This window comes from Pseudophryne corroboree, chromosome 7, assembly GCF_028390025.1.
Source record: "Pseudophryne corroboree isolate aPseCor3 chromosome 7, aPseCor3.hap2, whole genome shotgun sequence".
In the NCBI taxonomy this organism is placed as follows: domain Eukaryota; kingdom Metazoa; phylum Chordata; class Amphibia; order Anura; family Myobatrachidae; genus Pseudophryne; species Pseudophryne corroboree.
In genome coordinates, this window is record NC_086450.1 from 294,943,848 (window position 1) to 295,015,936 (window position 72,089).

Consider the following 72,089-nt stretch of genomic DNA (forward strand, 5'->3'; position numbering starts at 1 on the left):
AACAAGACAGTCTGATATGTTTAAGAAAAACACTGTATTGTATTGTATTCCTGGAAGCATCACCTTTGAAGTTGTGTTAAGAGAGATTTACTATTTTGTGACAATATGATTATTTATTAACACAGGCATCTTTTACCGTAATGCACACAGTAACTTGCTGGTGAAGAGTGTATAGACTATGTGTAAATTATGCACTTTATAGATAAAATATTGAATATGGCTTTGTGGCTTTTCTATGCGAATGTGTATGTTACTGTATTTACTCATATCACGTGCTAATACGCAGGGCTTCACGAGCCAATGTATGCAGCGTCCGGGTATGCGCACGCACGGCGGGTACGCACCAGCACAGAGGCCACTCTGTGTGGTGTTTGCACGTGATGCATGTGGGTATAATATTTTCAACTTCCACAGTACTCTCTAATTGCATTTGGCAGAATGCATTGTGATGTCACAGAGGTACTGTCTAGCTACCTGCAGTTGAATGCATTGTGATGTCACAGAGTTACTGTTAAACTGCCTGCAACTGAATACTTTGTGATGTCACAGACATACTCTCTAACTGCCTGCAGCTGAATATAATATGATGTCACAGAGTTACTGTCTAGCTGCCTTCGGTTGTGTGCATTGTGATGTCAGAGATGTACTGTATTCTCTAAACGCCTTCAGCTGAATGCACTGTGATGTCAACGAAGTACATATGTAGCCCTGCTCATCTTACTGCGATACGGCTTGTTGCATCATGATGTGGTGCATGGCATGTCAGGCTGCAACAGCAGCTGGCAATCGCTTCATTAATACCTTTGGGAACAAATGGAGCGATTGCCGTCTGCGACATTCATAGCCTGGCATGCCATGTGTTACAGCATGCTGTATTGCAGCAAAAATGAGCATGTATACATCTGTACTATCTAGCTGCCTACAGCAGAATGCATTGTGATGTCATAAATATACTATAAGTTTCTGCAGCTGTATGCATTGTGATGTCACAGAGGGACAGTCCAGCTACCTGCAGCTAACTGCATTGTAATTAGAGATGAGCGCCGGAAATTTTTCGGGTTTTGTGTTTTGGTTTTGGGTTCGGTTCCGCGGCCGTGTTTTGGGTTCGACCGCGTTTTGGCAAAACCTAACCGAATTTTTTTTGTCGGATTCGGGTGTGTTTTGGATTCGGGTGTTTTTTTCCAAAAAACCTAAAAAACAGCTTAAATCATAGAATTTGGGGGTCATTTTGATCCCAAAGTATTATTAACCTCAAAATCCATCATTTCCACTCATTTTCAGTCTATTCTGAATACCTCACACCTCACAATATTATTTTTAGTCCTAAAATTTGCACCGAGGTCGCTGGATGACTAAGCTAAGCGACCCTAGTGGCCGACACAAACACCTGGCCCATCTAGGAGTGGCACTGCAGTGTCACGCAGGATGTCCCTTCCAAAAAAACCTCCCCAAACAGCACATGACGCAAAGAAAAAAAGAGGCGCAATGAGGTAGCTGTGTGAGTAAGATAAGCGACCCTAGTGGCCGACACAAACACCGGGCCCATCTAGGAGTGGCACTGCAGTGTCACGCAGGATGTCCCTTCCAAAAAACCCTCCCCAAACAGCACATGACGCAAAGAAAAAAAGAGGCGCAATGAGGTAGCTGTGTGAGTAAGATAAGCGACCCTAGTGGCCGACACAAACACCGGGCCCATCTAGGAGTGGCACTGCAGTGTCACGCAGGATGTCCCTTCCAAAAAACCCTCCCCAAACAGCACATGACGCAAAGAAAAAAAGAGGCGCAATGAGGTAGCTGTGTGAGTAAGATAAGCGACCCTAGTGGCCGACACAAACACCGGGCCCATCTAGGAGTGGCACTGCAGTGTCACGCAGGATGTCCCTTCCAAAAAACCCTCCCCAAACAGCACATGACGCAAAGAAAAAAAGAGGCGCAATGAGGTAGCTGTGTGAGTAAGATAAGCGACCCTAGTGGCCGACACAAACACCGGGCCCATCTAGGAGTGGCACTGCAGTGTCACGCAGGATGGCCCTTCCAAAAAACACTCCCCAAACAGCACATGACGCAAAGAAAAATTAAAGAAAAAAGAGGTGCAAGATAGAATTGTCCTTGGGCCCTCCCACCCACCCTTATGTTGTATAAACAGGACATGCACACTTTAACCAACCCATCATTTCAGTGACAGGGTCTGCCATACGACTGTGACTGATATGACGGGTTGGTTTGGACCCCCACCAAAAAAGAAGCAATTAATCTCTCCTTGCACAAACTGGCTCTACAGAGGCAAGATGTCCACCTCATCATCATCCTCCGATATATCACCGTGTACATCCCCCTCCTCACAGATTATCAATTCGTCCCCACTGGAATCCACCATCTCAGCTCCCTGTGTACTTTGTGGAGGCAATTGCTGCTGGTCAATGTCTCCGCGGAGGAATTGATTATAATTCATTTTAATGAACATCATCTTCTCCACATTTTCTGGATGTAACCTCGTACGCCGATTGCTGACAAGGTGAGCGGCGGCACTAAACACTCTTTCGGAGTACACACTTGTGGGAGGGCAACTTAGGTAGAATAAAGCCAGTTTGTGCAAGGGCCTCCAAATTGCCTCTTTTTCCTGCCAGTATAAGTACGGACTGTGTGACGTGCCTACTTGGATGCGGTCACTCATATAATCCTCCACCATTCTATCAATGTTGAGAGAATCATATGCAGTGACAGTAGACGACATGTCCGTAATCGTTGTCAGGTCCTTCAGTCCGGACCAGATGTCAGCATCAGCAGTCGCTCCAGACTGCCCTGCATCACCGCCAGCGGGTGGGCTCGGAATTCTGAGCCTTTTCCTCGCACCCCCAGTTGCGGGAGAATGTGAAGGAGGAGATGTTGACAGGTCGCGTTCCGCTTGACTTGACAATTTTCTCACCAGCAGGTCTTTCAACCCCAGCAGACTTGTGTCTGCCGGAAAGAGAGATCCAAGGTAGGCTTTAAATCTAGGATCGAGCACGGTGGCCAAAATGTAGTGCTCTGATTTCAACAGATTGACCACCCGTGAATCCTTGTTAAGCGAATTAAGGGCTCCATCCACAAGTCCCACATGCCTAGCGGAATCGCTCCGTGTTAGCTCCTCCTTCAATGTCTCCAGCTTCTTCTGCAAAAGCCTGATGAGGGGAATGACCTGACTCAGGCTGGCAGTGTCTGAACTGACTTCACGTGTGGCAAGTTCAAAGGGCATCAGAACCATGCACAACGTTGAAATCATTCTCCACTGCGCTTGAGACAGGTGCATTCCACCTCCTATATCGTGCTCAATTGTATAGGCTTGAATGGCCTTTTGCTGCTCCTCCAACCTCTGAAGCATATAGAGGGTTGAATTCCACCTCGTTACCACTTCTTGCTTCAGATGATGGCAGGGCAGGTTCAGTAGTTTTTGGTGGTGCTCCAGTCTTCTGTACGTGGTGCCTGTACGCCGAAAGTGTGCCGCAATTCTTCTGGCCACCGACAGCATCTCTTGCACGCCACTGTCGTTTTTTAAAAAATTCTGCACCACCAAATTCAAGGTATGTGCAAAACATGGGACGTGCTGGAATTTGCCCATATTTAATGCACACACAATATTGCTGGCGTTGTCCGATGCCACAAATCCACAGGAGAGTCCAATTGGGGTAAGCCATTCCGCGATGATCTTCCTCAGTTGCCGTAAGAGGTTTTCAGCTGTGTGCGTATTCTGGAAACCGGTGATACAAAGCGTAGCCTGCCTAGGAAAGAGTTGGCGTTTGCGAGATGCTGCTACTGGTGCCGCCGCTGCTGTTCTTGCGGCGGGAGTCCATACATCTACCCAGTGGGCTGTCACAGTCATATAGTCCTGACCCTGCCCTGCTCCACTTGTCCACATGTCCGTGGTTAAGTGGACATTGGGTACAACTGCATTTTTTAGGACACTGGTGAGTCTTTTTCTGACGTCCGTGTACATTCTCGGTATCGCCTGCCTAGAGAAGTGGAACCTAGATGGTATTTGGTAACGGGGGCACACTGCCTCAATAAATTGTCTAGTTCCCTGTGAACTAACGGCGGATACCGGACGCACGTCTAACACCAACATAGTTGTCAAGGCCTCAGTTATCCGCTTTGCAGCAGGATGACTGCTGTGATATTTCATCTTCCTCGCAAAGGACTGTTGAACAGTCAATTGCTTACTGGAAGTAGTACAAGTGGGCTTACGACTTCCCCTCTGGGATGACCATCGACTCCCAGCAGCAACAACAGCAGCGCCAGCAGCAGTAGGCGTTACACGCAAGGATGCATCGGAGGAATCCCAGGCAGGAGAGGAATCATCAGAATTGCCAGTGACATGGCCTGCAGGACTATTGGCATTCCTGGGGAAGGAGGAAATTGACACTGAGGGAGTTGGTGGGGTGGTTTGCATGAGCTTGGTTACAAGAGGAAGGGATTTACTGGTCAGTGGACTGCTTCCGCTGTCGCCCAAAGTTTTTGAACTTGTCACTGACTTATTATGAATGCGCTGCAGGTGACGTATAAGGGAGGATGTTCCGAGGTGGTTAACGTCCTTACCCCTACTTATTACAGCTTGACAAAGGCAACACACGGCTTGACACCTGTTGTCCGCATTTCTGTTGAAATACTTCCACACCGAAGAGCTGATTTTTTTGGTATTTTCACCTGGCATGTCAACGGCCATATTCCTCCCACGGACAACAGGTGTCTCCCCGGGTGCCTGACTTAAACAAACCACCTCACCATCAGAATCCTCCTGGTCAATTTCCTCCCCAGCGCCAGCAACACCCATATCCTCCTCATCCTGGTGTACTTCAACACTGACATCTTCAATCTGACTATCAGGAACTGGACTGCGGGTGCTCCTTCCAGCACTTGCAGGGGGCGTGCAAATGGTGGAAGGCGCATGCTCTTCACGTCCAGTGTTGGGAAGGTCAGGCATCGCAACCGACACAATTGGACTCTCCTTGTGGATTTGGGATTTCGAAGAACGCACAGTTCTTTGCGGTGCTACTGCTTTTGCCAGCTTGAGTCTTTTCATTTTTCTAGCGAGAGGCTGAGTGCTTCCATCCTCATGTGAAGCTGAACCACTAGCCATGAACATAGGCCAGGGCCTCAGCCGTTCCTTGCCACTCCGTGTGGTAAATGGCATATTGGCAAGTTTACGCTTCTCCTCCGACAATTTTATTTTAGGTTTTGGAGTCCTTTTTTTACTGATATTTGGTGTTTTGGATTTGACATGCTCTGTACTATGACATTGGGCATCGGCCTTGGCAGACGACGTTGCTGGCATTTCATCGTCTCGGCCATGACTAGTGGCAGCAGCTTCAGCACGAGGTGGAAGTGGATCTTGATCTTTCCCTAATTTTGGAACCTCAACATTTTTGTTCTCCATATTTTAATAGGCACAACTAAAAGGCACCTCAGGTAAACAATGGAGATGGATGGATACTAGTATACAATTATGGATGGACTGCCGAGTGCCGACACAGAGGTAGCTACAGCCGTGGACTACCGTACTGTGTCTGCTGCTAATATAGACTGGATGATAATGAGATGTAGTATGTATAAAGAAGAAAGAAAAAAAAAACCACGGGTAGGTGGTATACAATTATGGATGGACTGCCGAGTGCCGACACAGAGGTAGCTACAGCCGTGGACTACCGTACTGTGTCTGCTGCTAATATAGACTGGTTGATAATGAGATGTAGTATGTATAAAGAAGAAAGAAAAAAAAAACCACGGGTAGGTGGTATACAATTATGGATGGACTGCCGAGTGCCGACACAGAGGTAGCTACAGCCGTGGACTACCGTACTGTGTCTGCTGCTAATATAGACTGGTTGATAATGAGATGTAGTATGTATAAAGAAGAAAAAAAAAAAAACCACGGGTAGGTGGTATACAATTATGGATGGACTGCCGAGTGCCGACACAGAGGTAGCTACAGCCGTGGACTACCGTACTGTGTCTGCTGCTAATATAGACTGGTTGATAATGAGATGTAGTATGTATAAAGAAGAAAGAAAAAAAAACCACGGGTAGGTGGTATACAATTATGGATGGACTGCCGAGTGCCGACACAGAGGTAGCTACAGCCGTGGACTACCGTACTGTGTCTGCTGCTAATATAGACTGGTTGATAATGAGATGTAGTATGTATAAAGAAGAAAGAAAAAAAAACCACGGGTAGGTGGTATACAATTATGGATGGACTGCCGAGTGCCGACACAGAGGTAGCTACAGCCGTGGACTACCGTACTGTGTCTGCTGCTAATATAGACTGGTTGATAATGAGATGTAGTATGTATAAAGAAGAAAGAAAAAAAAACCACGGGTAGGTGGTATACAATTATGGATGGACTGCCGAGTGCCGACACAGAGGTAGCTACAGCCGTGGACTACCGTACTGTGTCTGCTGCTAATATAGACTGGATGATAATGAGATGTAGTATGTATAAAGAAGAAAGAAAAAAAAACCACGGGTAGGTGGTATACAATTATGGATGGACTGCCGAGTGCTGACACAGAGGTAGCTACAGCCTTGGACTACCGTACTGTGTCTGCTGCTAATATAGACTGGATGATAATGAGATGTAGTATGTATAAAGAAGAAAGAAAAAAAAACTACGGGTAGGTGGTATACAATTATGGATGGACTGCCGAGTGCCGACACAGAGGTAGCTACAGCCGTGGACTACCGTACTGTGTCTGCTGCTAATATAGACTGGATGATAATGAGATGTAGTATGTATAAAGAAGAAAGAAAAAAAAACCACGGGTAGGTGGTATACAATTATGGATGGACTGCCGAGTGCCGACACAGAGGTAGCTACAGCCGTGGACTACCGTACTGTGTCTGCTGCTAATATAGACTGGTTGATAATGAGATGTAGTATGTATAAAGAAGAAAGAAAAAAAAAACCACGGGTAGGTGGTATACAATTATGGATGGACTGCCGAGTGCCGACACAGAGGTAGCTACAGCCGTGGACTACCGTACTGTGTCTGCTGCTAATATAGACTGGATGATAATGAGATGTAGTATGTATAAAGAAGAAAGAAAAAAAAAACCACGGGTAGGTGGTGGTATACAATTATGGATGGACTGCCGAGTGCCGACACAGAGATAGCTACAGCCGTGGACTACCGTACTGTACTGTGTCTGCTGCTTATATAGACTGGATGATAATGAGATGTAGTATGTATAAAGAAGAAAGAAAAAAAAAACCACGGGTAGGTGGTATACAATTATGGATGGACTGCCGAGTGCCGACACAGAGGTAGCTACAGCCGTGAACTACCGTACTGTGTCTGCTGCTAGTATAGACTGGATGATAAATAATGATATAAAAAATATATATATATCACTACTGCAGCCGGACAGGTATATATTATATAATGACGGACCTGCTGGACACTGTCTGTCAGCAGAATGAGTTTTTTATAGAATAAAAAAACACCACACAAGTCACACGACGAGTGTTTAACTTTTTCAGGCAGACAATCACAATATACTGGTGGTCAGTGTGGTCAGGTCACTGGTCAGTCATACTGGCAGTGGCACTCTGGCAGCAAAAGTGTGCACTGTTTAATATGTACTCCTGGCTCCTGCTATAACCTATAACTGCTCCCCAGTCTCCCCCACAACTAAGCTGTGTTAGCACAGTCAGATATTATACATAGATGATGCAGCACACTGGGCTGAGCACAGATATGGTATGTGACTGAGTCACTGTGTATCGTTTTTTTCAGGCAGAGAACGGATTATATTAAATAATAATAAAACTGCACTGGTGGTCTCACTGGTCAGTCACTAGTATAACTAACTAACTACTATCAGCAAAATTCTGCACTCTCTGAGTACTCCTCCTAAGCTCCAGTAAATGAAGTGTCTCACTCTCACTCTCCTATCTATTTCTAAACGGAGAGGACGCCAGCCACGTCCTCTCCCTATCAATCTCAATGCACGTGTGAAAATGGCGGCGACTTATATAGAATCCGAGTCTCGCGATAGAATCCGAGCCTCGCGAGAATCCGACAGCGTGATGATGACGTTCGGGCGCGCTCGGGTTAACCGAGCAAGGCGGGAAGATCCGAGTCGCTCGGACCCGTGTAAAAAAACATGAAATTCGGGCGGGTTCGGATTCAGCGGAACCGAACCCGCTCATCTCTATTGTAATGTCACAGATTATCAGTCTATCTGCATGCAGCTGAATGCATTGTGATATTACAGATGTACTCTCCAATTACATTTGGTTTAATGCATTGTTATGTCACAGATGTACTCTCTAAGTGCCTGCAGTTGAAAGCATTGTGATGTCACAGAAGTACTGTCTACTTGCCTGCAGCTGAATATATTGTGATGTCACAGATGTACTGTCAGGCTTCCTGCATCTTAATACCATCAGACCTGGGCCCAGGTAATTTGTACCCCCCCCCCCACACTCTCTCGGCACCACTGCACAGAAGTACTCTCTTTTTGCAAGCAGCTGAATGCATTATGATGTCACAGATTAAATGTCTAGCTGAGTGTAGCTGAATGATTTGTGGTGTCACAGGTGTATTGTCTAGCTGCATACATCTGATAGTATTGTGATGTCACAAATGTACTCTAAGATCCTTCAGCTGAATGCACTGTAATGTCTCAGAGGCTCACATGGCTTGTCAGGCTGCGACTGTTCACAGCTAGTAATTGCTTCATTAATTCCTTTGTTACAAATGGAGCGATTGCCGGCTGTGACTATTCACAGCCTGACATGCCATGCTGCAAGCTGCGTTACAGCATGCTGTATCACGGCAAAAATGAGCATGTATACTATACATATGTACTATTTATCTGCCTGCAGCTGAATGCATTGTGATGTCACAGATGTTCGCTAAGCTCCTGCAGCTGAATGCATTGTGATGTCACAGATGTTCGCTAAGCTCCTGCAGCTGAATGCATTGTGATGTCACAGATGTTCGCTAAGCTCCTGCAGCTGAATGCATTGTGATATCACAGAGTTACTCCCTAATTGCCTGCAGCTGAATGAATTTTGATGTCACAGAGAAACTGTTCCCGTTCTGCAGGTGAATGCATTGTGATGTCACAGAGGTAATTTCTAAATACCTGCAGCTGAATGCATTGTGATGTCACAAAGGTACTGTCTAACTACCTGCAGCTGAATGCATTGTGATTAGAGATGTGCGCCAGCCCATATCTTGGGTTTTCAGTTTTGGTTTTGGATCTGTATCTCCTTTGTGCTTTGCATCTGTATTGGTTTTGCAAAGCCACCCTTGCAGGATTTGGTTTTGGATTTGTTTTTTTTTTATTAACAAAAAATCATAAAAAAGCTAAAATTACAGAATGTTGGACTGTTTTTGTTCCTTCAGTATTATTAACCCTAGTAACATTTATTTCTCTAACGTCCTAAGTGGATGCTGGGGACTCCGTAAGGACCATGGGGAATAGCGGCTCCGCAGGAGACTGGGCACATCTAAAGAAAGCTTTAGGACTATCTGGTGTGCACTGGCTCCTCCCCCTATGACCCTCCTCCAAGCCTCAGTTAGATCTTTGTGCCCGAACGAGAAGGGTGCACACTAGGGGCTCTCCTGAGCTTCTTAGTGAAAGTTTTAGTTTAGGTTTTTTATTTTCAGTGAGACCTGCTGGCAACAGGCTCACTGCATCGAGGGACTAAGGGGAGAAGAAGCGAACTCACCTGCGTGCAGAGTGGATTGGGCTTCTTAGGCTACTGGACATTAGCTCCAGAGGGACGATCACAGGCCCAGCCTGGATGGGTCCCAGAGCCGCGCCGCCGGCCCCCTTACAGAGCCAGAAGGCAGAAGAGGTCCGGAAAATCGGCGGCAGAAGACGTCCTGTCTTCAACAAGGTAGCGCACAGCACTGCAGCTGTGCGCCATTGCTCTCAGCACACTTCACACTCCGGTCACTGAGGGTGCAGGGCGCTGGGGGGGGGGGGCGCCCTGAGACGCAATAAAAAACACCTTGGATGGCAAAAAATGCATCACATATAGCTCCTGGGCTATATGGATGCATTTAACCCCTGCCAGAATACATAGAAATAACGGGAGATAAGGCCGCCAATAAGGGGGCGGAGCCTATCTCCTCAGCACACTGGCGCCATTTTCCCTCACAGCTCCGTTGGAGGGAAGCTCCCTGTCTCTCCCCTGCAGTCACTGCACTACAGAAAGGGTTAAAAAAGAGAGGGGGGGCACTAATTACGCGCAGTATTAAAGATACAGCAGCTATAAGGGGAAAAAACACTTATATAAGGTTATCCCTGTGTATATATATAGCGCTCTGGTGTGTGCTGGCAAACTCTCCCTCTGTCTCCCCAAAGGGCTAGTGGGGTCCTGTCCTCTATCAGAGCATTCCCTGTGTGTGTGCTATATGTCGGTACGTTTGTGTCGACATGTATGAGGAGAAAAATGATGTGGAGACGGAGCAGATTGCCTGTAATAGTGATGTCACCCCCTAGGGGGTCGACACCTGAGTGGATGAACTGTTGGAAGGAATTACGTGACAGTGTCAGCTCTGTATAAAAGACAGTGGTTGACATGAGACAGCCGGCTACTCAGCTTGGGCCTGTCCAGACGTCTCATAGGCCGTCAGGGGCTCTAAAGCGCCCGTTACCTCAGATGGCAGATATAGACGCCGACACGGATACTGACTCCAGTGTCGACGGTGAAGAGACAAATGTGACTTCCAGTAGGGCCACACGTTACATGATTGAGGCAATGAAAAATGTTTTACACATTTCTGATAATACGAGTACCACCAAAAAGGGGTATTATGTTCGGTGAGGAAAAACTACCTGTAGTTTTCCTGAATCTGAGAAATTAAATGAGGTGTGTGATGATGCGTGGGTTTCCCCCGATAACAACTGATAATTTCTAAAATGTTATTGGCATTATATCCTTTCCCGCCAGAGGTTAGGGTGCGTTGGGAAACACCCCCTAGGGTGGATAAAGCGCTTACACGCTTGTAAGGGCTCTACCCTCTCCTGAGATGGCCGCCCTTAAGGATCCTGCTGATAGAAAGCAGGAGGGTATCCTAAAATGTATTTACACACATACTGGTGTTATACTGCAACCAGCAATCGCCTCAGCCTGGATGTGCAGTGCTGGGTTGGCGTGGTCGGATTCCCTGACTAAAAATATTGATACCCTAGATAGGGACAGTATATTTTTGCCTATAGAGCATTTAAAAGATGCATTTCTATATATGCGTGATGCACAGCGGAATATTTGCCGACTGGCATCAAGTCTAAGTGCATTGTCCATTTCTACCAGTAGAAGGTTATGGACACGTCAGTGGTCAGGTGATGCGTATTCCAAACGGCATTTGGAAGTATTGCCTTATTAAAGGGAGGAGTTATTTGGGGTCGGTCTTTCAGACCTGGTGGCCACGGCAACAGCTGGGAAATCCACGTTTGTACCCCAGGTCGCCTCTCAACATGAGAAGACGTCGTATTATCAGGCGCAGTCTTTTCGTGGACAAGCGGGCAAAAGGTTCCTCATTTCTGCCCCGTGACAGAGGGAGAGGAAAAAGGCTGCAGAAATCAGCCAGTTCCCAGGAACAGAAACCCTCTCCCGCCTCTGCCAAGCCCTCAGTATGACGCTGGGGCTTTACAAGCAGAATCAGGCACAGTGGAGGGCCCGTCTCAATGAATTTCAGCGCGCAGTGGGCTCACTCGCAAGTAGACCCCTGGATCCTTCAGGTGATATCTCAGGGGTACAAATTAGAATTCGAGACGTCTCCCCCTCGCCGTTTCCTAAAGTCGGCTTTACCGATGTCTCCTTCTGACAGGGAGACAGTTTTGGAAGCCATTCACAAGCTGTATTCCCAGCAGGTGATAATCAAGGTACCCCTCCTGCAACAGGGAACGGGGTACTATTCCACACTGTTGTGGTACCGAAGCCGGACGGCTCGGTGAGACCGATTCTAAATCTAAAATCTTTGAACACTTACATACAGAGGTTCAAATTCAAGATTGAGTCACTCAGAGCAGTGATTGCGAACCTGGAAGAAGGGGACTACATGATGTCTCGGGACATCAAGGATGCTTACCTTCATGTCAAAATTTACCCTTCTCATCAAGGGTACCTCAGGTTTATGGTACAGAACTGTCACTATCAGTTCAGATGCTGCCGTATGGATGGTCCACGGCACCCCGGGTCTTTACCAAGGTAATGGCCGAAATGATGATATTCCTTCGAAGGAAGGGAATTTTAGTTATCCCTTACTTGGACGATTCCCTGATAAGGGTAAGATCCAGGGAACAGTTGGAGGTCGGTGTAGCACTATCTCAGGTAGTGTTGCGGCAGCACGATTGGATTCTCAATATTCCAAAATCGCACCTGGTTCCGACGACTTGTCTTCTGTTCCTAGGGATGATCCTGGACACAGTCCAGAAAAAGGTGTTTCTCCCGGAGGAGAAAGCCAGGGAGTTATCCGAGCTAGTCAGGAACCTCCTAAAACCGAGCCAAGTCTCAGTGCATCAATGCACAAGGGTTCTGTGTAAAATGGTAGCTTCCTACGAAGCAATCCCATTCGGCAGATTCCACGCAAGAACTTTCCAGTGGGACCTGCTGGACAAATGGTCCGGGTCGCATCTTCAGATGCATCAGCGGATAACCCTGTCACCAAGGACAAGGGTGTCCCTCCTGTGGTGGTTGCAGAGTGCTCATCTTCTAGAGGGCCGCAGATTCGGCATTCAGGACTGGGTCCTGGTGACCACGGATGCCAGCCTGCGAGGCTGGGGAGCAGTCACACAGGGAAGGAATATCCAGGGCTTATGGTCAAGCCTGGAGACATCACTTCATATAAATATCCTGAAGCTAAGGGCCATTTACAATGCTCTAAGCTTAGCAAGACCTCTGCTTCAAGGTCAGCCGGTGTTGATCCAGTCGGACAACATCACGACAGTCACCCACGTAAACAGACAGGGTGGCACAAGAAGCAGGAGGGCAATGGCAGAAGCTGCAAGGATTCTTCGCTGGGCGGAAAATCATGCAATAGCACTGTCAGCAGTATTCATTCCGGGAGTGGACAACTGGGAAGCAGACTTCCTCAGCACGACCTCCACCCGGGAGAGTGGGGACTTCACCCAGAAGTCTTCCACATGATTATAAACCATTGGGAAAAACTCGACAGGTATTGCGCCAGGTCAAGGGACCCTCAGGCAATAGCTGTAGACGCTCTGGTAACACCGTGGGTGTACCAGTCAGTGTATGTGTTCCCTCCTCTGCCTCTCATACCCAAGGTACTGAGATTGATAAGATGGAGAAGAGTAAGCACTATATTCGTGGCTCCGGATTGGCCAAGAAGGACTTGGTAACCGGAACTTCAAGAGATGCTCACGGAGGATCCGTGGCCTCTACCTCTAAGAAGGGACCTGCTCCAGCAAGGACCCTGTCTGTTCCAAGACTTACCGCGGCTGCGTTTGACGGCATGGCGGTTGAACGCCGGATCCTGAAGGAAAAAAGGCATTCCGGATGAAGTCATCCCTATCCTGATCAAAGCCAGGAAGGATGTAACCGCAAAACATTATCACCGCATTTGGCGAAAATATGTTGCGTGGTGCGAGGCCAGTAAGGCCCGACGGAGGAAATTCAACTGGGTCGATTCCTACATTTCCTGCAAACAGGAGTGTCTATGGGCCTGAAATTGGGGTCCATTAAGGTTCAAATTTCGGCCCTGTCAATTTTCTTCCAAAAAGAACTAGCTTCAGTCCCTGAAGTTCAGACGTTTGTAAAAGGGGTACTGCATATACAGCCTCCTTTTGTGCCTCCAGTGGCACTTTGGGATCTCAATGTAGTTTTTGGGTTCCAAAAGTCACATTGGTTTGAACCACTTAAATCTGTGGAGTTAAAATATCTCACATGGAAAGTGGTCATGCTGTTGGCCCTGGCCTGGGCCAGGCGCGTGTCAGAATTGGCGGCTTTATCCTGTAAAAGCCCTTATCTGATTTTCCATTCGGACAGGGCGGAATTGAGGACTCGTCCTCAGTTTCTCCCTAAGGTGGTTTCAGCGTTTCACCTGAACCAACCTATTGTGGTGCTTGCGGCTACTAGGGACTTGGAGGACTCCAAGTTGCTAGACGTTGTCAGGGCCCTGAAAATATATGTTTCCAGGACGGCTGGAGTCAGGAAGACTGACTCGCTGTTTATCCTGTATGCACCCAACAAGCTGGGTGCTCCTGCTTCTAAGCAGACTATTGCTCGTTGGATTTGTGGTACAATTCAGCTTGCACATTCTGTGGCAGGCCTGCCACAGCCAAAAATCTGTAAATGCCCACTCCACAAGGAAGGTGGGCTCATCTTGGGCGGCTGCCCGAGGGGTCTCGGCTTTACAACTTTGCCGAGCAGCTACTTGGTCAGGAGCAAATACGTTTGTAAAATTCTACAAAATTGATACCCTGGCTGAGGAGGACCTGGAGTTCTTTCATTGGTGCTGCAGAGTCATCCGCACTCTCCCGCCCGTTTGGGAGCTTTGGTATAATCCCCATGGTCCTTACGGAGTCCCCAGCATCCACTTAGGATGTTAGAGAAAATAAGAATTTACTTACCGATAATTCTATTTCTCGTAGTCCGTAGTGGATGCTGGGCGCCCATCCCAAGTGCGGATTGTCTGCAATACTGGTACATAGTTATTGTTACCAAAAAATCGGGTTATTGCTGTAGTGAGCCATCTTTTCTAGAGGCTCCTCTGTTATCATGCTGTTAACTGGGTTCAGATCACAAGTTGTACAGTGTGATTGGTGTGGCTGGTATGAGTCTTACCCGGGATTCAAAATCCTTCCTTATTGTGTACGCTCGTCCGGGCACAGTATCCTAACTGAGGCTTGGAGGAGGGTCATAGGGGGAGGAGCCAGTGCACACCAGATAGTCCTAAAGCTTTCTTTAGATGTGCCCAGTCTCCTGCGGAGCCGCTATTCCCCATGGTCCTTACGGAGTCCCCAGCATCCACTACGGACTACGAGAAATAGAATTATCGGTAAGTAAATTCTTATTTTCAACTCATCTCCAGTCAATTTTGACCACCTTACAGCTCACAATATTTATTTCATCCAGTTAAAGCCAAAAGGTTGCCCCAAGCTAGTAGGCTTACTAAACTAAGCGACAGCAGTGGACAGCAAACACGTGGCAGTTAACAATATATTTTAAAATGCTGTAATCATCTGTTAAAATTATTTTCAACTTTATTGTATTATCAAGTTCTTCTGTTCCTGAAAGACATCTTTGACCTGGAGAAGGTTCCCTATTCGAGCGTGAAGAGTTTGTCAGAAGATATCATGCAGTGTTTGACTTCTTTGTACCATTGCACAGAGATGTTTTGGGCATATATCGGAGCAGGCTCACTGTAGCCAATATGTGTCCAATCCTATGTGTACCAAGTTCAACTAACCATCTAAAACCTGATCATCTGAGCGACATCTACAGAGCACCTGGCTAACACACAGTGTGTGCAGCCATTTTGTGCCACATCTTCATGAATATTGATAACCATAGGACGCAAACAAAAAATGGATGCTCCCAGTGTGAATGAGGGACAGCTATGCTATATATTTTTTGTACATCTAATAGAAAGTTGGTTGCCTTGTTTGTGGAGGTGTTAATAGTACACACTGTAAACCAGGGGAGTAGCGAGAACTTTATAGGCCCCATAGCAACATTTTGAAGGGGCCTCTGTCCCAGTGCTTCTAGAGGGACACCTCTCCGCAGCAGTTGTTAATGTTTTGCCCCATAGTAGTAGTAGTGCCCTAGTTAATTTTCTGAACCATAGTAGTGCCCTAGTAAGTCATGGCACACTGCAGGGCTGCCAGTACATATTATGTGACACAGTATCCCTAATAGACATTATGACATACAGTGTTCCCAGTTCATATGATTCCACACTACAGTGCCCCCATGTAATATTGTGCCACAATACAGTGCCACAGTTCATATTATGTAACATTATAATGTCTGCCAGGTAATTTTATACCACATTACAATGAACAGGTCCACATATATTGTAGTTCCCCAGGGGAAAAGTATGTAAGGGTCCCTATGTACCACCCAATGGTGCTAAATGTGCAGCACATATAACTGTGACAGGGAAGGTGGGCCCCTCTCAGCTCTGTGCCCTATAACAGCTGCACTCCATGCACCTATGGTAGCTACGCCCTTGCTGTAAACAGATGTTTATTTTGTGCTGAGATAGTTGTTGGGGATAATGGGCCTAAGATTTGCGGTTTTACATTTAGAGAAAAGCAGCCTGTGGCTCTCCAGCTGAACTATAACTCCCAGGATTTTTGCTGTTTGCCAGCCCTGCTGGAAGTTGTTTGTCAACAATGGGTCAGGTTGCCTGAGCCAGCTTTACACACAGTATGTACCATGTTTTTGACCAATATACACAACTATTTTTTGTATAAATGAATTACTAGATCAGCGGCCAAAGGGAGCTAGAGTATATATGTCGTGGAAGGAAGGATTAATTGATAATTTCATTTAATTAGTTTGATTCTAAAAATATAAATTAACCAATGGGTCATTAATGACAGTCTTTATTGCATAGACAACAATTTTTATTGGTTATTGCACTAATCTGACTTTTACTTTTTCTTTGATTTTACATGTCCTGACTTAAGCCATCTATGCCCTTGGGCATCGACCTTAGATGATGACGTTGACGGACTTGTATCATCATGTTTGGTGGCAGCACCTGCAACACTAGTATGGGCTTCCTGCTCTCTTCTCAATTGATCGTCCTCCATATCGATCAACAAACATGAACCAAGTGGGACACAGAACACACCACAATTTGTACAAAAAATGTACCACCTACAGTGTTACAATATGTGAATGAGTCAGAGATAATAATCTAACACTACGGTTTACATTCACCTACGGTGTCACACAATGTGTGTATGAGTATGAAATAAAATATATTACTGTGGTACCACCTTCGCCCACAGTGTCGCACAATACATGTATGAGTCCGAAATAATAATATATTGGGGTCTGACCGGCAGTGTCACAGTACTTATGAAAATAAAATAAAAATTGTATAGTACACTGGGGTACAGCACAATTTTTATTTTTATTTTTTTATAATTAGATTTTTGGCTTTTTAGCTTTTATTAATATAATTTTACACTGGGATGGTGCCCCTGAATTTATGGACAGATCGCCCCTAGGTGGACAGCGCATCCCTTGTCAGATACAGCAGATGACAGACAGAACACCCCATGACTAATAATGATTGGACACACCAGCCCCTGGATGTACACAGTATACTGGGTTTTTAATTAACACTGGGGCAGAGCCCCTGAATGTATGGACAGATCACCCCTTGTCAGATACAGCAGACGACAGACAGAGCACCCTTGGACTGATACACCAGCCCCACAGCAGCTACCAGCCCCACGCCCACGCCTCACAATCCAGCACTGAGACGAACACGTCCATTCAGTACACTCTCCACAGCCGGAGTGAAAATGGCACAGATCACGGGAGCTTTATAGAATCCAAAAACCTGCAAGAATCCGACAGCGGGATGATGTAATTTTGTCTCGTTTTGGGATCTGAGACTGGCGGGAAACCCTGAGCTGGTCTCGGATTCCAAAGTTTGGCTGGGTCCAGTTCTCTGAGAATCTGACCCGCTTATCTCTAGTCATAAGTGGTACAGTAGTGTGTGAAGGGCTATGGGGTAAGGGTTAAGTAGTGTCATTGCCGCTTAGTTTTGGGGACAGTCTTAATGCCTCTAAACAGCCAAATTAACCCCAACCTCACCCCACTACCACCTCCTGGACCACAATTTGCTGCCCATTGTCTCACTCCCTGCAGTTGCAAAATAAAATATTACAAAAAATGACAAATTAAAAAAAAATCATGTGGCATCATTATCCTGGTGTACCTTCCCTCAGCAAGTGCCACCCCTAGTCACGTGCCTCACATGCCTAGTGGGAAATCCATCACTGCCAGCTGTGCTGCATCTGGCGTCCTCATGCTACACGCCGCAGAACTGAGTTCTGAGAGGCAGGAGCAGCAGCAGAGCCAGAGAGACACTATCGCTCGGCTCAGTTTACAATCACCTACATACGTTCATTTTATACAGTGCATTTCAGACTGCAATCACTTGTATCATTCTATACAGCACACTTCAGGAACATCCACAATTTTCCAAGACATTTCTGATACCATTTATCTCAATCGCAATAGCGTCTTTGTGCATTTCATGCTGCGTAGGAGTTTTTATGTTTTTTTGCGCATGCACAGAATAAAAAAAAACTTGTGTACATGAACCTCATCATTGCGTGCAGCTCTGAATCAGGCCCCATATAGTATGACTGCAATAGTAATGTTAGTATAAGGATAGTATAAGGCCAGGGCCGTAATTAGGGGGGGCCTAAGGGGGCATGTGCCCTGGGTGCAGGATTTGAGGGGGCTCCAAGGAGTTACAGAGGAGCAGGTTTGGTTTTTTTTTTAACCGGCAGTGCTGTGCTGCTCTTGTGAGACAGCAGACAGCTCCCAGGGCAATGTTTCTGACCCACCTCTTTGCCTGCAGCTGGCTCTGGCACTGTGCAGGTGAGCTCCAGTACCTGGGGTCTCTCCTATGCCGGCTACTGTCTTAAACTCTCTTCTTTGCCATGCAGTGCTGCGACTAGCGTGTGGTGCACTGTACAAGCTATAGAAGCACACTGTGCTCCCAGTTAGCAGTATCAATCTCCACTTTGCCTCCCAGATGGGGGGATTTGGTGTAGCCTATAGGGTATGTAGTGTAGTCATATATTGCAGTATATAGGGGCACGTAGTGCACTGATGTGGTGTAGCATATAAGGGGATGTAGTGTAGTGATGTAGTGTAGCATATAGGGTATGTAGTGCAGTGCATCGGGGCATGTAGTGTAGTGATGTAGTTTAGCGTGTAGGGGATGTAGTATAGTGATGTAGTGCAGTGGATAGGGGATAGGGGCATGTAGTGTAGTGATGTAGTTCAGCGTGTAGGGGATGTAGTATAGTGATGTAGTGCAGGAGATAGGGGAATGTAGTGCAGTGATCAAGTGTTATGATATAGTGCAATGTATGGGGACACACAAAGGAGCATGTAGTTGAACACGCTGGCGGGGCATTTAACGCATAGGGTATTTGAGGCACATAGGGGAATATTGTCCAATAGTATCCTCTTTTTTCGCATTTTTTGATAATATGATTATTTTAGTCTGACAGAGTTTTTTTATTTTTTTGGGAGGGGGGCGACAATTTTCTGCTTTGCCCTGGGTGCCGAAAATCCTAGTTTCGGCCCTGGTAAGGCATAGTCACTCTGCCTGAGCTGGGTTAAACCATGAGGTTCGTGGAGCAGGGTGTTAAGAATTATGACTAGCTTCCTTAGTGCTTTGCATTGTTTTCGACCTATGGGGTTCATACTTCATAGAGGCATGTTTAGTTTGATATATTAGTATTTATCACCAGGAAGCAGTCTCTTTGCTTCTGAAAATCTCATATTTCGGTATTGCTTTTTTTCATATTTCGGTATTGCTTTTTTTTGCATGTTGCGGTGGAAAGAAGAATGGTAATTTGTTAATTGTTTATTTTAGATGGGTGAGCTCTGCTTATTCAACTATAGGCCAATTGGTCCTTACAGGGAAATGACAAAGCCCATCTGGGAGGGCTTTTTTAAGAGAGGAGAACACCAAAAACTCTTTTGGCTTGCATGTTGTTGTAGTAGTTTTCCATTCTTTGTTGTCTGTCCCCATACTAACTTAATTATATTAATTATTATTATTATTATTATTATTATTATGTTTGATGATTACAAAATTTGAATTAATTTGGTTGATGTCAAAATAAATGTGAAAAAACATAATGATCATGTCTAAGCAGATAAATGTCAATTAAGATTTGATTGAAGTTCTCAAATTCCTCAATTGATGCCGTCCAGTATTATGTATATGCAAAAAAAGAATAAAAATAAAGACAATAATGTAATAATGGTGAGATGTCTGATACCCCACACATGTCCAAACAGTATAGGAGGTGGTAACGGGGTCCCTTCCAGACATAAAAGTCCTGCAATGCACTATATAGCACCCATACATGATGGAAAGAATATATTGTGTGATGGAGCTTACACTGTACAGCAGGGGTGGCCAATCATTCAGTGACAAAGAGCCAAAAAATCTTGTTAGATACGTCAAAGAGCCGACATCGCGCGTGCAAAAATGGTGTGTGGCTTTGTGCAAGCTAGGCCACGCCCCTGGTATAAATTACATTGGAAAAGCCAGATCCAACATAAGATATATTTAAGAACCAGATCCATATAAAATATTTAGAAAAAGCCAAATCCATAAAATATATTTTTAAAAAGCCGGATTCACATAATACACTTCAGCTCCTCCTGTGTCACTTCAGCCAGCTCCCCCATATGTCACTCCTGCCAGCACATTCCTGTGTCACTCCAGCCAGCACCCTCCTGTTTACTACAGTCAGCTCCCCATTGTGTCTCTCCTTCCAGAACACTCCTGTGTCACTCCAGCCCACCCTTATATGTCACTACAGTCCCCCCAACACGTGCCATTGCAGCCAGAGGCCAGTGCAATTTAAGTGTTCTAGGGCCACTTGACTGCAGATTCCCCATGAAAAGCTGGGCCGCTTGCTTGAATCTGCCCCCCAGGCTGAATGTTGCCAGTCAGCCCCTGATTGCAGCAGCCACTTTATGTGTCCTCTATTTGCCAGTGGATGTCTCACCTATAGTATTTGGCTTCCTGAGTTTTCAGTCCCCATAGTGCTGCTGCGTGTCTGGCTGGAGTGCAGTGGTTTCTGGATCTGTTGTGATCAGATGAGTGTTGGGAGCCACATTTGAGTAATGAAAGAGCCGCATGTGGCTCAAGAGCCACTGGTTGGCCACCACTGCTGTACAGGTATGCTTACAACTAGTGATGTGCACCGGACATTTTTCGGGTTTTGTGTTTTGGTTTTGGATTCGGTTCCGCGGCCGTGTTTTGGATTCGGACGCGTTTTGGCAAAACCTCCCTGAAAATTTTTTGTCGGATTCGGGTGTGTTTTGAATTCGTTTTTTTTTTTACAAAAAACCCTCAAAAACAGCTTAAATCATAGAATTTGGGGGTCATTTTGATCCCATAGTATTATTAACCTCAATAACCATAATTTCCACTCATTTTCAGTCTATTCTGAACACCTCACACCTCACAATATTATTTTTAGTCCTACAATTTGCACCGAGGTCGCTGGATGGCTAAGCTAAGCGACCCAAGTGGCCGACACAAACACCTGGCCCATCTAGGAGTGGCACTGCAGTGTCAGGCAGGATGGCACTTCAAAAAAATTGTCCCCAAACAGCACATGATGCAAAGAAAAAAAGAGGCGCACCAAGGTCTCTGTGTGACTAAGCTATAGAGATGAGCGCCTGAAATTTTTCGGGTTTTGTGTTTTGGTTTTGGGTTCGAGGTCGCTGTGTGAGTAAGATAAGCGACCCTAGTGGCCGACACAAACACCGGGCCCATCTAGGAGTGGCACTGCAGTGTCACGCAGGATGTCCCTTCCAAAAAACCCTCCCCAAACAGCACATGACGCAAAGAAAAAAAGAGGCGCAATGAGGTAGCTGTGTGAGTAAGATTAGCGACCCTAGTGGCCGACACAAACACCGGGCCCATCTAGGAGTGGCACTGCAGTGTCACGCAGGATGTCCCTTCCAAAAAACCCTCCCCAAACAGCACATGACGCAAAGAAAAAAAGAGGCGCAATGAGGTAGCTGACTGTGTGAGAAAGATAAGCGACCCTAGTGGCCGACACAAACACCGGGCCCATCTAGGAGTGGCACTGCAGTGTCACGCAGGATGGCCCTTCCAAAAAACCCTCCCCAAACAGCACATGACGCAAAGAAAAAAAGAGGCGCAATGAGGTAGCTGTGTGAGTAAGATTAGCGACCCTAGTGGCCGACACAAACACCGGGCACATCTAGGAGTGGCACTGCAGTGTCACGCAGGATGTCCCTTCCAAAAAACCCTCCCCAATCAGCACATGATGCAAAGAAAAAGAAAAGAAAAAAGAGGTGCAAGATGGAATTATCCTTGGGCCCTCCCACCCACCCTTATGTTGTATAAACAAAACAGGACATGCACACTTTAACCAACCCATCATTTCAGTGACAGGGTTTGCCACACGACTGTGACTGATATGACGGGTTGGTTTGGACCCCCCCCAAAAAAGAAGCAATTAATCTCTCCTTGCACAAACTGGCTCTACAGAGGCAAGATGTCCACCTCATCTTCACCCTCCGATATATCACCGTGTACATCCCCCTCCTCACAGATTATCAATTCGTCCCCACTGGAATCCACCATCTCAGCTCCCTGTGTACTTTGTGGAGGCAATTGCTGCTGGTCAATGTCTCCGCGGAGGAATTGATTATAATTCATTTTAATGAACATCATCTTCTCCACATTTTCTGGATGTAACCTCGTACGCCGATTGCTGACAAGGTGAGCGGCGGCACTAAACACTCTTTCGGAGTACACACTTGTGGGAGGGCAACTTAGGTAGAATAAAGCCAGTTTGTGCAAGGGCCTCCAAATTGCCTCTTTTTCCTGCCAGTATAAGTACGGACTGTGTGACGTGCCTACTTGGATGCGGTCACTCATATAATCCTCCACCATTCTATCAATGTTGAGAGAATCATATGCAGTGACAGTAGACGACATGTCCGTAATCGTTGTCAGGTCCTTCAGTCCGGACCAGATGTCAGCATCAGCAGTCGCTCCAGACTGCCCTGCATCACCGCCAGCGGGTGGGCTCGGAATTCTGAGCCTTTTCCTCGCACCCCCAGTTGCGGGAGAATGTGAAGGAGGAGATGTTGACAGGTCGCGTTCCGCTTGACTTGACAATTTTGTCACCAGCAGGTCTTTCAACCCCAGCAGACCTGTGTCTGCCGGAAAGAGAGATCCAAGGTAGGCTTTAAATCTAGGATCGAGCACGGTGGCCAAAATGTAGTGCTCTGATTTCAACAGATTGACCACCCGTGAATCCTTGTTAAGCGAATTAAGGGCTGCATCCACAAGTCCCACATGCCTAGCGGAATCGCTCCGTGTTAGCTCCTTCTTCAATGCCTCCAGCTTCTTCTGCAAAAGCCTGATGAGGGGAATGACCTGACTCAGGCTGGCAGTGTCTGAACTGACTTCACGTGTGGCAAGTTCAAAGGGCATCAGAACCTTGCACAACATTGAAATCATTCTCCACTGCACTTGAGACAGGTGCATTCCACCTACTATATCGTGCTCAATTGTATAGGCTTGAATGGCCTTTTGCTGCTCCTCCAACCTCTGAAGCATATAGAGGGTTGAATTCCACCTCGTTACCACTTCTTGCTTCAGATGATGGCAGGGCAGGTTCAGTAGTTTTTGGTGGTGCTCCAGTTTTCTGTACGTGGTGCCTGTACGCCGAAAGTGTCCCGCAATTCTTCTGGCCACCGACAGCATCTCTTGCACGCCCCTGTCGTTTTTTAAAAAATTCTGCACCACCAAATTCAAGGTATGTGCAAAACATGGGACGTGCTGGAATTGGCCCAGATTTAATGCACACACAATATTGCTGGCGTTGTCCGATGCCACAAATCCACAGGAGAGTCCAATTGGGGTAAGCCATTCCGCGATGATCTTCCTCAGTTGCCGTAAGAGGTTTTCAGCTGTGTGCGTATTCTGGAAAGCGGTGATACAAAGCGTAGCCTGCCTAGGAAAGAGTTGGCGTTTGCGAGATGCTGCTACTGGTGCCGCCGCTGCTGTTCTTGCGGCGGGAGTCCATACATCTACCCAGTGGGCTGTCACAGTCATATAGTCCTGACCCTGCCCTGCTCCACTTGTCCACATGTCCGTGGTTAAGTGGACATTGGGTACAGCTGCATTTTTTAGGACACTGGTGAGTCTTTTTCTGAGGTCTGTGTACATTTTCGGTATCGCCTGCCTAGAGAAATGGAACCTAGATGGTATTTGGTACCGGGGACACAGTACCTCCAACAAGTCTCTAGTTGGCTCTGCAGTAATGATGGATACCGGAACCACGTTTCTCACCACCCAGGATGCCAAGGCCTCAGTTATCCGCTTTGCAGTAGGATGACTGCTGTGATATTTCATCTTCCTCGCAAAGGACTGTTGAACAGTCAATTGCTTACTGGAAGTAGTACAAGTGGGCTTACGACTTCCCCTCTGGGATGACCATCGACTCCCAGCGGCAACAACAGCAGCGCCAGCAGCAGTAGGCGTTACACGCAAGGATGCATCGGAGGAATCCCAGGCAGGAGAGGACTCGTCAGACTTGCCAGTGACATGGCCTGCAGGACTATTGGCATTCCTGGGGAAGGAGGAAATTGACACTGAGGGAGTTGGTGGGGTGGTTTGCGTGAGCTTGGTTACAAGAGGAAGGGATTTACTGGTCAGTGGACTGCTTCCGCTGTCGCCCAAAGTTTTTGAACTTGTCACTGACTTATGATGAATGCGCTGCAGGAGACGTATAAGGGAGGATGTTCCGAGGTGGTTAACGTCCTTACCCCTACTTATTACAGCTTGACAAAGGGAACACACGGCTTGACACCTGTTGTCCGCATTTCTGGTGAAATACCTCCACACCGAAGAGCTGATTTTTTTGGTATTTTCACCTGGCATGTCAACGGCCATATTCCTCCCACGGACAACAGGTGTCTCCCCGGGTGCCTGACTTAAACAAACCACCTCACCATCAGAATCCTCCTGGTCAATTTCCTCCCCAGCGCCAGCAACACCCATATCCTCCTCATCCTGGTGTACTTCAACACTGACATCTTCAATCTGACTATCAGGAACTGGACTGCGGGTGCTCCTTCCAGCACTTGCAGGGGGCATGCAAATAGTGGAAGGCGCATGCTCTTCACGTCCAGTGTTGGGAAGGTCAGGCATCGCAACCGACACAATTGGACTCTCCTTGTGGATTTGGGATTTCAAAGAACGCACAGTTCTTTGCGGTGCTTTTGCCAGCTTGAGTCTTTTCAGTTTTCTAGCGAGAGGCTGAGTGCTTCCATCCTCATGTGAAGCTGAACCACTAGCCATGAACATAGGCCAGGGCCTCAGCCGTTCCTTGCCACTCCATGTGGTAAATGGCATATTGGCAAGTTTACGCTTCTCCTCCGACAATTTTATTTTAGGTTTTGGAGTCCTTTTTTTTCTGATATTTGGTGTTTTGGATTTGACATGCTCTGTACTATGACATTGGGCATCGGCCTTGGCAGACGACGTTGCTGGCATTTCATCGTCTCGGCCATGACTAGTGGCAGCAGCTTCAGCACGAGGTGGAAGTGGATCTTGATCTTTCCCTAATTTTGGAACCTCAACTTTTTTGTTCTCCATATTTTATAGGCAGAACTAAAAGGCACCTCAGGTAAACAATGGAGATGGATGGATTGGATACTAGTATTGGATACCTGCCGACTGCCGACACAGAGGTAGCCACAGCCGTGAACTACCGCACTGTACACTGGTTGATAAAGAGATAGTAGTATACTCGTAACAACTAGTATGACACTATGACGACGGTATAAAGAATGAAAAAAAAACCACGGTTAGGTGGTATATATTATAATAATAATACAATTATGGATGGACGGACTGCCTGCCGACTGCCGACACAGAGGTAGCCACAGCCGTGAACTACCGCACTGTACACTGGTTGATAAAGAGATAGTAGTATACTCGTAACAACTAGTATGACACTATGACGACGGTATAAAGAATGAAAAAAAAACCACGGTTAGGTGGTATATATTATAATAATAATACAATTATGGATGGACGGACTGCCTGCCGACTGCCGACACAGAGGTAGCCACAGCCGTGAACTACCGCACTGTACACTGGTTGATAAAGAGATAGTAGTATACTCGTAACAACTAGTATGACACTATGACGACGGTATAAAGAATGAAAAAAAAAACCACGGTTAGGTGGTATATATTATAATAATAATACAATTATGGATGGACGGACTGCCTGCCGACTGCCGACACAGAGGTAGCCACAGCCGTGAACTACCGCACTGTACACTGGTTGATAAAGAGATAGTAGTATACTCGTAACAACTAGTATGACACTATGACGACGGTATAAAGAATGAAAAAAAAACCACGGTTAGGTGGTATATATTATAATAATAATACAATTATGGATGGACGGACTGCCTGCCGACTGCCGACACAGAGGTAGCCACAGCCGTGAACTACCGCACTGTACACTGGTTGATAAAGAGATAGTAGTATACTCGTAACAACTAGTATGACACTATGACGACGGTATAAAGAATGAAAAAAAAACCACGGTTAGGTGGTATATATTATAATAATAATACAATTATGGATGGACGGACTGCCTGCCGACTGCCGACACAGAGGTAGCCACAGCCGTGAACTACCGCACTGTACACTGGTTGATAAAGAGATAGTAGTATACTCGTAACAACTAGTATGACACTATGACGACGGTATAAAGAATGAAAAAAAAACCACGGTTAGGTGGTATATATTATAATAATAATACAATTATGGATGGACGGACTGCCTGCCGACTGCCGACACAGAGGTAGCCACAGCCGTGAACTACCGCACTGTACACTGGTTGATAAAGAGATAGTAGTATACTCGTAACAACTAGTATGACACTATGACGACGGTATAAAGAATGAAAAAAAAACCACGGTTAGGTGGTATATATTATAATAATAATACAATTATGGATGGACGGACTGCCTGCCGACTGCCGACACAGAGGTAGCCACAGCCGTGAACTACCGCACTGTACACTGGTTGATAAAGAGATAGTAGTATACTCGTAACAACTAGTATGACACTATGACGACGGTATAAAGAATGAAAAAAAAACCACGGTTAGGTGGTATATATTATAATAATAATACAATTATGGATGGACGGACTGCCTGCCGACTGCCGACACAGAGGTAGCCACAGCCGTGAACTACCGCACTGTACACTGGTTGATAAAGAGATAGTAGTATACTCGTAACAACTAGTATGACACTATGACGACGGTATAAAGAATGAAAAAAAAACCACGGTTAGGTGGTATATATTATAATAATAATACAATTATGGATGGACGGACTGCCTGCCGACTGCCGACACAGAGGTAGCCACAGCCGTGAACTACCGCACTGTACACTGGTTGATAAAGAGATAGTAGTATACTCGTAACAACTAGTATGACACTATGACGACGGTATAAAGAATGAAAAAAAAACCACGGTTAGGTGGTATATATTATAATAATAATACAATTATGGATGGACGGACTGCCTGCCGACTGCCGACACAGAGGTAGCCACAGCCGTGAACTACCGCACTGTACACTGGTTGATAAAGAGATAGTAGTATACTCGTAACAACTAGTATGACACTATGACGACGGTATAAAGAATGAAAAAAAAACCACGGTTAGGTGGTATATATTATAATAATAATACAATTATGGATGGACGGACTGCCTGCCGACTGCCGACACAGAGGTAGCCACAGCCGTGAACTACCGCACTGTACACTGGTTGATAAAGAGATAGTAGTATACTCGTAACAACTAGTATGACACTATGACGACGGTATAAAGAAAGAAAAAAAAATACCACGGTTAGGTGGTATATATTATAATAATAATACAATTATGGATGGACGGACTGCCTGCCGACTGCCGACACAGAGGTAGCCACAGCCGTGAACTACCGCACTGTACACTGGTTGATAAAGAGATAGTAGTATACTCGTAACAACTAGTATGACACTATGACGACGGTATAAAGAATGAAAAAAAAACCACGGTTAGGTGGTATATATTATAATAATAATACAATTATGGATGGACGGACTGCCTGCCGACTGCCGACACAGAGGTAGCCACAGCCGTGAACTACCGCACTGTACACTGGTTGATAAAGAGATAGTAGTATACTCGTAACAACTAGTATGACACTATGACGACGGTATAAAGAATGAAAAAAAAACCACGGTTAGGTGGTATATATTATAATAATAATACAATTATGGATGGACGGACTGCCTGCCGACTGCCGACACAGAGGTAGCCACAGCCGTGAACTACCGCACTGTACACTGGTTGATAAAGAGATAGTAGTATACTCGTAACAACTAGTATGACACTATGACGACGGTATAAAGAATGAAAAAAAAACCACGGTTAGGTGGTATATATTATAATAATAATACAATTATGGATGGACGGACTGCCTGCCGACTGCCGACACAGAGGTAGCCACAGCCGTGAACTACCGCACTGTACACTGGTTGATAAAGAGATAGTAGTATACTCGTAACAACTAGTATGACACTATGACGACGGTATAAAGAATGAAAAAAAAACCACGGTTAGGTGGTATATATTATAATAATAATACAATTATGGATGGACGGACTGCCTGCCGACTGCCGACACAGAGGTAGCCACAGCCGTGAACTACCGCACTGTACACTGGTTGATAAAGAGATAGTAGTATACTCGTAACAACTAGTATGACACTATGACGACGGTATAAAGAATGAAAAAAAAACCACGGTTAGGTGGTATATATTATAATAATAATACAATTATGGATGGACGGACTGCCTGCCGACTGCCGACACAGAGGTAGCCACAGCCGTGAACTACCGCACTGTACACTGGTTGATAAAGAGATAGTAGTATACTCGTAACAACTAGTATGACACTATGACGACGGTATAAAGAATGAAAAAAAAACCACGGTTAGGTGGTATATATTATAATAATAATACAATTATGGATGGACGGACTGCCTGCCGACTGCCGACACAGAGGTAGCCACAGCCGTGAACTACCGCACTGTACACTGGTTGATAAAGAGATAGTAGTATACTCGTAACAACTAGTATGACACTATGACGACGGTATAAAGAAAGAAAAAAAAATACCACGGTTAGGTGGTATATATTGTAATACAATTATGGATGGACGGACTGCCTGCCGAGTTCCGACTGCCGACACAGAGGTAGCCACAGCCGTGAACTACCGCACTGTACTGTGTCTGCTGCTAATATAGACTGGTTGATAAAGAGATAGTATACAATACATACAACAATATACTACTATACTGGTGGTCAGGCACTGGTCACCACTAGTCACACTGGCAGTGGCACTCCTGCAGCAAAAGTGTGCACTGTTTAATTTTAAATTAATATAATATTATGTACTCCTGGGGGCTCCTGCTATAACAACCTGCAGTGCTCCCCAGTCTCCCCCACAATTATTATAAGCTTTGCCTTTTATACATTGATGTGCAGCACACTGGGCTGAGCTGAGTGCACACAGACTGAGTCACACTGTGTGACTGGCTGCTGCTGTGTATCGTTTTTTTTCAGGCAGAGAACGGATATAGCAGAGAACGGATATATTAAAATAAATAAAAGTTAACTAACAACAACTGCACTGGTCACTGTGGTAAACTCTGTCTGACTCTGCACAATCTCTCTCTCTCTTCTAATCTAATTTCTAATGGAGAGGACGCCAGCCACGTCCTCTCCCTATCAATCTCAATGCACGTGTGAAAATGGCGGCGACGCGCGGCTCCTTATATAGAATCCGAGTCTCGCGAGAATCCGACAGCGTCATGATGACGTTCGGGCGCGCTCGGGTTAACCGAGCAAGGCGGGAGGATCCGAGTCTGCTCGGACCCGTGAAAAAAACATGAAGTTCGTGCGGGTTCGGTTTCAGAGAAACCGAACCCGCTCATCTCTACTAAGCTAAGCGACACAAGTGTCCGACACAAACACCTGGCCCATCTAGGAGTGGCACTGCAGTGTCAGGCAGGATGGCACTTCAAAAAAATTGTCCCCAAACAGCACATGATGCAAAGAAAAATGAAAGAGGCGCACCAAGGTCGCTGTGTGACTAAGCTAAGCGACACAAGTGGCCGACACAAACACTTGGCCCATCTAGGAGTGGCACTGCAGTGTCAGGCAGGATGGCACTTCAAAAAAATTGTCCCCAAACAGCACATAATGCAAAGAAAAATGAAAGAAAAAAGAGGTGCAAGATGGAATTGTCCTTGGGCCCTCCCACCCACCCTTATGTTGTATAAACAGGACATGCACACTTTAACGAACCCATCATTTCAGCGACAGGGTCTGCCACACGACTGTGACTGAAATGACTGGTTGGTTTGGGCCCCCACCAAAAAAAGAAGCAATCAATCTCTCCTTGCACAAACTGGCTCTACAGAGGCAAGATGTCCACCTCATCATCATCCTCCGATTCCTCACCCCTTTCACTGTGTACATCCCTCTCCTCACAGATTATTAATTCGTCCCCACTGGAATCCACCATCTCAGGTCCCTGTGTACTTTCTGGAGGCAATTGCTGCTGGTGAATGTCTCCACGGAGGAATTGATTAGAATTCATTTTGATGAACATCATCTTCTCCAAATTTTCTGGAAGTAACCTCGTACGCCGATTGCTGACAAGGTGAGTAGCTGCACTAAACACTCTTTCGGAGTACACACTGGAGGGAGGGCAACTTATGTAGAATAAAGCCAGTTTGTGCAAGGGCCTCCAAATTGCCTCTTTTTCCTGCCAGTATACGTACGGACTGTCTGACGTGCCTACTTGGATGCGGTCACTCATATAATCCTCCACCATTCTTTCAATGGTGAGAGAATCATATGCAGTGACAGTAGAAGACATGTCAGTAATCGTTGGCAGGTCCTTCAGTCCGGACCAGATGTCAGCACTCGCTCCAGACTGCCCTGCATCACCGCCAGCGGGTGGGCTCGGAATTCTTAGCCTTTTCCTCGCACCCCCAGTTGCGGGAGAATGTGAAAGAGGAGATGTTGACGGGTCACGTTCCGCTTGACTTGACAATTTTCTCACCAGCAGGTCTTTGAACCTCTGCAGACTTGTGTCTGCCGGAAAGAGAGATACAACGTAGGTTTTAAATCTAGGATCGAGCACGGTGGCCAAAATGTAGTGCTCTGATTTCAACAGATTGACCACCCGTGAATCCTGGTTAAGCGAATTAAGGGCTCCATCCACAAGTCCCACATGCCTAGCGGAATCGCTCTGTTTTAGCTTCTCTTTCAATGTCTCCAGCTTCTTCTGCAAAAGCCTGATGAGGGGAATGACCTGACTCAGGCTGGCAGTGTCTGAACTGACTTCACGTGTGGCAAGTTCAAAGGGTTGAAGAACCTTGCACAATGTTGAAATCATTCTCCACTGCGCTTGAGTCAGGTGCATTCCCCCTCCTTTGCCTATATCGTGGGCAGATGTATAGGCTTGAATGGCCTTTTGCTGCTCCTCCATCCTCTGAAGCATATAGAGAGTTGAATTCCACCTCGTTACCACCTCTTGCTTCAGATGATGGCAGGGCAGGTTCAGGAATGTTTGGTGGTGCTCCAGTCTTCGGTACGCGGTGGCTGAATGCCGAAAGTGGCCCGCAATTCTTCGGGCCACCGACAGCATCTCTTGCACGCCCCTGTCGTTTTTTTAAATAATTCTGCACCACCAAATTCAATGTATGTGCAAAACATGGGACGTGCTGGAATTTGCCCAGATGTAATGCACGCACAATATTGCTGGCGTTGTCCGATGTCACAAATCCCCAGGAGAGTCCATTTGGGTAAGCCATTCTGCGATGATGTTCCTCAGGTTTCCGTAAGAGGTTGTCAGCTGTGTGCCTCTTCTGGAAAGCGGTGATACAAAGCGTAGCCTGCCTAGGAACGAGTTGGCGTTTGCGAGATGCTGCTAATGGTGCCGCCGCTGCTGTTCTTGCTTCGGGAGGCAATACATCTACCCAGTGGGCTGTCACAGTCATATAGTCCTGAGTCTGCCCTGCTCCACTTGTCCACATGTCCGTGGTTAAGTTGACATTGGATACAACTGCATTTTTTAGGACACTGGTGACTCTTTTCTGAGGTCTGTGTACATTTTCGGTATCGCCTGCCTAGAGAAATGCAACCTAGATGGTATTTGGTACCGGGGACACAGTACCTCAATCAAGTCTCTAGTTGCCTCTGAATTAACGGTGGATACCGGAACCACGTTTCTCACCGCCCAGGCTGCCAAGGCCTGAGTTATCCACTTTGCAGCAGGATGACTGCTGTGATATTTCATCTTCCTCGCAAAGGACTGTTGGACAGTCAATTGCTTACTGGAAGTAGTACAAGTGGTCTTCCGACTTCCCCTCTGGGATGACGATTGACTCCCAGCAGCAACAACAGCAGCGCCAGCAGCAGTAGGCGTTACACTCAAGGATGCATCGGAGGAATCCCAGGCAGGAGAGGACTCGTCATACTTGCCAGTGACATGGCCTGCAGGACTATTTGCTTTCCTGTGTAAGGTGGAAATTGACACTGAGGGAGTTGGTGGTGTTGTTTGCAGGAGCTTGGTTACAAGAGGAAGGGATTTAGTGGTCAGTGGACTGCTTCCGCTGTCATCCAAAGTTTTTGAACTTGTGACTGATTTCTGATGAATGCGGTCCAGGTGACGTACAAGGGAGGATGTTCTTAGGTGGTTAACATCCTTACCCCTACTTATTACAGCTTGACAAAGGCAACACACGGCTTGACACTTGTTGTCCGCATTTGTGTTGAAATAATTCCACACGAAGAGCTGATTTTTTTTGTATTTTGACCAGGCATGTCAATGGCCATATTCGTCCCACGGACAACAGGTGTCTCCCCGGGTGCCTGACTTAAACAAACCACCTCACCATCAGAATCCTCCTTGTCAATTTCCTCCCCAGCGCCAGCAACACCCATATCCTCATCCTGGTGTACTTCAACAGTGACATCTTCAATTTGACTATCAGGAACTGGACTGCGGGTGCTCCTTCCAGCATTTGCAGGGGGCGTGCAAATGGTGGAAGGCGCAAGCTCTTCCCGTCCAGTGTTGGGAAGGTCAGGCATCGCAACCGACACAATTGGACCCTCCTTGGGGATTTGTGATTTAGAAGAACGCACAGGTCTTTGCTGTGCTTTTGCTAGCTTAAGTCTTTTCCTTTTTCTAGCGAGAGGATGAGTGCTTCCATCCTCATGTGAATCTGAACCACTAGCCATGAACATAGGCCAGGGCCTCAGCCGTTCCTTGCCACTCCGTGTCGTAAATGGCATATTGGCAAGTTTACGCTTCTCATCAGACGCTTTCAATTTTGATTTTTGGGTCATTTTACTGAACTTTTGTTTTTTGGATTTTACATGCTCTCTACTATGACATTGGGCATCGGCCTTGGTAGACGACGTTGATGGCATTTCATCGTCTCGGCCATGACTAGTGGCAGCAGCTTCAGCACGAGGTGGAAGTGGATCTTGATCTTTCCCTATTTTAACCTCCACATTTTTGTTCTCCATTTTTTAATGTGTGGAATTATATGCCAGTATCAATAGCAATGGCCTGCTACTATATATACTGCGCACAACTGAAATGCACCACAGGTATGGATGGATAGTATACTTGACGACACAGAGGTAGGTAGAGCAGTGGCCTACTGTAACGTAATGCTATATATTATATACTGGTGGTCAGCAAACTGTGCAAAACTGAAATGCACCACTGGTATGGATGGATAGTATACTTGACGACACAGAGGTAGGTACAGCAGTGACCTACTGTAACGTACTGCTATATATATTATATACTGGTGGTCAGCAAACTGTGCAAAACTGAAATACACCAGAGGTATGGATGGATAGTATACTTGACGACACAGAGGTAGGTACAGCAGTGGCCTACTGTACCATACTGCTATATATATTATATACTGGTGGTCAGCAAACTGTGCAAAACTGAAATGCACCACAGGTATGGATGGATAGTATACTTGACGACACAGAGGTAGGTACAGCAGTGGCCTACTGTACCGTACTGCTATATATATTATATACTGGTGGTCAGCAAACTGTGCAAAACTGAAATGCACCACAGGTATGGATGGATAGTATACTTGAAGACACAGAGGTAGGTACAGCAGTGGCCTACTGTACCGTACTGCTATATATATTATATACTGGTGGTCAGCAAACTGTGCAAAACTGAAATGCACCACAGGTATGGATGGATAGTATACTTGACGACACAGGTAGGTACAGCAGTGGCCTACTGTAGCGTACTGCTATATATATTATATACTGGTGGTCAGCATACTGTGCAAAACTGAAATGCACCACAGGTATGGATGGATAGTATACTTGACGACACAGAGGTAGGTACAGCAGTGGCCTACTGTACCGTACTGCTATATATATTATATACTGGTGGTCAGCAAACTGTGCAAAACTGAAATGCACCACAGGTATGGATGGATAATATACTTGATGACACAGAGGTAGGTACAGCAGTGGCCTACTGTACCGTACTTAGTGTTCACTCTAGGCTGTTTTAGCAGGGCGCCGCGCCCTGCCCGTTTTTTAACAGGCAAAACCCGCCCTGCCCCTTTTGCGGCGCCCTGCTAGAACAGCCGCCTGCTCCCTGCCCTCCCGTCGTGTATAGATGCCGTGCGCATGCGCGCGGCATCCATTCACGCATTGGGAGAGGGCTGGGGGAAGCCCAGCACCGACAGAGGTGCTGGGCACGCCCCCAACAGTGACGTCGCCGGCCACAGATGCTCTCTATAGTAGCGTCTGTGGGCCGCACCGCCCCCTAAAATGACGGAGGCGTGACCACGCCCCCTAATGTGCCCCCCTGAGTCCGGCGCCCTGCCCCTTTTCACTCCTAGAGTGAACACTAGTACTGCTATATATATTATATACTGGTGGTCAGCAAACTGTGCAAAACTGAAATGCACCACAAGTATGGATGGATAGTATACTTGACGACACAGAGGTAGGTACAGCAGTGGCCTTCTGTACCGTACTCCTATATATATATTATATACTGGTGGTCAGCAAAATTATGCACTGTACTCCTACTATATACTACAATGCAGCACAGATATGGAGTGTTTTTCAGGCAGACAACGTATGCTGGTGGTCACTGGTCAGCAAAACTCTGCACTGTACTCCTCCTATATAATATACTAGTGGTCCCCAGTGCCCACAATAAAGCAGTGTGAGCACAGATATATGCAGCACACTGAGCACAGATATGGAGTGTTTTTCAGGCAGACAACGTATACTGGTGGTTACTGTCAGCAAAACTCTGCACTGTACTCCTCCTATATAATACAGCTGCTCCCCAGTCCCCACAATTAAGCAGTGTGAGCACAGATATATGCTGCACACTGAGCACAGATAAGTAGCGTTTTTTTCAGGCAGACAACGTATACTGGTGGTCACTGTCAGCAAAACTCTGCACTGTACTCCTCCTATATAATACAGCTGCTCCCCAGTCCCCACAATTAAGCAGTGTGAGCACAGATATATGCAGCACACTGAGCACAGATAAGGAGCGTTTTTTTCAGGCAGAGAACGGATAAAACTGGTGGTCACTGATCAGCAAAACTCTGCACTGTACTCCTCCTATATTATACAGCTGCTCCCCAGTCCTCCCCACAATTAAGCAATAAAGCACAATCAAGTTCAACAATAAACGGAGAGGACGCCAGCCACGTCCTCTCCCTAACATTTCCAATGCACGAGTGAAAATGGCGGCGACGCGCGGCTGCTTATATAGAATCCGAATCTCGCGAGAATCTGACAGCGGGAAGATGACGCTCGGGCGCGCTCGGGTTAACCGAGCCATACGGGAGAATCCGAGTATGCCTCGGACCCGTGTAAAATGGGTGAAGTTCGGGGGGGTACGGTTTCCGAGGAACCGAACCCGCTCATCACTACTTACAACACACTGTAACCAGGCCCATAAAGGTTTCTTTTGGTTCTCCTGGCTTTTAGAATGGTGTACACATACTGCATAATAAAATGTTTCCCTCAGGTTCCAATGTATAGATAGTTTCTAGATAGACAGTCAATAGGTCGACAGAGTCAAAAGTTAAACTGCCAAAAGTTAGATAGGTAAAAGGCCGTTAAGGTCAAACAGTCAACAGGGTCAAAAGGTCGACATGAAAAAAGGTCGACACACATATGGTTGACACGTGGTTTAGTATTTTTTCATGTTTTTACAACTTTTGCTGTATTTACTATACTCATGTCACAAACTATTACCTTTAATAACAAGCAAAGTAGAGTGTAGTGAGACACCATGACCAAAGCGTGGCGAAAAAAGCGAGCCCGTGAGTGGACACATTTCGACATATTTGTGTAAAAAATGTTTAAAAACTCAAAATAGCCTCCAAAAAATGTTTTGTGTGTCAACCTTTTGACCCTGTCTAACTTTTGCCTGTCAACCTTAAGGCATAGACCTAATGACTGTCTATCTTTTTATTGCCCATCTTCTGCATCACACTCGTTTACCTTCAGAGAAATAGAAACAGGGAAAAAATTGGGTAATGTTGCACGTATCAAAAGTACATTTTATTAATAAAATATGCAGCTACTGTAGCATCCATAGCATAAGATAGAACATTTCACAAAATCCACAAAAATGGGTATCTGAATCCCAGGTGTTCCATTAGACTGCAGATATGAACAAATGGAAAGGATACTACCCTCCAAAGTAACACTCATTCTATGCGTTTCATCTCACTGTGGCATCTTTCTCAAGTGGAGTGTGTTACTAACAATAAATTCAAATACCAGGAGTCATATAAATATGTCCATATAAAATATAGTAACATATAAAAAAATGGCTATTTATGTAAAACATGAATATATGTGGTAGAAGACAACATGCTAATCATAATGATCAACTTGTATATAAAATCCATATTTACTACATGTAATAATAAATAATCCACCTCCTAGTATAATAAACACTATACATTTCTCCACTTGAGAGACTCCACAGTGTGGTGAAATGCATAGCAGGAGTGTTACTTTGTGGGGCAGTATTCTATCCATTTGTTTACTGCAGTCTTCAGTCTCCTGTCTGGCTCCAGTCGGCTGCAGCTCCAATTTTCTCTCTCTATGCTTCGGGGCCAGTAATCTCTGCTAGCTTCTCCCGCTTCCCACTCGCCGCCAGCATTACAGCATCAATACATCATGTTCCCAGTGCATGGGTGGGCCCTGTGTGTGAGGACCCCTTAGTGACACCATTCTGGAAATCTCTGGTGACTGGGTGTTAAATGTACCTCTATCTGAAACAATCTTAATGTAGTCAACTTGTTACTTTTCACCCTAAATAAAGGAGTTAGTCAGAGTCATACAATTCTGAAATTGCATATCTCTCTTGCTGTGTGCAAAGGATGCTGGTAAAGTGTCAGAGGGGCTCAAACATACACATATGCACTCACATAGACACTGTCACTTAGAGAAATTAAAAAAGGGAGGAAACAAAGATCTTAAGGGGGTACACACGGAGAGATCCGTTCTTAAAATCTAAGCAATCTGACTAGGTTGCTTAGATTTTAAGCATGGATCTCTTGTGTGAATTCCCCCCCCCTCCCCCAGCGCTAGCCGCGCATCGCTATCGCCAGTGCTAGATTGGCCTGCAAGCAGGCACAATCTAGCACATCGCTTTGTTCACCCGCTGGTTGAAATGAACGCCCCCCCCAGCTGCCCCCCCATCGCTCAGCACACATCGCGCTGTGCTGAGCAGGGGGAGAGGTGTGTGCTGAGCGGTCTGTGACAGATCGCTCAGCACACATCTCTCTAGTGTGTACTGCCCTTTACTTCAATTATGCTGACTTTACAAAAACCAACACTGCACTGACCTAACTGCTAATGCTTGGAGGAGCCCCACTGTATTTTCTAATGATACTCAATATGCTCTCTTCATTACATTTTGCTTATTATATCTACAGTATACGCTACAGTATTAATTTTGCGTATCTGCTTTTCATTTTTTCCAGTATAAGTAGCACTACAATTGTATTGTATAGTAATGAAAAGAACCCATGTGGGGTTTAACTGCAATGAATTACATTGATTGAAAAGTTAGCACAGTGCCAAAATAGCTATCACTGCTGCCTCTCAGAGCTGGGGTCATGGAATCGGCGTGAAAGTACTGTGGAAAGAGAGGCTGCAAACTTCAAAGTTCTGTAAGGTTATTTTGCACCTCATCTGTACTGCACTATATGTCTGCTGCCTGAGACAAGGGTTTAAAATCTCCTCATGGTAGAAATGGCACTGTATAAAAGATATCAAAATAACTGTGAATCTATCACAGTAGTGCTTTATTCCATAATGTTATCTGAGAGTAACTGTTCTTTCTAGACAGATGTCAAGTTTGTTTTATAACTAGCCAATGAACCTGCTATTACATTGTCCCTGCCAGTTATTGTGACTTCTGCATTTTGACTGCTCTTACAGTGAGAATAGCTTATCCTTCATTGATGCTAAAATACGGGATTTTTTTTAATCTGAAGTCATTTGAAAACTCTATACCAGAAAGTTCCCTACTCACCTATGTCAGGTGTACTAGTATGACCCCATTGAATTTGGACCTTCGAACTGTAGTAGTGAATAAATAGGAGGTGATAGGGATTATTTAATAATAATAATAATAATAATAATAATAATAAAAAATAAATTTTTGTTATATAGCGGTATTTCTCAAACAGTAATCAAGGCGCTTATATAAAAGTAAATATTATGGCCAGTACTTTTGAAAGTGATATACTTTTATATGAATATGTATAACTATAAGTCTTGCATATAGGCCCTCATTCCGAGTTGTTCGCTCACTAGCTGCTTTTAGCAGCCGTACAAATGCTAAGCTGACGCCCTTTGGGAGTGTATCTTAGCTTAGCAGAAGTGCGAACTAAAGGATCGCACAGCGGCTACAAAATAATTTTGTGCAGCTTCAGAGTAGCTCCAGACCTACTCCTACCTTGCGATCACTTCAGACTATTTAGTTCCTGTTTTGACGTCACGAACACGCCCTGCGTTCGCCCAGCCACGCCTACATTTCCCCAGCCACTCCTGCGTTTTTATCTGACACGCCTGCGTTTTTACACACACTCCCCGAAAACGGTCAGTTACCTCCCAGAAACACCCACTTCCTGTCAATCACTCTGTGGCCAGCATTGCTATTGAAAATCGTCGCTAGACCTTGTGTGAAACTGCAACGGCCGTTGTGAAAGTACGTCACGCGTGCGCATTGCGCCGCATACGCATGTGCAGAAGTGCCTTTTTTTGCCTGATCGCTGCGCTGCGACCGAAAACAGCTTGCGAACAACTCGGAATGACCCCCATAGTTATATTTGGCATAGAGTTGTATCATTCATCATCAAATCACAAATTTCCATCAGGCATATGGAAGTAAAAAGATACAGCTCCTCAAAAGTGTACCTGAAAAATAATAGTAAGTCAAAATTGGGTGCATCTCTAGGAAACATGGTCAAGGTTTTTTTCCATCAATAATTTTTATTGAAAACAGATTTTCTTTTTGCAAGGGGAAGCGGTACAGAAAAGAAAAGAGGAGGGGAGGGGGAGGGATACAGAACCAGGGGAACGGGATGCAGAAATATAGATATCAAAGATGTCAAATATAACATTCCAATATAGGCAAAATACAAGAAAAACAAAGATATCTGTAAAAATATACAAATGGACACAGGTCGAACAGTGAAGCATAGCAATAGAAAGAAAATCAATTGGAATCACAGGGCTAGTATGGTCAGTACTCAAGGCGAAAATGGAAGCAGAGTCAGTTAGGAGGGAGGAGAAACAGTTACGTACTCATGCCATGCCATCCATTTCACCAACGGGGAGGAAGCTGAGGAGGAATAAGGCCTAAACTCAGTTTCCATAGTACAATGGAATTGGATTTTATTGGTGACTAGGGCCAGGGGAGGAGGAGAAGGTTGTTTCCAACTTTGGGCCAATGCAGCCCTAGCTGCTATACAAATATGCCCCACCAAATATTCTTGATGAGGTGGTACCTCATCAGGAAAAATGTGAAATAGAGCCAAGGCCGGAGAGGGGGTGAGCGACAGGTTTAAGACCTTATTAATCAGTGTAAATATCTCGCACCAGAAATTTCGAAGGAAAGGACAGGACCAGAAAATATGAAAAATATTGCCTACTTCCCCACAGTTACGCCAACAATATTTTGAACAAGACTGCCAAAATGTATGTAACCTATCAGGTGTTAAATACAGTCTACTAAGAAGTTTGATATGCATCTCTGTGTGATTCAAGCACATTCGATAGGATAAAATAAATATGTGTTCCCATTGGTCCTTAGACAAGGGGAGATCCAAGTCTTGTTCCCATTTCAGCTGCGCATTAGATTTTGTGGTAACAAGTAAACCGACAAGAGTCTTATACCAAAAAGATATGGCCTTCCTGGAATCACACAGAGATACACGCGCTAATACAACCTGGGACAACGGATTTGGAGGAGCCACATGTTTAGGTAAACATTTGTACCAGTGTTGAATTTGGAAATAATGCAATAGTTCTCCATTGGGGGGTTAAATCGAGACTGGATTCGGTAAAACAAGAGCATAACATTACCATCCAGTAGATCACCCAAGACATTCAAATCACAAACATACGAGGCATAGAGATTTAAATTAGGGATTCATTTAGCTATGGCTCGTAGTGAGATAGTAGAATCAGGAAAATTATGCCCAGGTAGGCGATTCACTAATTTGTCCCAGATCTGTAAAAATGTTCTCATGGCTGGGAGAAGGGTCAAAGAACGGGGTCTTAAGTATTGGTGTATCTTAAAAAGATCTTCTAATGGGAAGTCCAACTCCCTGTATGTTCGAGGGATACCCATCCCACTGTAGTCGCTCCACCCAACCAGTATTTGAGCTGGATTAGCACACAAGTCTCCTGGTAGAGAACCAAGTCAGGCATATCTAGCCCTCCCTTTCTGCAAGGGAGAATCATTCTGGACTGAGCCAGTCTAGGTGGGTGCGCCTTCCATACATAACGTAACAGTATGGAACGACACCTATCTAGGTACTTTTTAGGGAAAAGAAAAGGTATGGTTCGGTATAAGTACATGAGTTTAGGTAAGAGGGTCATTTTAAAAGCCGCTAGGCGACCAATCCACAAAATGTCATAAGATAACCAGGACTTAGTCAGGTCTAAAAAACTATTAATGAGTGGGGGTACGTTAATGTCAAAGACAGAGGTTGTAGAGGGTGTGATATGGATCCCTAAATATTGAAGTGAAGCCAAACGCCAGTTATATGGGTATTGTGATGGAAGGGTGGACATTATGGGAGCTGGAATATTAATGGGGAGAGCATCCATTTTTGTCGTATTCATTTTATAATAGGAAGCTTCACTATATCGTCTAAAGATATCATGCAAACATGGGAGAGAGGATAGTGGATCTGTAACAAATAAATGGATGTCATCCGCAAAGAGGCACAACTTGTGTGTGTTATTGCCAATCATCACCCCTGGAAGATCCCCAGACATCCTAACCTTTTCAACAAGAGGCTCTATGCCCAACGTAAATATGAAGGGTGACAGAGGGCAACCCTATCGGGTTCCATTCATAATAGGGAATACATCTGATAGGGAACCATTACTATATACCCATGTGGAGGGGGAGCTGTATAAAGACAATACTGAAGAGAGAGAGAGAGAATGTGACCACTAAAACCAAACTTGTCCAAAACCGAGCGCATATAGAGCCAGTTCAATCTATCAAATGCCTTCTCGGCATCTAAAGAGAGCAGAAGAAGGCCAGTGTGAGGGGGAATAGTATCAATTAAATAAAAAATTCTACGGGTGTTGTCAGAGGCCTGTCTACCTGACACAAACCCAACTTGGTCATGGGATATGACGGACGGCAGAAAAACATTTAAACGAGAAGCGATGTGTTTAGCGAATATTTTAACATCGCCATTCAAAGTGCAATGGGCCTATCATTTTGGCAATGAGCTGGGTTTTTACCTGGCTTGGGTATAGCGATAACTTGAGCTTCTAACATTTCTGTCGGGAAAGCGCTGAGAGATGAGACTGCACTATACAATGAGGTTAGGGTGGGCGATAATTGGTCACTAAGAGAAACGTAAAACTCATTAATGAAGCCATCTGAACTCGGGGCTTTACTATGCGAGAGTGATTTCATCACCTGAACTACCTCATGAGAGGTCCATGGGGCATTTAATAATTTGAGTTTTTCCACAGAGAGGGAGGGGAGTTTGACGTCAGCTAGGAAGGATTGGATAGAGTCAAGTGTAGATTGAAAATAATATCTAGCGAATTGGTTTGCTATGTCATATGGGTTGGACACCTTACCACCTTGAGGGGAAATCAGATGTCTAATCCTATTTTGAGCCTGCAGAGCATGGAGCTTATGAGCCAAGATTTTCCCTGGCCTATTACCAGTCAAGTAAAATTTCTGTCTCAGCCTATTTAAAGCAAAATTGAGTCCGTCTCATTAGGAATTTATGAAGCAAGGACCTTACCATTTTTGTCGGCTGATTGGGATAACTGTTCAAACGAAACAGAGTTCCGAAAAATAATGGGCACTCCATTTTGCTTGAAGGGGCCATTTGCAAAAAAGCGGGTCTTTTAGAGCAGGGGGACCTGTTGACGAAAAGTGTGTTTCTTGTAGAGCAACTATGTTAGCCCTGTGTTTATGAAAAGTGGACAAGGCTAGCCTGCATTTATTGGGGGAGTTTAACCCTTTAACATTCAATGAGTATACTCGCACCATTTGAAATAGAAAAAGAGAGAGAACAACTGACATCCCATATGAGAGGTGGGGGGACAAACTAGGGAAAAAAGAGGAAAGGACTGGGAGGAAAAACCAAAAGGGCCCAGTATATTGGGTCCGAATTGCTACTGCAGGGAAAATGTGTGCAGTAGGGAAAGTGTGGGGAGGCGGCGGTAGCATCACCACCCGGGGTACAAAATATACATGTATACCTGAAGCAGTAATGTTAATGCACAATACAAGTAACAATAAGGTTACAGACAAGTACACTTTCAAGCATTTTGAGTGGCCAGTGATATACCCTTACGTTTGCAGTACTAATGGAAAAGAAGGATATCAGCGATAGAATCAGAAGAAAATGCAGGCACACATAGTGACATAAACAGCAAATGGAGGAACCAAAAGCATACACATATACAACAGGTGAACTCACGTATCCGATGTGGATTATAGGGGGGACTAAGACCCCAACCAAACAATAAGATCAACCAGGAACCATGTTAAGTGGAACATAGAGTGATCAGTTAATATACAGACCACTCATGTGTAAGTGGCAGGCGATTCTTCAATGTAGAAGGCACTTTGAAGGAGATATCCCAGTTGGCAAGCAGATTAACCCCAGCATCCAAGTTGGCAACCATGTAGGAAGAATTCTCATGGGAGATCACCAATGTCACCGGGAAGCCCCATCTGTATCTAATGTCGTGAGAACGTAGTGCCTCTGTGATAGGAGCCAGAGCTCTATGTTTAGAGATGGTCAATGCTAAGAAGTCTGGGAATATTTGGAAACCTCCAAGTGTATCTGAGTCAGATGCGGATCTTGCAGCTTGCATAATCCGCTCTTTGGTCGTAAAGAAATGAACACGAAGGAGTGTGTCTCGGGAATAAGAAGCAGAAACCGACTGCGGTTTCGGAAGCCGGTGAATACGGTCAATGAGAAGATGTCTTTCCTCGGCCAATTTATGGAAAATGGGTATGGCATAATCTAGAAGTTCTGAGTTGGCCACCGAATCAGGGATCCCCCCGGATTTTAATATTATTTCTCCGCGACCTGTCCTCCATGTCCACCATTTTGTCTTTAAACGACTCCATCTCAGCTTGCTGTTGGTCATGGGCAGAGATAAGCTCATTATGGGAGGACACCAGTTCTTCCATCTTCCATTCAAGGTGGTCCGTATGGTCACCTAAAGCAGTTAACTCCACTTTGACTTCATGGATAGCCATAGAGAGGTCTTGAGTGATCTCAGATCTAAAGGCCGCAAGGACTTGACACAAAGTCTTGACAGTGAGAGAATCCACAGAGTTAGGGTACACTCCAGCGTCACAATCCCTGGAGGCAGACTAGTATGCTGGTTCAAATCAAAAGCTATTATGTATGCATGAGAACCCTGGGTGGAGGCGTAGAGAGAACAGAGCACATCAGACCCCTATCCGAACATTATTACATGCAGGATACCCTTGAGGGATCAGGCAGAGAGATGTCAAATATGAGAGAGGCACAACAAATCCCTGCAGAGGGGTACTCACAGATCCAAAACAGGGACTTCCAGCAGAAACCGATGGCACTTTAATGTTGTGTAATATGCACAGCAAGGGAGATGGCAGTGGTGAGTGTGGTGGAGAGCTCTGAGCAGAGAACACCAGTCCTGGTCCTGCCTAAGGCCGAATCTCTGCCACAGAATGGTATACAGCTGCAGACTGCCCAGAATTCCAAGATGGCTGCCGACTGTGAATGTCACCCTCCTAGCAGAACACAGAGATAGATTCCCAGCACACAGGAGGGGGACCACAGGGATCTTTGGGTCCATGGCCTCTGGGAGCCCCCAGAGACCCTCCAGGAATCGGCAGGGAGAGGTAGGAGCCACCCGGCAGTGCCGCAGCCCGTTTTCCCCGGCTCCGGAAGTCCGGCCCAGGCAGGCCTTCAACTTTAGTCCTCGGCTTCTGGACAGAAGGTAGGCCGCACGCCATGGGAGCCCCCAGGAGCACTCCCCGATTCCGCGGACCTCAGAAACCGGCCAGCGCACAGCAGCAGGAGTGGGGGAGAGGGGACCAGGCGGAAAGGAGCAGGGATGGGCAAGCAGGGAGGGAGAGAAGTGCCCGATATCCTGGAGCTCTGCTCAGACACGTCCTCTCCCTCCAAGTTTGTTTTTTAACTAGCCAATGAACCTGCTATTACATTGTCCCTGCCAGTTATTATGAGTTCTGCATTTCGACTGTTCTTATAGTGAGAATAGTTTAGCATTCATTGATGCTAAGATACAGGTTTTTTTTTTAATCTAAAGTAATAATAATAATAAATAATTTAATTATATAGCGCTATTTCTCAAATAGTAATCGAGGCACTTATATAAAATTAAATACTATTGCCAGTACTTTAGAAAGTGATATACCTTTATATGAATATGTGTAACTATAAGTCTTGCATATAGTTATATTTGGCGTAGAGTTGCATCATTCATCATCATCATCATCATCATCATCATCAAATCACAAATTTCAGGCATATGGAAGCAAAAAGATACAGCTACTCAAAAGTGTACCTGAAAAATTATAGTACAGTAAGTCAAAACTGGGTGCATCTCTAGGGAACATGGTTGACTCACATCACCATCTCCTTACTGCACTATTCCTCAATATTCCCTAGGGGGGCACTGGCCTTTAAGCTTCTTTACCTGGGGGTTAGCTGCCTCTACAGGGCTTGCAAAAATGATGGCATCCTCTTCCTCAATCTTCTCCTAGGTGTCAGCAGTCTGTAAGCTCTATTGCATGGCCACCATCCCTCCCAGGACTTCTGGCATCTTCACCGGGAGGGTGGAGACCTTTAAGCTCTTTTGCATAGCTGCTGCCCACCAGGACTTCTTCTAGCATCTTCACTCTTTAGGAACTCTTCCTTGCCCCTCCTCATACTTCAGACTGACACCCACTGCCTTGCACTGACAAATATCAGCCAGAACAAGGGGGCGGGATAACAATACAACACACTGTAATCAGCCATCTTCAATTGTAGAAATGGTGCCCTTTTTGAAAAGGGAAACCACCGCCATTGTGCACACCACTTCTGAAGGTAAAAGCACTGGTCGAACCACCATATCCTTTGCAACTTCCTGCCCCCATACCCTCCACCACGCTTCCCACCACCATGCCTGCATAGTCTCACCACCACTGCCCCCATTGCTGCATATTACCTGGGGATCTCAGCAGTGGTGCACAGTGCCGGGATCCCTCCAGCACATGTTAATGGTGTGCTGGGCTGCCGGGACTGAAGATTGGTTGCCAGCACCAGTCTTAGCAACCTACACACTATAGATTTTGTTGACTGGTCAGCGGTTGGGACTGCAGATTTTTGAGCATGTTCAAAAACCAGGGACCCGACAGGCAACCAGGATCATGTGTACAGGGGGTACACACTTTTCCAATGTCAGACAAACTGGTCCCTCAACTTGGCTCAAGTGGCAGTTTAGAGACCTTCACATGAAAAGCTGGGTACACACTTGTTCAATTCTTGGGAGATCTGACTTGACTGATCAGTTTATCTGACATTGGAAAAGTGTGTACCCCCTGTACACACGATCCTGGTTGCCTGTCGGGTCCCTGGTTTTTGAACATGCTCAAAAATCTGCAGTCCCAACCGCTGACCAGTCAACCAAATCTATAGTGTGTTGGTTGCTAAGACTGGTGCTGGCAACCAATCTTCAGTCCCGGCAGCCCAGCACACCATTAGCATGTGCTGGATGGATCCCGGCACTGTGCACCACTGCTGAGATCCCCAGGTTGACTGTTGGATCTCCTGTTTTTTTTAAAAACCTTAAGATCTAACTGCCACACCAATCGAACAATTTTGTAGTATGTAGGCTGCTGAAACCGGAGCTGGTGACAGATCTCCATTCCCAGCAGCCCAGCACACCATTAGTGTGGTGGCAGTGCAGGATCTGGAGAGATCCCGTCACAGTCAACCACTGCAGCATGAGCTGACACGATGCAGCGGTGGTGGCAGGAACATATGGGCATGGTAGTGAGTGGTGGCAGTGGGTATGATGGAGGGAGGCATGCATAATGGCAGCAGTGTCCTTTTAAATATTGGCATCGCTGTGCCATTTTTAAAACTCAATGCCCTGCCCCCTTGTGCTGGCTAATATTAACCAGCATGAGGCAGCGGGTGTCAGTCTGATGGTGAAGGAGGAGATGGGAAGAGCTCCTGAAGACAGAAGATGCTGGCGGAAATCCTGGTGTGTGGCATCCTTGCAAAAGAGATTAAAGGCTACTGCCCTCCAAGTGAAGAAACCAGGAGTCTTGGGAGGAATAGTGGCCATGAAAAAGAGCTTATAATCTTCTGCCCCATGTGAAGATAACAGAAGAAGATACCACTGCAAGCCTTGGGGAGCCAGTGGCTATGCAAAAGAGCTTACAGGCTGCCGTCCCCCAGGTGAAGATTGAGGAGGAAAATGCTGCTGTTCCTCTAAGCCCTGGGGAGGCGCTGAACCCCAGGTGAAGATCAAAGGAGACACCACAAGTCCTGAGGAGGTGGTGGCAATGAAACAGCTCACAGGCCACTACTGCCAAGGTAAAAACTGAGGAGGAGCATGCCACAATTACTGGACAGGTAGCTGCCCCCCAGGTGAAGATCAAAGAAGATTCCACAAGTACTGAGGAGGTGGTAACCAAGCAACAGTGGTTATAGGCTGCCACCCCCAGGTGAAGAATTAGGAAGAGGAAACCACAAACTCTGTGCTGCTGCCTCAACCCTAGGGGTGCTAGGGGTGTCTTGCCCCCACAGTGTTTGTTCCCAGCTTGTAAGTCATATGTGTACCAAGTGTGTTGTAAATTGGTCTAGGCATTCTAGAGTTATGCTGTCTCCTGAAATACTCTGTGCTGCTGTCATACACCTAGGGGTGCTAGGGCTGTCTAACCCCCACAGAGTTTGTTCCCAGATTGTAAGTCAGATGTGTACCAAGTTTGGTGTAAATTGCTCCAGGCCTTCCACAGTAATGCTGTCAGCTGACACCTGGGGGGCTGCTACCTGTCCAGTAATGCTGACATACTCTGTACTGCTGTCCCACCCCTAGGGGTGGTAGGGGTTTCTGACCCTCACATTGTTTGTTTCCAGAGTGTAAGTCATATGTGTACCCAGTTTGTTGTAAATTGGTCTAGCCATTCGGGAGTTATGCTGTCTCTTGAAATACTCTGTGCTGCTGTCCCACCCCTAGGGGTGCTAGGGGTGTCTAACCCCCACAGAGTTTGTTCCCAGATTGTAAGTGAGATGTGTACCAAGTTTGGTGTAAATTGCTCCAGGCCTTCCACCGTTTTGCTGCCTCCTGAAATACTCTGTGCTGCTGTCCCAACCCTAGGGGTGCTAGGGGTGTCTGACCCCCACAGAGTTTGTTCCAATATTTTAAGTCAGAAGTGTACCAAGTATGGTATAAATTGCTCCAGGCCTTCCACAGTTTTGCTGTCTGCTGACATACTCTGTGCTGCTGTCCAACCCCTAGGGGTGTCTGACCCCCTTAGTGTTCGTTTCCAGAGTGTAAGTCATATGTGTACCAAGTTTGTTGTAAATTGCTGCAGGCATTCCAGAGTTATGCTGTCTGCTGAAATACTCAGTGCTGCTGCCTCACCCCTAAGGGGCTAGGGGTGTCTTTCTCCCACAGTGTTTGTTGTCAGAGTGTAAGGCATATGTGTACCAATTTTGGAGTACATTGCTCCAGCAATTCAGGAGTTATGCTGTCTCCTGATATACTCTGTGCTGCTGTCTGCCCTCCTAGGGGTGCTAGGGATTTCAAATTGTTTTAGTTGCTTCCACCATGCTTTAATATGCTTGTATGTGAAATTTCACGATCTTCGCTTGTAAACTGTGGATTTGTATAGAAGGACGGAAGTACAGAAGGACAAATTTTCATTTTTATATATTAGATAGATAATACTATATTGAAAAAAAATTGCATCTCTCTCCACTGATACTATCTGCCTCTACCACTCAACTCTCTCCCCAGTCCCTATCTACTTCAACCCAGCCCCCCTCTCTCCCCAGTCCATATCTGCTTCTAGTCCCCCCTCTCTCTACTCCTCCCGCCCTCTCTCTTCCTCCTCCAGTCCCTATCTGCCTCTACCCCACCATCCACCCCCACAGTCCCACCTGCTCTTACACCACTCTCTCTCTCCCCAGCCTCCTCTTTCCATATGCAGCAAGTGTGAAACAGATCAGTATGGTTAGGAGGCTGAAACATTTCCCTGCAGTATCATTTTCCCTTTTGGAGTAATTTGATCTGTGGGGAGGCTTCTAGTGGCAGCTGGCACACATAACAGAGTTGAGGGGCAGCCTTATCCTTTTATTATATAGGATTCAGTATATGGTTTTTATTTTAACATTTCCTTTACAGGCAGACTACAGGTGCCAGAGGGCCCTTCATGTCCAGGAATGCTGGCACTTGTCGTTCTCCATTTGCCGACATGCCAGGGCTGGTCTGCTGGAACCTGTAGGCCACCTGTAAAGAACAATATTAATATACCATAAACCCTGCACATGCCGCCATCCAGGGGTGCAGAGTATAGCCATGGTGATGGTTCTTGGTCAGGATGAGGAACCCCACTTTTCCAGCTCTGGACTAACCAGGAATTCCAGCCCTGGTCTGACCAGTTTTGGGGCTGGTTAATGTTATGTCAAGGGGGCCCCACACTGAGTGTCCCCTTGCTATGGCATTATTCCCCTGACTGGTTTTCGGAAAATAGGGGGAACCCCATGCTGGATTTCCCCCTAATTACCATTACCAGATCAGGGTGAGGGGTCCATGACTGTTAACTGAGTTTTTGAGGCTCATGGTCAGTGGTGCGGAATGACTATGATGCTAAATGTGCTGTCAGTCTAGGGAGGAGGAAGGAGGGGGGATAGACATAGTGCCTGTGCTGTCAGTTTGTGGAGGGAGTGGTGATCATGGTGCCTGTGTGCTGTCTATATATGGGGGGGGGGGGGATGGTCGTGATGCCTGTGCTGTCAGTTTGTGGAGACGGGGGGGGGGAAGGGGAGGGGATGATCATGGTGCCTGTGTGCTGTCTGTTAATTAAAGGGGGGTGGGGTGGGATTGTGGTGCCTGTGCTTAATCTGTTTAAACTTTTTTTCATTGGTCTGTAACCAATTATTTGGAAACACCCTTTTCAAAATCCCGAGTTTGCCACTGGATGTAGAATCAGCGAGCAGGTCTGCAGAAGGATTGTATAAACAGTCTGATCTGCTGAGTATTGGACATATGTGTACCCAGCTTAAGAACTGTTATGGGCGTAAATTGTGCACATGCTCAGTGCACAATATCTTACATAAGTTAAATTTTTATGTTACACAAATCAATTCATATTCATGCCTTTGGTGTCTGTGGCATGACAAAAACTAAACTAATTGCTTTGCTCAGAAAATGTACAGTATATCCAGCACATAGCAGCCGTGTTCATTAAGAGATATTATACATAATTAATAATGCTTTATTTTTTTTAATGTCAGGCATCATAATGAGTACATCTGAAGCACATAAGTAGCAATCACTCATACAGACTTGAAATTCTGAATCTCAACTTTATGACTGCATACCACACATGCAGAACCTTCAGCAATTGAAGAGCTATGCTATGTCCTCAGCGAGTCAGGTCAGTCTTCAGCTTCCTATTTTGCTATATGTAATTTGAAGAGAGCTGAAGCATTGCAGGTTGACGTGAATCAAACCTATTATGAAACAAAATATTGAAAACGAGATTACGGATGGAAATTACACACTTCACCTTTACTGAAAGATAATAATTATGGCTACTGTTGCTTCTACTTACTTATTGCTATTAGCAACAATTGCAGAGATTTGTTAGAAGTGGACCCTGGCAATTGTCTCTCAGCAGGGATATGCTGTCATTTTATTTAACAAAATACTCTAAACTATATAGAGAGAACAGGATAATTGAAATGTTCACAAATTCTAATTTTAGATATAAAGAAATATATTTATGCATTATAACATGCAATGAATTGGTCACTGTACTTGATAATTATTTTATTTTGCGCTACTTTTATTTAGTCTAAAAATATTTGGAATAAATACACCTTTATGTAAGTACAAGGAGGTGAAGCTCTGCAAACTTATACTGTTCCAAACTGTAAAACATAGCTATGGCTCTGTCGTGACTGTGGTTCTTGTGAACCCGGTGTGTATGTGAAGTCCATGTGGGTAACTGGAGGACTATGTGTATATTTGGCTGATCTGTGGAAATCAGTGAGATGAAGTAGTAAGGAGCAATCCTTAACCGGGGATCGAACCCGGGCCTCAGCAGAGGGAGCCATATCCTGACCACTGGATAACCAGGGACTTGGTGTTGATAGCAGGATGGTTGGTGAAAACAAACTAGATATACTGTCACAGGAGTAGGTGTTTGTGTACTCAAGGTTACTATAAAACAGGTTCTCTTGAGTTACACAGATCTGGGGGAAGAGCTGAAGACGTTGAACTGGACTGGTTACCAGTGAGACTGGAACTGGGCTGGTTACTGGCAAGACTGAGAACCGGGCTGGTTACCAGTGAGACTGAGAACTGCACTGTGAACCGGTATAACTGAAAATGCAACTGTATGTAGAACAATGACTGTGGCTATGACTTTAAGACGAGGCTGAAGATGTCTTTAAGATGAGACTGATGAATGCTGCGGCTGTAAGACAAAACTGAAGAATACTGCAGCTGTGTCTTTAAGACTAGACTGAAGAATACTACAGCTGTGTCTTTAAGACGAGACTGATGAATATTGCGGCGGCGTGTTTAAGACGAGACTGATACTGGATATAACTGGTAACACAACTGTAATCCAGACTGGGTAGCAAAAGAGCAGAGTTTTACAGGAACCAAAGTAAAAGTGTTACCTTTTAGGGAGCTCAGCTATGAAGCTCACACAGAGCTGTGTGACACAAGGAACTGGCCCCCTCTATAACAAAAGTCTCTTTACTTATACTTCCTGGTCCTTGGTGATTGGTGAACAGAGTCAGGTGATTCAGGGAGTCTCAGGCTTATTGGATAGCTCCAGGTCAGGTGATCAGACCCTGTCATGTCAGTAGTCCAGGTTAGGCTCTGATGTGGAGTGAGGCCTAGCAGGCCGGAAAAACACTGAAGCCTAAACTTCTACAAATTACCAAAGGATGCTGACTTTTAGGCCTAAACTCCAGTTTGCTGAGCACAGTAGAGAATATATCTGGTAACCACTGGAGTCAGAGAGGCATATAGTATAATGACAACAATGATTCCTGTGTAGGCACAGCATAGAGAGAGCTGCTGAATTCAGATTCACACAGAAGGTTAATCAACAGTTCGTTAACTCTCTCACTTTCCAGGCAGAGAACTCAGCACTCAGGAAACTCATGGTACTGGCAAACTGTTTATTCCAGTGAGCAGAAAAGATGCAGGATCCAGGACAGATGGCAGTGGTAAGTTACCAAATATGAGAACTACAGTCAGGATCATGACAGTATCCCCCTCTTCAAGGGTGGACTCAGGACACCCATCTTGAATCTTAGAGGAACTTGAAAAATTCATACAGAAGAACTAAGGGCCTTCGTCGATGCCTCTTCTTCTTACGGTAACATCTGGATTTAACCAGGGAGAGTGGGATTTCCTGTAAAGAAAAAACTTCCTCAGAAAACACAGGAACTCCCAGGAAAGGAGTAGCATCATAAACTGGATCAAATTCAGAGTCTAAGTTCAAGTCTAATGGAAGATACAAATCTCCCTTAGATACATAGTTTGTAGATGACAGAGAAGTGCACTGGAGTTTTAACTTCTTTGGCGGAAAACTTAGTATCGGGCTAGGAGTGACTGCTATATGACCAGTTTTAATTTCCAGATTCTTATGGGAGGAGATACTTAGGTTATCCTTGGAAGGACAGTACAAACTTCCTTTTGTATCAGACTGTTGTAGTTTGAATGAAGACAAACTGGAATACGTTTTGGAGCATGATTTTTTGACAGAGTCAGATTCCGAGGGTTTAGAATTAATTTCTTTAAACACTGCATTACTAAAAGTCTGTAAATGATGGAGCACAGGATCATTAATCTCAAAAAGTGTGTTAGCCCACTCCAAAGATCTTCCTCTGAATGCCAGGAACATATATCGAGTAACGTTGGAAGGAGTTACTGCACCCGAAGGATCTGACTCCATCAGAGAGAGAAATCGATCAACTAGAGTGGTATATTGCAATAAATCTCCATCAAAGTAAATAGGTGCTAAAGCATCGGATGAAAGCTTAGAGCAGTGGTGGCCAACGCATGGCTCTTGAGCCACATGCGGCTCTTTCTTCATTTAAATGTGGCTCCCAACACTCAAAGTCACGTGACCACAAGAGATCTGTAAACCGCTGCACTCCAGCCAGACATGCAACAGCACTATGTAGACTGAGAACTGAGGGAGTCAAATACACATGGGGGAGCTAGCTGGAGTGACACAGGTGGGTGCTGGCTGGAGTGACACAGGCGGGTGCTGGCTGGAGTGACACATGGGAGAACTGAAGTGTATTATGTGAATCTGGCTTTTCAATATATTTTATGCGGATCTGGCTTTTTCAATTATTTGATGTAGACGTGGCTTTTTCATTGTATTTTATGTTGGATCTGGCTTTTTCAATGTATTTTATACCAGGGGCGTGGCCTAGCAGGCACAAGGTCACACCCCATTTTTGCAAGTGCGCCTTCAGCTCGAAGTCGGCTCTTTGATGTACCTAACAAGGGCCCTCATTCCGAGTTGTTCGCTCGCAAGCTGCTTTTAGCAGCATTGCACACGCTAAGCCACCGCCTACTGAGAGTGAATCTTAGCATAGTAAAATTGTGATCGAAAGATTAGCAGAATTGCGAATAGACACTTCTTAGCAGTTTCTGAGTAGCTCCACACTTACTCGGCAACTGCGATCAGTTCAGTCAGTTTCGTTCCTGGTTTGACGTCACAAACACACCCAGCGTTCGCTCAGATACTCCTCCGTTTCTCCAGCCACTCCCGCGTTTTTCCCAGAAACGGTAGCGTTTTTTTCAAACACTCCCATAAAACGGCCAGTTTCCGCCCAGAAACACCCACTTCCTGTCAATCACATTACGATCACCAGAACGAAGAAAAAACCTCGTAATGCCGTGAGTAAAATACCTAACTGCATAGCAAATTTACTTGGCACAGTCGCACTGCGGACATTGCGCATGCGCATTAGCGACTAATCGCTCCGTTGCGAAAAAAAATAACGAGCGAACAACTCGGAATGACCACCAAGATTTCTTGGCTCTTTGTCTCTGACTGGTTGGCCACTCCTGGCTTAGAGGCTGAAACTGATGACACACTTTCAGAAGCTGGATTGGAATTAGTTTGAGGGACATCACACTGATGAAAAATATAGTTTCTGAAGTTGTCTGGCTGAAATCCTCAACTGAGAAATCACTTGAAATGTCCTTCTGAATGGAGACGCTAGTAATTCTCCTTGAAGCTGCGACACTCGCGTTTGTGACTGAGGCAAATGATTCTGGTGATTGGATTGAGGAAGCAACATTAGCCTGAAGTCCTTTATCCAAATCAGCAGATGGAACAATAGGTTGCTCAGAAAAGCTTAGGGACAAAGCTGAGAAAGCTGTACTCAAATTGGTGTCCAGCTCTGTAGCACTAGAATGCTCAACAGTTACTGAATGAATAATTTTACTTGGAGTGGCTGAAACTGGAGAAGTCTTTGGATGAACGAGTAGGACCAAATTGGATCTGAGGATACTTGAGTTGGCTGGAACCAAAGGAGACTGACCAGACTGGTCCTGGAGTATAGTTGGTACGGTTGGAACCGGGACGGACTGACCAGGCTGGACCTTCAGTATTGCTGGACTGGCTGGAATCGGGTCGGCCTGACCAGGCTGGTCCTGGAGTATTGCTGGACCGGATGGAACAGGACGAACTGACCAGGCTGGGCCTGGAGTATTGCTGGACCGGATGGAATCGGAATGGACTCACCAGGTTGGGCCTGGAGTATGCTTCTGGACTGGCTGGAACCAGGAGAGACTGAACCGGACATATGGACAAGACCAGACTGAGTCCGGATGAACTTGAACCGGCTGGAACCAGTGGAGGCAGATTCCGGCAGGAACCAGAGTGAGTAGAATCAAAGTGTTCAGATGGCCCATCCTGGACCTGGACCATGCTGGATGCCAACAGGGTGGTGCTCTCTGAAGATGGCAAACAGGAGTTCATAACTGCATCTGTAGCACAAAGATTTTCTCCTGGGAACTTGGCTCTGGATACTTCTTTGGGACTGAAACTCTGATGACCCCTCCCGGGGTTGACAAATCAGACACCTCTCTCAGGGTTGTAATTTCCAGCACCCCTCCTGGGGTTGACAAATCATAACCTCCTTTTTGAGAAGAAGACTCATATGCCCCTACTAGAGCTTGAACATTGGATACCCCTCCTGTAGTCAGCAATGCAAATGCCTCCTCAGAGGTTGCAGAGTCTAATGTCATTTCTGGCACTGAAAGTTTGGATGCCTCTCCTTGGGCTGCAGAGACAGATGCCCCTCCTTGGGCTGCAGAGACAGACACCCCTCCTTGGGCTGCAGAGACAGATGCCCCTCCTTGGGCTGCAGAGACAGATGACCCTCCTTGGGCTGCAGAAACAGACACCCCTCCTTGGGCTGCAGAGACAGACACCTCTGTGACTTTAAATGGCTTGAACATTATTTTCTAGACACCCACAGGAACCCAGTCATAAATTTGAGTCTCTTTTTGAGGAGCCTTCTTGACACCCCCATCAGCAACAGCAGGATCAGCCACTAAAGATGACCTGTAGACATAAGTGCTATGATACAAAGATTTGACACCATTTACTGGCTTGCAAAGAATACAATCCTTAACAAAATGACCAGAATTTCCACAGTAAAAACAAAGGTGTAGCTCCCTGTGCTGCTGACGTTCAGCTTCAGAGAGCTTGGGCCATGGATAGATCTGATGAACAACTTTTCCTTGCACAGAAGAAGACACTTTAGTAACTGAATGGGACAAAACAGGATCAACAACGTTGGTGGTATTCCTGAGAGGTTCAGGCATCATAGAAAGAATACTAGTCAAAAGTTCTTGTAACTGTATTTATTAACATCTGGTAGAAAATCCAGAGTTGGTCAGGAGTCTGAGTACAGAGAGTTTGAGAATCTCTGGAGGACTTCCGCTGCAAACACTGTGCCAATTGAAGCTGAGTCGACTCCAAACCCTCCAAGCGTCCTACAATATTGCTTAGGAGGTTCCGCGTCAGATAAACACTTTCACCGGGTCCATAGGGCCAGTTCCTACTGTCATGCTTGTGATTTTTGTGAACCTGGCATGTATGTGAAGCCCGTGCGGGTAACTGGAGGACTATGTGTATATTTGGCTGGTCTGTGGGACTTAGTGAGATTAAGTAGTAAGGAGCAATTCCTAACCGGGGATCGTACCCGGGCCTTGTCAGAGAGAGCCGTATCCTCACCACTGGATTACCAGGGACTTGGTGTTGATAGCAGGATGGTGAATGTATTGGTGAAAACAAACTAGATATACTGTCACAGGAGTAGGTATTTGTGTGTTCAAGGTTACTATGAAACATGTTCTCTGGAATTACGCAGATCTGGGGGAAGAGCTGAAGACGTTGAACTGGACTGGTTACCGGTGAGACTGGAAGAGGGCTGGTTGCTGGCGAGACAGAGAACCTGGCTGGTTACTGTTGAGACTGAGAATGACACTGTGAACCGGGCTGGGTACCGGTATAACTAGAAATGCTACTGTATATAGAACAATGACTGTGGCTGTGACTTTAAGATGAGGCTGAAGATGAACTGAAGACTGGGCTGTGTCTTTAAGATGAGACTGAAGAATACTGCAGCTGTGTCTTTAAGATGAGACTGAAGAATACTGCGGCTTTGGCTTTAAGACGAGACTGAAGAATACTGCAGCTGTGTCTTTAAGATGAAACTGATGAATACTGTGGCTGTGGCTGTAAGACAAGACTGAAGAATACTGCAACTGTGGCTTTAAGATGAGACTGATGATTACTGTGGCTGCGTCTTTAAGACAAGTGATACTGTATATAACTGGTAACACAACTGTAATCCAGACTGGGTAGCAAAAGAGCAGAGTTTTACAGGAACCAAAGTAAAAGTGTTACCTTTTAGGGAGTTCAGCAATGAAGCTCACATAGAGCTGCGTGACACAAGGAACTGGACCCTTCTATAACACAAGTCTCTTTACTTGTACTTCCTGTTCCTTGGTGATTGGTGAACAGAGTCAGGTGATTCAGAGAGTTTCAGGCCGGCACAGGATTGGATAGCTCCAGGTCAGGTGATCAGACCCTGTCATGTCAGTTCTCCAGGTTAGGCTATGGAGTGAGGCCTAGCAGGCTGGAAAAACACTGAAGCCTAAACTTCTACAAATTAACAGAGGATGCTGATTTTTAGGCCTAAAATCCAGATTGCTGAGCACAGTGGAGAATGTATCTGGTGACCACTGGAGTCAGAAAGGCATATAGTATAATGACAACAATGATTGCTTTGTAGGCACAGCATAGAGAGACCTGCTGAATTCAGATTCACACAGAAGGTTAACTCTCAACTCTTCAACAACTCGTTAACTCTCACCTTCCAGGCAGAGAACTCCGCACTCAGGAAACTCATGGTACTGGCAAGCTGTTTATCCCAGTGAGCAGAAAAGATGCAGGGTCCAGGACAGACGGCAGAGGTAAGTCACCAAATATGAGAACTACAGTCAGGATTGTGACAGGCCCCCACAATTTTAAATGAGACGGTAGGATACCATCTGCTCGGGTCCTAAAATCCTCCCCATGTTTTTTTTTTATTACAATCAATGGAAACTAGAAGTACCTACAGTATTTGTAATGTCCTGTTAATGGGATTAACAGACAGTTAAATGAATATGTTTTGTTTGTAATAGGTTGGGATAAGATCATCACATAGGGTGATTTTGCAAACTTGTTCTCATAACCTGGAATCTTTTTTTTATCATCTGTGGACCATATTAGTCCCCCCATGAATACACTTCCTTCATTTTGGCCGTAGCCTACATTCACCCTCAAGCTGATGTGTGCGAGACACAGTGCCAGCTTGCTGACCAAATATCAGAAGTGGAGGGAGGGAGCTCAGACTCCCTGGTTATTGTTCTTGGGGACTTTCACAAGGGCATTGCAACCCACGATCTTCCCAAATATAAACAGCTAATTAAATGTCCGACCAGGGAGAGGAAGACTGTGGATCAATGTTACAGCACTATCAGTAAAGCTTATTCCACAGTCCCCCGCATGGCTCTGGTATTATCTGAAACCCTCTTATTCATCTGATCCTGACATACAGACAAAAACTAAAACTTTCCAAACTTGTTATGAGCAGATCCAAGAATTGGGGCAACAGAGAAGCAGTAGAGAAACTGCGTGACTGCCTTGAAAACAAAAACTGAGAAATGTTTAAGACTGTTTCTAATAGCCTGGCTGAATATGCAGAGGCTGTGACCTCATACATACGTTTTTTTGAGGGTGCTTGTATTCCAGCATACACCAGATTGAGTTACAACAATGACAAACCCTAGTTCACAGCAAGACAGCTTCATTAGGAGAAGAAGATAGCATTCCAGAGTGGAGACAGGGACAAGTTTTTATTGGCTAAGTACACAGTTTGGCAAGGCGATTAAAACCAAATCCCACCACCATATAAATAAACTCCAACTGACAAATGAATAAGTTCTACTGCAGATTCAACAGACAATCGAACGGTCTTGACTCTGACCCACACATTCAGCCGACCCCCACAGTTATCACAAATTTTGTTTTCAACTAATGGACACACACAGACCCCTCCTCCCTCCCACTACACCTCTCTCCATTCAGGAGAGAGATGTTAACAAACTTTTTAAAGAGACAGAACCCACGTTAGGGAGCTGGACCAGATGCTGTGTCCCCTTCTGCGTTCATGCACTGTGCAGACCAGCTGCCCATAGACATCTTGAACACTTCACTGGTTGATTGCAGCATATCTGCTTGCTTCAAAACATCTACCATCATCCCAGTTTCATTAAAAAGCCAAGGAACACAGGCCTTAATGAATACAGACCAGTCGCTCTGACCTCTGTGGTTATGGAGACTTTTGAGTGGCTCATGCTAACACACCTTAAGGACTCCCTTCTCGACCCACTGCAGTTCACCTACAGAGTCAACAGGTCAGTAGACGATGCAGTCAACATGGGACTCCATTTCATCCTCCAGCTAGCACCTAGATTCTTCCAATACCTATGTCAGGACTATGTTTGTGGACTTCAGCTCCACATTTAACACCATTTCCCAAGCTCTTCTCCAAGACAAACTATCCCAGGTGAGCATGCCTGAGCCCATCTGCAGGTGGATCACTGATTTCCTGTTAGATAAGAAACAGTGCAGGAGGCTGGATAAGCTAATCTCGGAGCCCTGGACCATCAGAACTGGGGCCCTACAAGGCTGTGTGCTATATCCCCTGTTCTCTTTCTAAAACAACAGCTGCACCTCTAGCCACCCATCAGTCACACAACCCTAATTGGATTATTCTCCAATGGAGATGAGTTTGCCTACAGGATGGAAGTTGACTACATGAATACCTGGTGCAGCCAGAACCACCTGAAAGTGAATGCTCAAAAAACTGCAGAAATTGTAGCAGATTTCAGGAGGAGCACAGCTCTGACTACACCCCTCATTATGTGTGACTTCCCAGTTAACTCTGTGAGGTCATACATATTCCTGGAGACTACAATCTCAGGTGGGAGGAGAAATTTATCTCTATCATTAAAAAGGCCCAGCAGAGGATGTTCTTCTTGAGGCAGCTGTAGAAATACTGTATATATATATATATATATATATATGAAATGCTGCTCAATAAACGAAAGGGGGCTAACCGCTAAACAACCTCAGACAGAGTAATAAAAAGGATGAGAGTGAGGAAATAAAAATAAACTGAATTTCATTGCACTAATACAATAGGTACACAATAAATTAACTATATTCATAAAAACACAGGAATTCTCTAGTTCCAAATAGTGATTCAATAAATGAGCACTGGTGCCTTCTGACACTAAAGGTCCATACACACTTAACGATATAATGAGCGACGTCGCTCATTTTCCCCCTCCTTGAGCGACGTCGCTCATTATATCGTTAAGTGTGTATGCCGCCAGCGACGATCGATGCGCGGCCCCGCGGGTCGGCAACGATCGTCACTGTCGGTAGGGCATGCATGAAGGATGTGGACTGTCGTCCACGACCTTCATGCAGGGCTGGCGGGGGCGTGACGTCACTGAGCGATATGAGCGGTCATATCACTCAGTGCGTACAGGCGGCCGCCGACCGGCCGGCCCGGGAGGGGGAGACGTTAGACGATGTCGCTCACAGAGCGACATCGTCTAATGTGTATGGGCCTTTAGGGAAATTTACTTCGCTGCCAATTTGCTTTGAGTTTGCATTTTCAGACGAAAATGCAACTCGGAAATTTACTAAACACAAATCTCGGCAGTATTGGGCCAATTCGTATTGAGATACATTGCCGTCCACACAAATGCGAATCATTTGACCATCACATAAACACGGTTGTATTCACATACAACTCATAAAACACGGGAATCTACTAAGAATTTGTATTCCCAATCACTGCCGACAATAGCCGGAAATGGATGGAATTCGTACACAAATAGAACTTTCAAATAGACCTTCTTCTGGCTGCCGTGTTTGGAGAATCATGCACGGATCAGTGAGAGAATTCTCCAAACACATAGTAGTAAATGTAGTAAAAAGTAAAAAATGTAGTAAAAAGTAAAAAATAAAAAAAGTGCCTGGGGTCCCTCCCACCTGAACATAACTCGCCCTGGACTCTTTGAGCTGGTCCTCGTTGTTAAAATACTGTGAAAAAAAATTGCGTAGGGGTTACCAGTATTTTAAAGATAGACTCGTTCCCCCAAAAATTCATATTCACCCAAAACATATTGCTCCATAGGACATATAAAACAGTAATATGTAATAATGTAATATGGTGGCATATATTGTGATATTTGTTATTTGTCAACTGATATTAATATTCTTACTATGTAGTGAATTTTTTTGGACTAAGATTGCCATCTCTATTGGTGTTACTCATTATATGATGGGTAATCTACAGATGTAGCCACCTTTATCTTGACCGATTCTCCGCCTAGACGAGCGTTTAGTCACGCTAAGGTGATAGCTGAGTTTAATCACAGGCAGGTGCGTTGAGGCGATTCTAGATACTCAGTATGCATTACACATCTCCACCACTGGGTGTCTAATGCTCCACTGATCCAGTACTTTCGATCGTACAGTATAGCAGCGGATTGATCTACAGCTCTGGCAATTGGTCAGTGACGACTGTAATGTTAATACTGTAGGAGTAACGGGAGGCGGTGGAAAAAGATGTTGACCAACTAATTGTGTAAAAGGAAGAATGTACAGTACAATGTATAAGCACCGTGCTTTTAAAATATATGTACAGTACATGAGCGTCTGAGTTCCCTAAGGCATAATGGGAATGGTGGACTAGCGGGAGGCGGTGGAAAATACCGTGCTTTACAAATGCGAGCGTCCGAGTCCCCTAAGGCATAAACCAACACCAATGGGGAGGGGGCCGGGCGCTGTTTGCTTTACCTTTACACATGAATTTGGGAATCTCTCATCAGGCGTCGTGGGCTAGCGATGAAGGCTCCCACCTCCCACGCTGGGGGTCCAGGGTTCGAGACCTGATGTGCCTTCTTTTTTTATTTTATTTTAATAATATACTGTATTATTTTCATTGTAAGACAGTCAATGGAAGGGTGCACACAAGTTACATATAAATCAGAGTACATCTGCTGGAGCGATTCTTTACGCTAAACGCAACTACACAGCGGCAATGAGTAGAAATGAGTGTATTCTGACGCAACTAATTGAGCAAAACAGTACTGTAGATCTTCGGCGTTTGTGTATTGCACAGGACCTGAATTCCCTTCCTGTCTACTGCATGATCTGTGCAGGCTCCCAGGGGGGAAGGGCGATGGGGGTAGGGGGAGACGATGGAAAATACCGTGCCTTTGAAATGCAATTATATGAGCGTCCGAGTCCCCTACGGCATAAACCAACACCAATGGGAAGGAAGTGCCAACCTTTTTTTTTTATGTGTTCCCGTGACATTAACTTTAATATTTTTTTTTTCTCTCTAATACATCCAATGGAAGGATGCACACAAGTTTCACATAAATCAGAGTAGATCTGCAGGAGCGATTATTTACGCTAAATGCCACTACACAGCGGTAATGAGTAGAAATGAGTGTATTCTGAGTGAGTAAAACAGTACTGTATTGTAGATCTTCGGCGTTTGTGTATTGCACAGGACCTGAATTCCCTCCCTGTCCACTGCATGATCTGTGCAGGCTCCCTGGGGGGAAGGGCGATGGGCTAGCGGGAGGCGGTGGAAAATACCGTGCTTTACAAATGTGAGCGTCCGAGTCCCCTAAGGCATAAACCAACACCAATGGGGAGGGGGCTGGGCGCTGTTTGCTGTACTTTTACACATGAATTTGGGAATCTCTCATCAGTCGTCGTGGGCTAGCGATGAAGGCTCCCACCTCCCACGCTGGGGGTCCAGGGTTCGAGACCTGATGTGCCTTTTTTTTTTATTGTAATAATATACTGTATTACTTTATTTTCATTGTAAGACAGTCAATGGAAGGGTGCACACTGTTACATATAAATCAGAGTACATCTGCAGGAGCGATTCTTTACGCTAAATGCAACTACACAGCGGCATTGTAGATCTTCGGCGTTTGTGTATTGCACAGGACATGTGCAGGCTCCCAGGAGTGAAGGGCGTAGGGCGAGACAGTGGAAAATACCGTGGTCAAACAAAGGGCATATTCAAAACTAAGGAAAACTGTCACACAGTAACAACACTGAATGCCTGGAACGCACGACGTCTGAGACGCACGACATCTGAGACGCTCATTGCGCATAAGGACGGTGTCATGGCTGCTGTAAGGGACCGTCCTTATGCTCTCGTGAGCTGCGTCTCCTCGTTCGCTGGCGGGACAGAAGTCTCGCCAGCAACGAGTAGAAGGTCAGAGCGTACAGGAGGGCCAGCAGGGAGATCCTCCGAACATACAATCGGAGGAGATCCGTGAGGTCCTTGCAGAGGAGGTGGAGTGACCTCGTCCGCAGGACTCCAAGGCGCCTGCAGGCCATAAGGGATTGTAAGTACAGTACATTACTGTAGATTACTGTACTTTAAGTTACTGTAGTTACAGGTACAGTACATTATAGCAGGTGGCTGCTGTAGCAGCAGCAGGTATCCGGTCTATACAGCAGTGTATCTGTGGTAAACAAATGGTTAAACAAGGCCCAAACATTAACCAGGGTCAAAAGGTCAATTTGTTTTTTTTTTACACTTTTCCAATTTTTCTTACATTTACTATCCATGTCAAAAGTGACACCATCTAGGTCGACACACCATGTCGACCTAGATCTGGTGTCAACCAATTGGTGTCGACCTAGATGGTGTGGCTTTTGAAATTGGTTGACCACAGTTATACTGTAGGTTGACATGGCCGTTAAGTTGACATGGAAAAAGATCGACATGAGTTTTACAAAAACTATTATTATTTTTTTCACTTGTGTGTATATATACTGTAGTTCTTTACAATCCACGTGGTCTACGATTGTGCAGTGTAGCATGCAGTGTACAGTATATGCAGTGTATCACAGTGTATCGTGCTGCGTAATTGCAGCGTGTCATGCAGTGTACTGTACATTCAGTATATGGTATTGTGCAGTGAGTGTAATGCATAGTGAATCACATCGTGCAGTGTACTGTATACACATGTGGTAATTGCAGTGTTTTGTGCAGTGTACATTGTATCATATTTTGCAGGGAAATGTGCAGTGTAATGTGCAGTTTGTCGTATCACGCAGTGCATACAGTATGCAGTGTCGTGCAGTGTATTGTGTGGTGTAATTGCAGTGTGTCGTGCAGTGTACCTGCAACGTATTGTGCAGTGTAATGTGCAGTTTGTCGTATTGTGCAGTGTACTGTATCACATAGTGCAGTGCATATGCAGTGTCGTGCAGTGCATCGTGTGGTGTAATTTCAGTGTGTCATGCAGTGTACCTGCAGCGTATTGTGCAGTGTATCGTACATTATCATTCAGTGTAACGTGCAGCTGTAATTGCAGTCTCCTGCCTCCCTCGCTGAGAGTCCCGGGCTTTATTCCCAAAGTTCTAGTCAATATTTTTTGTTATAAGGGAGATTTGTGTTTCAGATAGTACAGTGTTCTAAGGGACGTTACTGTGGCAGAAATTATTCTAAGGGATGTTACAGTGGCCTAATGTGTTCTGACGTGCATTACTCTTGCATAATGGGTTATAAGGTTCATGACTGTGGCAGATCTCTACTTTGTGACGTAATGTGGATATACTCCTGCACTACTGTGACGTACAGTACAGTAACGTGAATAAGGTGCTCTACTGTGTGACACAACGTGAATCAAGGACAGTACTGCGACGTGAATAAACTGCACTACTGTGACATGACGTGAATAAGATGAATTCAGGTGAGTGCTGCATCATCTGTCATGAAATCAATTTATACTGTAATGAACAGTACTGAGATGGTTAAGGGTGGGAGGGCTGCATGCTGATGTGTGTCATAATGTTTATAAGGGCAATGCTAATGTGTGTTACAATGTCTATAAAGGTAGTGTTCTGTCTAATACCCTGGACCTACTGTACTGTAGCGATACTGTAAGTGTACTGTATGTCACATTTAGAAATGTGCCCCTTAAGTTTTGAAGACAGTACAGTACACTATGCCCTCCTGAGTGATTAGGTGCAGGGTACTAGAATGAACAATTCCATTGATTGTGATGTCATAAAGATGCTGTCAATGTTGAATTTCATTGGCTGCACAGTATGCTGCCATTATACTGTATATATATTTTTACAGGGCTGGGAGCACGACGGCACAGGAGGCGGGACAGGCGCCGCCAAGCTGGTAAATATTGTCAAATACAGTAGTGTACATACTGTAGTGATTTATACAGTCCCACCCCCCTGTCCTGACCAGCACAGATAACTCACTGCAATCCGGATGGGAGGGAGGGTGGGACACTTCCTGTGAGATCTGGTTGCCCGTGATGTTAAGAATGTCTGTTTACAAAACTAAATGTAAATATTAAACACACAGTATAAATAACATTGTAGATATCTGAATACCCGTGCTGCGCTACAGGATGAGGATGGTAAATTACAGTGATAGCATGCTTTGTGATTGGTGTAAGGATGAATGCGCCTATACTGGCACCAATCACAGAGCATACTTTCAGCGGGAAGAATACCCTTTGTTTGAATCTGAATAAAAGAGCGTCTCAGTCACCGCCCGCTACCCACTTTGCAAAGCTGTTTCCTCGTAATCAGACTTGCTGTGTGGATCGTCTCCGACCTTTGAGAAATCTCCTGATAATTTGCTCTCTGTTTCTGCATTTGAAAACTTCTGCTAGCCTCACGTGTTCCAGCTCAGTGACACAGTTTCTTCATACAGTATTTGATCGGTAATTCTTTCATTTACTGTTTACAATTATTTATATACTTACATGAATATCCTTACTGTAATGTCCCTGTGCATTGCCCCTTGGCCTGGAAAACTCATGCCATCTCTCACTCCATATCCGAGCGCTGCCACGTGCTGGGGGTTGACGGTCGGCGGCCATTTTATCAGGTTGCTATGCGATCGAGCTCGGTGTAATGTAATGTGCATAGACCTCGCTTATCCCGGTGTATTTTAGCTAGGGGATTGTGACACTCCTTCAGCATTGCCCCTTGGCCTGTAAAACGTATGCCATCTCTCACTCCATATCCGAGCGATGCCACGTGCTGGGGGTTCACGGTCGGCGGCCATTTTGTCAGGTTGCTATGCGATCGAGCTCGGTGTAATGTAATGTGCATAGACCTCGCTTATCCCGGTGTATTTTAGCTAGGGGATTGTGACGCTGCTTCAGCATTGCCCCTTGGCCTGTAAAACTCATGCCATCTTTCACTCCATATCCGAGCGCTGCCACGTGCTGGGGGTTCACGGTCGGCGCCCATTTTGTCAGGTTGCTATGCGATCGAGCTCGGTGTAACGTAATGTGCATAGACCTCGCTTATCCCTGTTTATTTTAGCTAGGGGATTGTGACGCTCCTTCAGCATTGCCCCTTGGCCTGTAAAACTCATGCCATCTCTCACTCCATATCCGAGCGCTGCCACGTGCTGGGGGTTCACGGTCGGCGGCCATTTTTAATGTGCATAGAATTCACTTATCCCCATAGGCCCCTGTGTTTTTTAACTACCATATTGAGATGCACATTTCTAGGCCTACAGTATTTAATATACAGTAAGCAGCATTGTTGTTAGGCAATAATTGAAGAATTTACATACAGTACTGACATGTACTGTATGTAATGCTTGTACATCATGTCAGTCGCCCCTTATGCTGTACACTACTGTAAGTCTCACAGGGCCCATGCACTTCCAAGGAGGGTTATTTACTGTATCTGTTTTATACAGGAAACTAATTGCAGTCCATAACACTGATGTGGTATTTTCAGTACTTTACAGTGTACAGTACTAAAATTTGAACATCAGGTACTGTATAGTAAACATGTACAGTATTAACTTTTATCATAAAACTCTTACAAATTTTCAGATGTGTAAATTTTAGACTACAGTATTCACAAATGTTTTTTCTCCATACAGGAATTACAGTTGGACAACATGCCAGTAACTATCAACAAAACGATGAGCAAGATAATCGCCAACATGAAAAAAGAAAATAAAACCATCAAAGAGATCCATGCATGGCTCAAGGAAAGTGACATTATAGTCAATTTAGAAACGGTGCGCTATCATGCTTTCGAGAGAACAACGCCCAGATTTGTATTTCCTACAAAATGCACATGGTACGTACTGTACACTACTGTAATGTTGAAATGACTTGCTGTATACCATAGACAATTTTTTGGAAATAAAAAAAAAACACTTCATCTAACTGTGATTGTGCTGTTCATTAATTCATATTTTTCATACTGTATTGTACTGTAGAAGAGTTCAACAAATTGTGGAGGAACTAACTCGTGAGGATGATGAGCGTACTGCTTTGCAAATAAAAATTCTCCATTCCAAGTATGACCTGGACATATCGGCCACCAGCGTCAGAAGGATGCGACGGAAAATGGGATGGACCTTTGGCGCAACAAGGTAAAATACTGAAAGCAGTATAAACCATACAGTAAATGCACACTTATTCACTGTTAATAATCCCTTGATAAGTGATATAACAGTGCCATAAATCATTATACAGAGTGTGTACTTTATACTATATACAGTGTGTGTGTGTGTGTGTGTGTGTGTGTGTGTGTGTGTGTGTGTGTATTTGTGATGTGCAACGGACATTTTTCGGGTTTTGTGTTTTGGTTTTGGATTCGGTTCCGCGGCCGTGTTTTGGATTCGGACGCGTTTTGGCAAAACCTCACCGAAATTTTTTTGTCGGATTCGGGTGTGTTTTGGATTCGGGTGTTTTTTACAAAAAACCCTAAAAAACAGCTTAAATCATAGAATTTCGGGGTCATTTTGATCCCATAGTTTTATTAACCTCAATAACCATAATTTCCACTCATTTCCAGTCTATTCTGAACACCTCACACCTCACAATATTATTTTTAGTCCTAAAATTTGCACCGAGGTCGCTGGATGGCTAAGCTAAGCGACACAAGTGGCCGACACAAACACCTGGCCCATCTAGGAGTGGCACTGCAGTGTCAGACAGGATGGCACTTCAAAAAAATTGTCCCCAAACAGCACATGATGCAAAGAAAAAAAGAGGCGCACCAAGGTCGCTGTGAGACTAAGCTAAGCGACACAAGTGGCCGACACAAACACCTGGCCCATCTAGGAGTGGCACTGCAGTGTCAGGCAGGATGGCACTTCAAAAAAATAGTCCCCAAACAGCACATGATGCAAAGAAAAAAAGAGGCGCACCAAGGTCGCTGTGTGACTAAGCTAAGCGACACAAGTGGGCGACACAAACACCTGGCCCATCTAAGAGTGGCACTGCAGTGTCAGGCAGGATGGCACTTCAAAAAAATAGTCCCCAAACAGCACATGATGCAAAGAAAAAAAGAGGCGCACCAAGGTCGCTGTGAGACTAAGCTAAGCGACACAAGTGGCCGACACAAACACCTGGCCCGTCTAGGAGTGGCACTGCAGTGTCAGGCAGGATGGCACTTCAAAAAAATAGTCCCCAAACAGCACATGATGCAAAGAAAAAAAGAGGCGCACCAAGGTCGCTGTGTGACTAAGCTAAGCGACACAAGTGGCCGACACAAACACCTGGCCCATCTAGGAGTGGCACTGCAGTGTCAGGCAGGATGGCACTTCAAAAAAATTGTCCCCAAACAGCACATGATGCAAAGAAAAAAAGAGGCGCACCACAGGTATAGAATGTAGGTGGATAGTATACTTAATGACGACACAGAGGTAAGTACAGCAGTGGCCTTCCGTACTGCTATATATAGTATACTGGTGGTCACTGTGTCAGCAAACTGCAAAACTAAAATGAACCACAGGTATAGAATGTAGATGGATAGTATACTTAATGAATGACGACACAGAGGTAGGTACAGCAGTGGCCTTCCGTACTGCTATATATAGTATACTGGTGGCCACTGTGTCAGCAAACTGCAAAACTAAAATGCACCACAGGTATAGAATGTAGATGGATAGTATACTTAATGAATGACGACACAGAGGTAGGTACAGCAGTGGCCTTCCATACTGCTATATATAGTATTCCATAGACAAAAAACCTTACGGTTTCACATGTCCCATTAAGGCTTCTTAGACATGATCGAAATTTCAGAAACCTGTTGTAACTCTTCCACTCAAACTCCAAAAAGCAATGAAATTCCGATCATTAAGGCTGACGCCTTAATGGACGTGTTCCTTGCGCAATACAGATATGGTATGCCATCACAGCCTGTGGGTAAGTGCAGATTCAGCACTCTCACAGAGTGAGATTGCTGTCACTCACACAATGGTGGAGCTGCTAATTCACAGATTTGTGTGCTCATTGGAATACACACATGCAGTCTATGCAACTGAAGGTCTGAGCAGTTTTGTGGTGCTCCCATCCCACACAGTGCCCACAACCATCCCATTCGGTCACAACCATCCCACCTTGTTACAACATCCTTCTGACTCCATACATCCATCTCACATAGTATACACATTTAGCTCCCTCAAACATCTTCCCCAATCCCTACTGCTGTGTTCTCCCATCTGTGCTAGTCTGTACTAACTTATCTGCACCATCTGTCTTTCCCCACCTGTGCCTTGTCTGTACCACCGTTCCCTTCTCTCTGTGCTGCTCAGTGTTTCCTTCTTCAACGTCACTCTGCCTCCTTCAGTACATGGCACACTATTTTCTCTCCCATCTGCACCAGTTTTCTACCCATCCATGCCAGTGTTTTCAACCCATCTGCACCGCTCTGTCTCCCTTCCCATACTTGCTGCTTAATCTACCCCCTATCCACACCACTCTTACCCCATTCATGTAGCTGACATCCTGAAGGTAAATTTCGTGGATCATGTGCTCTTGGCAGGGGGATAACCGCTACAGCCCACCCCCCAGTGGTCTGGAAACGCCTCCGTTGTGCAGACCATGCCCTGCCAATGGCATGCTAACGCTGTTTGCACGCCCCCCTCCTTCCCCGCAACCACCTCTGCCTATCAATCAGGCAGGGTGATCGCAGCCAGTGAGATGCTGATAGCATCTCACTGGGCTCCTGGGGTACGCACGCGCAGTGCGGCCATTGCACGTGCGCACCTCACAAACTAATTCAGACTGCGATTGCTGCTGCTGCGGTCTGAATTACCCCCTGTGTTTCTTTGTCCCCCCCATCAGTGCTGCTTAGTGTTCAACTCTATCCACACACTTCTGTTCCCCCATCCACACCGCTCTCCTCCCTCCAATCAACAACACTCTTACCTCATCTGAGCAGCTTTGTCTTCCGCTCAGACCTTCAGTTGCATAGACTGCATGTGTGTATTCCAATGAGCACACAAATCTGTGAATTAGCAGCTCCACCATTGTGTGAGTGACAGCAATCTCACTCTGTGAGAGTGCTGAATCTGCACTTACCCACAGGCTGTGATGGCATACCATATCTGTATTGCGCAAGGAACACGTCCATTAAGGCGTCAGCCTTAATGATCGGAATTTCATTGCTTTTTGGAGTTTGAGTGGAAGAGTTACAACAGGTTTCTGAAATTTCGATCATGTCTAAGAAGCCTTAATGGGACATGTGAAACCGTAAGGTTTTTTGTCTATGGAATTTCATCGCTTTTTTTAAATTTATTCTTTTTATTCAGAAATGTAAAATTTCACTGTAAGAATAAACATTTGATTTTTTAAATGTTTAATGAAAATGTTCGTATAACATCACTGTTCTGTGCAAAATTATTTTATTAACCAAACCGAATTGTTTAAGGTCCATACACACTTAACGATTTAATGAGCAACGTCGCTCATTTTCCCCCTCCTTGAGCGATGTCGCTCGTTTTATCGTTAAGTGTGTATGCCGCCAGCGACGAACGATGCGCGGCCCCGCGGGTCGGCAACAATCGTCGCTGTCGGTAGGTCATGCATGAAGGATGTGGACTGTCGTCCACGACCTTCATGCAGGGCTGGCGGGGGCGTGACGTCACTGAGCGATATGAGCGGTCATATCGCTCAGCGTGTACAGTTGGCCGCCGGCCGGCCGGGGGAAACATTAGATGATGTCGCTCACAGAGCGACATCGTTTAATGTGTATGGGCCTTTAGACTTTGGTCAAAATATTTTGCTGCCTTTGCAGCTGATGCAGGGAGGGGGGTAGGCGGCAGCAGCCTGTGACTGAGGCTGGAGGTAGGCGTGAAATGCATTGCTTGTACGTGTGAGTGCGTGGTGTCAGGTGCTGCGCGTGTATATGTGTGTGTGTGTGTGTGTGTCAGGTGCTGCCTGTGTATCAGCTCCTGTGTGTGTGTGTATGTGTGTCAGGTGCTGCGTGTATATACGAGTGTGTCTGATGGTGCATGTGTATGCGTCAGCTGCCGCACGTGTATGTGTGTCAGGTGTTGCGGGTGTATATGTGTGTGAGTATCAGGTGCTCCGCGTGTGTACAAGGGTAGGTCTGGTGCTGTGCATGAATACGTATGTCTGTGTCAGGTGCTGCGCGTGTACATGTGTGCATCAGGTGCTGCGCGTGTACATGAGTGTGCATTAGGTGCTGCGCGTGTACATGAGTGTGCGTCGGGTGCTGCGTGTGTACATGAGTGTGCATTAGGTGCTGCGCGTGTACATGAGTGTGCGTCAGGTGCTGCGTGTGTACATGAGTGTGCGTCAGGTGCTGCGCGTGTACATGTGTGTGCGTCAGGTACTACACGTGTCTATGTGTGTGTGAGTAAGGTGCTGCATGTGTATGTGTGTGTCTGATGGTGTGCGTGTATATGTATGTTTCAGGTGCTGCGTGTATATGCATGTGTCAGGTGCTGCATGTTTATTTAATTGTGTCTGATGCTACGTGTGTGTGTCAGGTGCCGCACGTGTATATGTGTGTGTGTCAGGTGTTGCGCGTGTATGTGTGGGTCAGGTGCTGCATGTTTATTTTATTGTGTCTGATGCTACGTGTGTGTGTGTCAGGTGCCGCACGTGTATGTGTGTGTCAGGTTGCGCGTGTATGTGTATGTCAAGTGCCGTTCCCCTTCTTCCCATCCCAGCTCTCTCTGTAGAATACAGCTCTGCACCCAGAGAGAGGGAAAGACTAGGGGGCTGATCACTGCACTGCTCACTTTTTGGTCATGAGTTCGGCCTCCTGTTTCTTCCAGTGCTGTGTTCCTGCAGCCCAGCCCTCCCTGTTGTGCCAGAGAATCAGCCCTTCCTTCCCCTGCCAGAGAGAGAGAGCCAGAGGCAGAGACACTCTTCCCGTAGCTGGCTTACCCCCAGTACTTCAGCACTGGCCATGCGGCAGTCAACAAAGGAGACCAGCAGGGGGTTCTGGCAGCATCAGCTGTGGCCGCAGCTGGATCGGGGAGGCCTGTAGTGTCTGAGGTGGGCAGCACTTCCTCCGCCGCTGTCACCTTCCCCTGCCGGAGAGAAAGCCAGAGACATACCCTTCCCGCAGCTGGGCTACCCCTAGTACCTCAGCGCTGGCCAGGCGGAAGTCTATGGAGGGGACCGGCAGGGGTTTCAGGCCACAGCAGCAGCGGCCGCAGCCAGATCAGGGAGGCCTGCAGGGTCAGAGCTGGGCAGCACTTCTACCAACACTGTCAC